Raw genomic sequence first — 71,767 nt, 5'->3', positions numbered from 1 at the left:
GCTTCTCTGGGTAAAAGTGACACATCTGGTAACTGTAGAGTAATTCTTACCATTCAAACAGTGACTGTAGTATACATGACCTTACTAAGACCATAGTTACTAATACGACCCTGGCAGAGCAGTTCTCACACCACAAACAGAACTTCAGTTGTAACTTCACAGCTCTTCCTTCAGATCCTGGGCAGAGCAGACGGGCTGGGAGTGCCTGTGTGGGACAGGTCTATTAATGACTCTGTGAAATTCTGCAGGTTCTGGGTGTAAATACAGAACATGTAGAACATGTCATTAGTGTTGCAGTGAGACTTTCACTGAAGGGGTGAGAAGGGGGAAAATAAGGGCCTCCCCTACAATATTGGGGCAGTTTTGGGCACCACAAAATAAGGAAGATATTGAGCCATTAGAGAGTGTCCAAATAAGGCAAAGAGATGGGGAAGGGCCTTGATTTGAAGGCGTGGGAGGACACTGAGGGCACTTGGTGTGTTCAGCTGGAGGAGACTGAGGGGAGACCTCAGTGCAGTTCCAACTGCCTGGGCAGGGGCAGAGGAGGGGCAGGGACTGAGCTCTGCTCTGGGGGGACCAGGGACAGGACCCAGGGAATGGCTGGAGCTGTGTCAGGGCAGGCTCAGGTTGGATCTCAGGCAAAGGTTCTTCCCCCAGAGGCTGGTTGGGCACTGCCCAGGCTCCCCAGGGCAGTGGGCACAGCCCCAAGGCTGCCAGAGCTCCAGGAGGGTTTGGCTGATCCTCTGGGGCACAGGGTGTGACTCTTGGGGATGGGCTTGTGCAGGGCTGAGGATTGGACTGGATGATCCTTGTGGATCCCTTCAACTCACCACATTCTGTGATTCTGTGACCTTTAGGTACAAAACCCCCAACCAATCAGGACTGTCTTTTAAAGACAACCCAGTTCAGTTGTTTGTAATGCTCTCAGAAACCTCAGTGATGGAATATCAAAGATGTAGAGCTGTCTGCTTAGCTGCTTGGATGGATGGTCACATATGAGGGTTCGTTGTGAGAGGCAGGTTCTCTGTAGTGACCAAGCCCTCCAGCCAGTGTACACAGGGAGAAAATCCAGACTCCTGTGGGATCCAGCGGTGTTTCATATTTTGCCTTTTCCACATGCTTTGCCACACCCTGCCTTGAGCTGGGACTGGAAGCGAAACTTCTGGAATACACCAGGAAGACCATTCTTGTGGTATTGCTGTCCCAGCCAAAGCCAAGAAGCATTGGAAAACTTGCCAAAAAGGGGAAAAAAAATATCAGACTGCTAGGGAGGGTTTGCCAGGCTGGTTTCCAAGCCAAGGGGATTTGGAAAAGGGTGTGAATGTTTCAGAGGTTATCCAAACCAGGCCAGTAGACTTTCCCTCACTATTCAGTGTAGGAGTTCAGCCCTCTGAGCTGTGCTGTCATTGAGGATGTTCCTGTATTTGGTTGCTTATTAGCAGCTCCAACCCTCCAACAGTAGTAACTGATTTCCCCATGAGCAATGGATCCTGCTGTCCAGCCAACTGTAAACTGCAAGGTAAAATCTCCTCTTGAAAACAGAGGAAAAGAGAAAACCCACCAAAAGCCATTCTCAAAGTTGTTCTAGAAGCGTCTCTATCTACCATCCTTTCCAGAGGTCATTCAAAGGCAAGCAACTGCTGTCCTGTCTTCTTCAACCTTAACTCCATCCACCACCCACTGATGGAGGAGTAATTCAATCCCTCTTCTCTCATGGCAATCCCATTGCCTCTTTGGCCTGTCTTTGCTCTCCAGGATACCCATCTCTTCCTGATTTCCTCTCTTTCCATGTAGGAAGATGCCTTTCTGGTTTCCACAGCTCAGCTGTGAGCCCTGGAGCTGTGTTTGACAGCGTGTCCTGAGCTCTGTGAGTGCTGTCTGCGGTGGTGGGACACTCACTGTGCCCTTACAGTGCTTCCTCACCGAAGTCCCTTTGCAAAGACTGAGTGTTCTGATGACGTTGGATCCAAAGAGGAGGCGTGTTGTTACAGGCTGCTGATATTTGTGAGTTATTGTTCATAGAATCATAGAATGGATTGGGCTGGAAGAGGCCTTAAAGATGATGTAGTTCCATCCCCTGGGCAGGGACACTTTCCACTATCCCAGGTTGCTCCAATCCTTGTCCAACCTGGCCCTGGACACTTGCAGGGATGGGGCAGCCACAGCTTCTCTGGGCAACCTGTTCTTTGAGAAGAAAACCACTGAAGAATTGATAATTTAATTGATTTGAGAAGAATATTACTGTAAACTGTGCTGAGGTGTGCATGAACTGTTTGAATTATGACTTAAGTATTCTTTTGACACTCTCTTACCCAAATTGTGTGTGTCAGTTTTACAGACCCAAGGTGGTCATAAAGACAAGAATATTAATGGTTTCTTCCTGTCAAATTAATTTATGACTGAAGATTTTCTTAATAACCAGCGATTATCCAGATTAATCTAAATACACTTGTCCCCCCTGGGCTGCTCCTGCAGTGTGAATCCTGGCTGTGTGCTGACAGGACCTGGGTGCTGTCTTCAGGACAGATTCCATGTTCTCAGGCTGAAGAAGAGGTATGTTTACAAATTACCAAACTGGTGTTCCTGTGTCTCCTCACGCTTCACAAATGTAGGGGCTAAAGGACTCAGGACATGGGGTGTATCTGGGGTGAGGAGTGGGAAGAAGGGCTGTAAAACCAAAGCAGCAAATAATTGTTGGGACCCCACTTCTCGTGATGACTCTGCAATGTAAAGGAGGGAATTAATATGCTCCAGGACCTCTTCTTAGGCACAGGGTTTTTCCACTTGTGTTGGAAGCACATGACCTGACATTTTAAACTACATCGATGCTTATGGGATATCATAGGGAAAGAAGTGGTAAAAAAGGGTTTTATTTTGACAGAATTTCATTTATCCCAGAGTCCCAGAATATACTGAGCTGGAAGGGACCCACAAGGATCATCAAGTCCAACTCCTGACCCTGCACAGGCCCATCCCCAAGAGTCACCCCCTGTGCCTGAGAGTACTTTGTAAGTTGAATAGATAAATGTAAATGGTACCACCTCAGTTAGCACATTCTGATTACTCAGCAAAAGGTATCATTCGATCACAACAAAACCCAATAGAATTTTGTGTCAGATATGAGAAGAAAACATCCATCAGGACAACTTGTTCCCTGGAGTGTTTATGGCAGAAGTTGTCCTTCTGCAGAGGAACTATTCCCAAGATAAATTTAACACAGCAAGTTGAAGCAGCAAACCTGGTCATGTATCAGCTTTTTGCTTGGATCAAATTTGAGGAACAATTTGTAGTTACTTGATTGATTTTTGACACTGGTGTCATAAGATACATGGAGCTTTCTCAACAGAGAGACCTGGAGCTCATCCCACGCTACAGAACATCCCTAACTATTTCCTTTTCCCTGCTACTCATAGCTTATTCTCTGAAAAATCATTCTTAAAAGCTTGAAAAATACTCAGTTTTGATTTGAATAAAATATTGACTGTATTGCAATTTTTTTAAAAAGTTCTTTCTAGGAAGTTCAAGGACAATTAATATCTTTTACAGCTCTAGTTTTAGTTTAACTGCAAAAAGTTATCTTTGATGCATCCAAAACTCTAGGCAGTTCCTGTCAATAGTAGAGGTGAATTTGGAAAATGTAAGGTTCAGTAGTTTTACAGCCAAGTGAATTTGATGAAGTAGGAATTATCCTTGCTTTTCTCCTCTCTGGGAAGCTGAGAGCTTGGAGTTTTCTAGCTATGAAAATTTCCCTAATAAGGTATTTTCCCATTTTTTTTTCCATTTTTGTTGTGATTCTATCAGGAATAATAAAAGTGTTCTGCTCTTATGCTGAATGACTTTTGACTTCACTCTAGAAACAATCCATTAGGGAGCATCTGAAAGCCACTGAGATATTCTTCTTGTTTTTTAGGAACTGCCTTCGGAGTTGCAAGAGGCCCAGCAGTGGTTTTGTTGACTTCAGTATGAGAACTGGAGCAGCCTGAAGAGTTGACTTGGGAGTTTTCTCTGTGTTTGTGGTGGAAAGATGGAAAGAAAGTGTTATGGTTTTATTTCTATTTCATTTTCTGTTGTGGTCTGTGCATGTTCCATGGACCTTGGGTTTGGAATGGAGCATGTATGGATTCTTCAGAAGAAGACTCTGTTATCCAGATAAAAGTGTGCATTTCAGAAGCAAAACACATCTGTGTTGCAGCCCGGCGAGTTCAAAGCCGGTGGGGGAAGTTTATGGGAAGCAGCTGCAGGTTGTCTTTGGTAATTAGGAGCAGAACGTACTTGAGGACTTGACACAACAGGTTTACACAGTGTGATTAGGTAAAGAAAGTTAATGTCTGCTTTTAATAACAAGAGCAAGTAGCAGAGGTGGCAAAGTATTTTTAATGACATCATTTGCCCAGCTGTTTTACACATCTGTAATGTGCAACGTCGTTCCAGTTCTGTAACACTTCATCCTTGCTCTTCCACACCTTTAGGATAAGGGATAAAGTTACCTGTCTGGAAGGGAGCAGGCTGGGAAACATTTGTATTTGTGGTTAGTTATCAGCACTGGTCATGCTCAAACATTGGCTGCGGTGTTCTGCACTAGATATATTTTTTTTTCAACGTGCTAATTACTTCACTGTGAATTTGGCACTCAGGCAGAGAGCCCTGTGCTCTGGGCCAAGCTTACATCTAGGAATGAAACATTTGCAGCAGCTGCAAAAATGTTTGAACTTATTTAGAGCATGATAATGTTTTATAGCCATGAATAATGACAAGCCAATAAATCATTCATTAATTTGTAATGTTAGATGCTTCCCCTTGCGATATCTGAGCCAATGATGGCACAGAGAGGATGTGTCAGGTGGCTGCTCTGCATTTATCTGCAGGCACAAGGGTTGACTATACATATAAAGTCTGTTCCACACCAGTTATATTCAGTGGCATTTCCATCTGAGCTCCTTTTCCCCCCTTTGTCAGGATGGGGAGAGGCTATTTATGAGGGCCTGGAGCGACAGGACAAGGGGAAATGGCTTCAAACTGAAAGAGGGTAGGTTTAGATCAGAGACGAGAAAAAAAAATTCTTCCCTATGAGGGTGGGTTGCCCAGAGAAGCTGTGGCTGCCCCATCCCTGGAGGGGAGGGCCAGGCTGGATGGGACTTGGAGCAACCTGGGCTAGTGGAAGGTGTCCCTGCCCATGGCAGGGGGGTGGAACTGGGTAATCTTTCATGTCCCTTCCAACCCAGGTCATTCTATGATTAGTTTTCAGATTCTATGAATAATTAAGTCTTTCAGGTTGCATATTTCTCTTTTATAAACCTGGGCAGTTTGCTAGCAGAGCTGGAAAATAGGGGAAATTTTCTTTCAAAATAATTTTGGGATCTGTCTTCTCTTGGGATCAATGTATCTTGTGCTCCTCAGCCCAGCAAGGGGTTGAGAATGGCTCTGTCACTCTATCAGGTGTTTGGAAATGGAGATCTGAAGGGATGGAGCAGCTCTGGGAGCAGCAAAGGCTGAGGGAGCTGGGGCTGTTCAGCCTCCAGAGCAGAGCCTGAGAGGGGCCCTCCCCAGGCTGTGTCAGGGGCTGCAGGGAGGGGGCAGAGGCTGGAGCAGGCTCTGCTCGGGGGGCCCAGCAATGGCCCAGGAGGAACGGGCAGGAACTGATGCCCGGGAAGTTGCAGCTGGACAGGAGGAAGAACTTCTTTGCTGGGCAGTGACCCAGCCCTGGAGAGAGAGCAGAGAGGGTGTGGAGTCTCCTGACTGGAGATCTTGCAGAGCTGTGTGGACACAATCCTGTGCCATGTGCTCTGGGATTGAGCAGGGAGGTGGGATCAGATGAGCCACCGTGGGCCCTTCCAACCAGCACCACTCTGTGATTCTGGGACACGGCGAGCTTTGTGAACACACCTGAGGTGTACAATTTCACTTCTGTGTGAATTTGCCTTCAGTGCGCAAAAAAATAATGAAAACACCAACTTTGAAACAAAATTGTACCATTCCTAGAAAGAAACAAGATACTGTCTAAGATTTCGATGCAAAATAAAATGGATTCATGAGAGATGATGATGTGGGTCAGAGAAAGAGGCAAGATGTATTGTATTATAATAGTAACAATCTTCTTGTTGTTTTTCTTTATTCCTAGTGCAGGGTTAATGTAGATAATTTAAACCTTGGGGACCAAAAAGATGTCCTCTTGGGAAAGACAACTTCTGTCTTTTAAGGTACTTAAGACAGAATTTTCTAAAATCTTAGGTAATTAGTAAGAGCACTAATAGTGCTCCATTCAGCCAACAGCCCCATTTCATTACAGCTTTGTGTGTTCTGTTATGTCAGTGGGTTTGTATATACATTTATATACATTTTCATTTATTTTTATGAGCAGTCATAGTTGACTTTCCGACAGCTTCATTGTGAAAACACATGGGTATTATTCAGAATCAGAAGGTTTTAACTGTTGAAGTGAACTATAAAATTCCTGCAGAATTGGAAAGCCTGAAAATTTAATTTACTTCCAAAGAATTCGGTTTTACTTTATTTTGCAGAAAAAGAAAAGGAAAAGGTTCAGGTGGATAGCACAAGTCTTAAGTAAGAGAAAATCCAGTTTCAGAGTAGGCAAAGAGTCTCAAAGAGAACAGGAGAACACTTTTTTGTATTGAAAGATGAACTTTGTAGATTTTGAGTTTTGTGTTAACTAAGTCAAAGTTCAGAATTTTTCCTTTCAAGTTTCTTCAATAACTGATACAATTTTAAAAACACAAAGCAAAGCAAGCAGTGACAATTTGCATTGGTGAGGAGCTGTCACATTAAACTGGCAGAGGATTGCATGTGCTGTACTCATTTTAGAGGTGGAAAATCTGGCTAGTTGAACTGAGAGTTGAGGTTGCACAGTTTGATTCCCAAGTGGTCTTGAATTGTAACGTGAATTTAGAGGAAGCTTCTGGTCTGGAAGCCAAGCATTTGGGCAATACTTCAAGGATATACTCAGGACAGAAATTCTTGATGTTTAACACCTCCGTGGCATAGGGCTGGTGGGAGGCTGCAGGTAAACCCTGAGATGGGCTCAGCTGGTCAGAGCATGGGGCTAATAATTCCAAGGTTGTGAGTTTGATCCCCATATGGGTCATTCACTTAAGAGTTGGACTTGATGATTCTTGTAGGTCTCATCCAACTCAGAATTGTGTGATTCTGTGTGATCTGTCTTGCCAGTCCCCAACCTCACCTACGAGCACATTTCCATGAGCTTCACAAATCTATCTCCTTTCCTAAAGGAAATAATTCCCAAGGTAAGTGCTATCCCCGCTCTTGGAAGAGATGAGGATTTCCCACTTAATCTATTTGTGTTTCATTGGAACTACTGATAACTTGATGAAAAATTGCTAAGCCATTTCTCAATGACTTGGATGAATCAGTAAAAGACTGAACATTTTTCTGAAAACATGTCCTATCTGAACTAAAAGATTTGGCCTGGAATGTGAATCGTACATGAAATTCTGTAGGCTGTGCTGTGCAGCTGGGTGGGTCACAGAATGGTTTGAGTTGGAAGTGACCTTAAAGATCAGTCAGAGGGTGGTTGGGCACTGCCCAGGCTCCCAGGGCAGTGGGCACAGCCCCAAGGCTGCCAGAGCTCCAGGAGGGTTTGGCTGATCCTCTGGGGCACAGGGGGTGACTCTTGGGGATGGGCCTGTGCAGGGCCAGGAGTTGGATTTTGGCAATCCCGGTGGGTCCCTTCCAACTCAGCATATTCTGGAATTCTGTGATTTAGTTCCAGCCCCCTGCCATGGATGACCATAAGTTTTCCTTTTGTGCTTTAAAATCTATGAATGCTTCCTGTAGCTCAAAAATAATGCAGTGCTTAACAAATCTGGGTAAGAAAAAGCAGGTGAAAAATTCAGCTCTGTGAAGCTCAGGTTGTGTTTGTGTTGGTGCAGCCCAGCAGAGGAGGGGTTAACGCACATGGGAGGGCTTTTCTGCAGCGGGTGAGTGGATCCATCCCGGGATGCAGAGGGATCAGGTCTGCCTGGAATGCAGCACGGTGCAGTTTGCAGAGCAGGGCCGGCTGCCAAGCCATTTAACAGGCGGCTGTTTCTGTTGAAAAGGCAGCTTGAAAAGTTAAAACATTCCCATTTTTAAAAATCAGCTGGAGAACATTATAGTCACGCAGAACTGAAGGCAGACAACTCGTTAAAATTAGCATTGGCTGTAATTAAAAACATGCTGGAGGAAAAAGACCATGAGAAGAAACAGACTCTTGGAAAGCTCCTGACATTGCTCGATGTCGAAATGGAAACGAAGCTTGCTAATTGATTTAGATAATTGCTGGGTTACCACACGCTGCAGGAGGTACCAGAGCTGTCCTCCTGTGCCTGGTGGAGCCCCGGGGAGCCCGTTTCGTCCCAGGTTCCCAAGCCCTGGAACAAATGAAGGACCTCTACAGGGATGAGCAGAGACAGCAGCTTCTGCCCTGCCCCATTGCTGGGGAGATCTGCTCCTCCTTTCCAAAATCTGTTCATAGTCTTTCACTTTTCTGTGTGACAAGTTTACTCCTCATGCCAGTCAGTAATCAACATCACTCAGGAATTTGCTTGGCTCTTTGCACTCCCCTCTAAGATTCTTCTAGAGGTCCTGTGCTGCCTTAGAGGTTTGGCCTGTGCCAGTATGAGCGGTCATACCTGGTCCACATTGAAAACTGCGGGTGTATCACCAGGGAAGGTGATGGTCAAGGAGAGGAGACCCAGAACGGAGTGCAGCTGTCGCTGTGAGTGCATGTGATGAGCTCTGGTAATGCTGACAGCCTTGAGGCCAACTTTGGAAAGAGCAGAGGGCAAAACTGGGCATTCTAAGTCTGTACCAGTTTATATTGATGGGATGGGTGTAGTAGGACCATCCCAGCCTGTTTTCCATTGCTGCATTGCTCTCTGCAACACTAGGATTAGTATTTGCCAACAAAATGTCATAAGTTTCCACTGAACCTGCTGCTCTCACCCCTTACCATGAGGGTCAATAAAACAAGGTGTAAGGGGGCTCCACCTGTGAGCCTTCAGCAGTGCCTGTGCTTCAAGGGCTGTGGGGGCTGCAGACAGTCAAGCTGGGGAATCCTGCTTGTGGCTCTTACAGATTGCAGTGCAGATGCATGAGGGTGAGTCAAGGGGCACATCTGGCATCTGTCTGCTCCCTGCTCCAGAATCCTGAGGCTGGTGTAGCTCTAAGTACGGGGATCACAGTTAAATTAGCCTTAGTAGGTACATATGGAGTGTCATTGCTAAAATAATGGGCTGCCAGCATTTACACCTGCATGAGGAGTTTCTGTGATGGGTAATGTAGTGTCTCTTTTCCATTTGTTCTGGAAAATATGCTTGGTTTTCACAAAAATTATCTTCAGAAACACCAGTAGTAACTTTTCCTCTAAATAAACATCATTTTGGCTTGAAAACTATCTTGTCTGGCACATTGCCTTCAGACAAACAAGCAGCTCGAGTGAGTCCTCCTCCTTATTGAACTATTGGGCCTGATTCATAGTGCTGCTAATTTTGCCTCCATCCCATCCCATTTCGGAGGATGTTGTATTTCATAGCTATTGCAAATGGTCAGGAAGTGTCCCTTTCCACGCATCATGATTCATTTTTCTGTTGGCTTCTATTGTATAACACAGCATGAATGTGAAAAATCCAGAAGCCCCGTTTCATATCGTCCCGCAGAGTCTGGCAGCTTGTGAGTGTTGTTGGGAAGATAACAAATCCCACTTTGTGGCCTTATGTAAGACCTACTGGCTTCAATTACATGTTGCAACTCAATGACTGCCCTATTAAAGTCATAACTCAACTTATATTGGCTTTTACTGCATATTGTAACATGATGATAGGCCTTCTTCATGTGATGTCTGTTGGCTTTTATAGCAAATCCAAATGTCAGAGCTCACCTTTTTGTGTTCTAATGCAACAAACTCTTTCCACAGCTCTGTCTGATGTTTATTGGCTTCTCTGAGAGATCTTATTCCTAATTAGTGGGCTGAGCTCCTTGTCTCTCTTGGTGCATTTTAAGTGTGTGTAGGGTTTATCCTCCATAATTTTCGAGAAAGTATTTATTTGCTTCATTAGTAAACTATAATTTGAGGGCTAAGACTGTTTTTTTCCTTCCAAATCCATTTGGGGCTTTTATACTGTCTAGGGGAAGTTTTTCCACAGTGGAAAAGAAAAATTCCTTTTCCAGTTAGTATTACTGGCAATTAGAGCAAATCTGAAGGCAGAAGAGAAGGTGACTCCCCTACCGGTGCTAAGATAGGTCTCTGCTGTCCCAGAGGTAGATAGGGGAGTAAATACAAGATTTCACTGTCTTCTCTTGAAGCCTTTAAATATTCTTCAGGAGAAAAGGACACACAAATATTTGCTACTTTGATCTGGAACATTAAATAACACTGTTCTCAGCATGTGCCCATAAGTATCTTGATTTAGGGCCTCATTCTGGTTCCCCTTAAAATGTCTCTCAATTGGGCTCACAGATCTTAAATACTATCAGTATTGTAAAGGAGATGCTACCAATGTGATTTATTATCCTAAATTTCCAATGTCTACATCTTGTCTGGGCCCCTTTGCCTGCATTTGTAGTTGGAAGGGAGAAATGACAATGTCGGTACACAATTATAGGAGTAGAGATTTTGAACAAACCGGATCATTTCTGAATCCTCTTAACAAGCTGGGCTTCCCTCTCTGGCTCTCCATGGTGCTGTGACACAGTAATCCTTGACCAGGGTGTCTGGCTGGCATGGAATGTGGTCCCTCTAAGTGAGCTATCATTATAACTCTTTGTAAATCATCAATTTATACAAATTATAGATTTGATAAAAATAATTTTATAACTGATCTCCTTTTGACAATATAATAGGATTTAATTCCCCTAAAAAAGGCAAGTCATGAACTGCTTTGTAAAGGAAAACCTGTTCCAATTGCTCCTCAAGCTTTGGTAGAAGAAAAACTGAAATGCAATACTTTTTAACAGCATTTCTGCTGCTTTTCTCCAACATTGGATCTGGGACAGCTCATGTCCCTGTTCTCTTCTGTGGCTTGGGTCCATCAGCTAAATTATATTGACACTGACTCACAATGACCTGATCCTCCCATGGGATATATGTTTTCTTTAAGAGCAGGGAAGGTTGTGGTCCATGGAGTATGGGATGGGATCCATAGAAGGTGGTGGGGTCAGAAGACTCAAGCTCCTGTGAAGCCAAGCTTTGCTATGTCATCACTGCACAGATTCTCAGTGTAGCTGAGGCTGGCACAGGAGTCCCCCCGAGGTGCCCTCGTTCAGCCCCCATGCCCAGGCTGGGTCACCTGCAGCACGTGGCTCTCAAGTGTGTCCAGTCAGAGCCTGAATTAGCACCGAGGATGGACACTCCACAGAGGCTCCAGCAAGCTTTCCAGTGTTTGACCACCTCAGAGTAAAAATGAGGTTTCTCTTGTCTTTGAGCGGATTTCCTGGGTTTCAATTTGTGCCCATTGCTTCTCATCCTGTCACTGGACACCAGTGAGGAGAGCCTGGCTCTTCTCTAGTCCCCCCTCAGGTTTTGATACACACTGATAAGACCTCCTGAGCCTCCTCTGGTCCAAACCATACAATCCCAGCTTGCTCAGGCTCTCCAGGTAGGTCAGATGCACCAGTCCCAGATGCACGGAGTCATTGTCTCTGTGGCCCATTGCTGGATTTGGGGTTTACCAACCACTCTTCCGCACCACACATTCATTTTGGAAAGACCATTGTGTTCCCTTGACCTTGGCTTTGAATTAAATGTGATCAGACTGAATGTGATCACACTGGTAGTGTTCATTTCCAGTGGAGTATATAAATATATATAATCTCTGGGATAACGTGTCTGTCTGGGGTCAGTGCACTTGTATCATGCAAACATGTCAGTGTAGGACCCTGGTGAAGTGCTGTGTGCACAGAACTATAACATCAAAAAAGACATCACTGCCATGTGGTGTGGTTCCTGTCAGGTGGGCTGGAACCACGATGATAAATTGGGAAGCATTAGCATTTTAACATTTAGGGGTTTAGAGAGGGTGATGGCTTCATGGACCTACAGAGGTAGAGCTTGGTGCTCAATGCCATTTTATCTTTATCATCAGTGACAAATTCAATAGTTGTACCATTTCCTTGTCTATGTGAGTTATGGATCACCAGTTACCGTCCACAGATTGACTTGCTAGCTCTGTAAAAAGTAAAATCTGTTCACTGTTTGAAAACAAAGGCAAATCATTTCATAGAATCATAGCACTGTTTGGGTTGGAAGGGGTCCAGGCCCCTGCAATGAGCAGGAATGTCTTCAACTCCATCAGGTTGCTTTGAGATTTCCAGGGGGTCCTTCAGTGTTTCCAGGGGGTCCTCCGTGACCTCCCTGGGCAACCTGTTCCAGCGTTTCACCACTCTCAGAGGGAAGAACTTTTTCCTTATGTCTAGGCTAAATCTACCCTCTTTTAGTTGAAAACCATTAAGCCTTGTCCTATTGCAATAGGCTTATTAAAAAGTTTGTCTCCATCTTTCTCCTAAGCCCCCTTTAGGCACTGGAAAGGGCTCTAAGGTCTCCCTGGAGCCTTCTCTTCTCCAGACTGAGCAACCACAACTCTCTCAGCCTTTTCTCATAGGAGAGGTGCTCCAGTCCTCTGTTGCATTCCGGATTAAGCTGTAAACTGCCCAGAGTGGTTACATTTTTTATTTAAGACTTTTTTTTTTTTTAAAGAGAAATTCTTTTTAATTTAGTGAGAAAAATAAGATATTTTGGAAAAAGGCTTTTACAGGAATAAAATACAACCAAGAAAAAAGCATTTCACAAAAACATTCACCACAAAGACCCATTCCACAGGAAACACCCACTAAAACAATCCATATACCAGCTTTAGTAAAACACAGTTCATTGGTTTTAAGTTACCCGTAAGAGAAGGAAAAGAGTAGAAGAAGGAAACAGTTTAGGAGGGGTAAAGAAAGAGAGAAGAAAGAGAGAAGGAGAGAGAGGAAAGGGAAAAAGAAATGGTTACCAACAAGATCTGACAATTCACATGGTGCTGGCTGGAGAGGAAGAAGAGAGAAGAGGAAGAAATGGTTACTGACTCACCCGGTTCATGCTGCAGGAGAGACCAGAGGGAAGGAGAGAGAGAGAGGGAGACCACGTGGAGCCTCGTGTATTCATAGAGTTCAGTTTTCCCTCCCAGGCAGGATATCCTGTGGGTGCCTTCCAGGCCAGAGTGAGTTGTGCTGTAGCCAGTCACAGGCTGCAGGGCTGTGGGGTGGTTGGGCTACCAGGCAGGTCTGCCCTGACTGACAGCCCAGCTACCGGCCTTCAGCTCTGCCCTGTGTTGTGTGTGGGCACCAGGGCCTTCAGCTCTGCCCTGTGTTGTGTGTGGGCACCAGGGCCTTCAGCTCTGCCCTGTGTTGTGTGTGGGCACCAGGGCCTTCAGCTCTGCCCTGTGTTGTGTGTGGGCAGCAGGGCCTTCAGCTCTGCCTTGTCTCTGTGTGGGTACCAGGGCCTTCAGCTCTGCCCTGTCTCCGTGTGGGCAGCAGGGCCTTCAGCTCTGCCTTGTCTATGTGTGGGCAGTGAGGCCTTCAGCTCTGCCCTGTGTTGTGTGTGGGCACCAGGGCCTTCAGCTCTGCCCTGTGTTGTGTGTGGGCACCAGGGCCTTCAGCTCTGCCCTGTCTCCGTGTGGGCACCAGGGCCTTCAGCTCTGCCCTGTGTTGTGTGTGGGCACCAGGGCCTTCAGCTCTGCCCTGTCTCCGTGTGGGCACCAGGGCCTTCAGCTCTGCCCTGTGCCCTCAGCACAGGCCTTATGCACAGGCCTTACCATGTACCTGCAGGTCCAGGCCCAGCCCTTCCCCACATGCACACACACAGTGAGTTGGTTCCAACCCACATCAATAATTCAGTGAGATTCGGATCCAGGATCTCAAAACCTCCAATTTAAATAACTAGATGTACACCCCAAAATCATAATTATGTTTTTTATTTCACTGAAGCTAAAACAGTAAAAAGAACAAAAAAATATCAGAAGTAGTTTCATAGTAGAATATCTTCCCAGGAAGTGAATTTTGCCTCCTTGTGTGTCCTAGTGAACAGGAGTTACAACAATCCCACCTGACATGTCCTATTTACCAAACTCTTGTAGCTGCTTTGATACTGAGCTGGTTTGTGCCTTTAGTCTTGGCACAAAACTGCTCTGGTGTCAAGCAGATCCCTCATGTACAATCATCAGGAGAGATCTCATTGCAGCTACAGCTTCCTGGGGAGGGAGGGACAGGCACCAATCTCTGCTCTGGGGGGACCAGGGACAGCACCCAGGGAATGGCTGGAGCTGTGTCAGGGCAGGCTCAGGTTGGATCTCAGGCAAAGGTTCTTCCCCCAGAGGCTGGTTGGGCACTGCCCAGGCTCCCCAGGGCAGTGGGCACAGCCCCAAGGCTGCCAGAGCTGCAGGAGAGTTTGGCTGATGCTCTGGGGCACAGGGGGTGACTCTTGGGGATGGGCCTGTGCAGGACCAGGGGTTGGACTGGATGATCCTTGTGGGTCCCTTCCAACCCAGCATATTCTGTGAATGCCAGTCTATCTGCCCATGTGAGCACTCACTGCCACTGGAGAGCACACCACCAGTCCCTGCAGCAGCAGTGTCACCCTTTCAGAGCAGATGGGAGCCTGTCCTCACAGGGACAGAGCTTGCAGCCATGGTGACAGTGAGAGAGAAGGTCTCACCCACCAGAACAGTTGTGTGTAAGTGGCAAAGAGAATGAGGTATTTTGTTCATCAGCTGGATCTCAGGTCAAACACGAGCATCAGACTTCGCCCACTCTGGAGGATGTTGGTCTGTGTGTATTTACATGCATTATCCAAGGCAAGGCTGGTACTGGAGTCTCATCTAAACCAATCCCCCATTCCTTGCTCCCAGCCTATTTCTCATGGAGGTTGTTATGTCAAGAAGATGTTTTGCACAAGCTCAATGATCTCTTCTGCTGACATTAGAGTATGTGCACCTCTAAGCAGCGAAGGACAACTGAAGCAAGAGCACAGTAAATAACACCATGGTTGTTTTCATCAGTAGCAGAGGATGCAGGGAGCACCTCACTCCCTCTGCTCATCATGCAAAGCAGTTTTTATCTCCCATTCCTGTCCAGAGAAAGTAAAAATAAAGACATCTTTCAAATTCTCTTTATATTCCTAACTGAGATAAGCTCTTTTTCCTGCTGAAAGAATCAGACTTCAGTATTCCTGGCTGGGTGTGCCAAAACAGCCACCTGCTTAGTGTGCAGCCCAGTAACTCTCTTGAGTAACCATCTGCCATCCTCTGCTGAGATGTGCTGAGCTCATGGGGCAGTGGCCTCAGCCTTCTGCTGGTCTGGCCCTGGAGGGTGCTCTGCTCCCCTGCCCCCTGTCCCTGCTTCCACAGTGAGCAGGGCATGTTATGTGGGCAAAGTGACTGGAAAGTGCCCAGTGGGAAAGGCCCTGGGGGTGCCGGTGCCAGGGGCTGGACATGAGCCCAGGGGAGCCCAGGGGGGCAAGAGGCCAGTGGCCCCTGGGCTGTGCCAGTCATGGTGTGGCAGCAGGGCCAGGGCAGTGACTGTCCCTGTGCTGGCCCTGCTGAGGCCCCTCCAGGGCTGTGTCCAGTTCTGGGCCCTCATGGAAGAGAGACATTGAGGGGCTGGAGCGTGTGCAGGGAAGGGAACGGAGCTGGGGAAGGGGCTGGAGCAGCAGGAGCAGCTGAGGGAGCTGGAGGGGCTCAGCCTGGAGCAAAGGAGGCTCAGGGGGGACCTTCTGGCTCTGCAACCCCCTGACAGGAGGGGGGGGCCGGGGGGGGTCAGGCTCTGCTGCCAGGGAACAAGGGACAGGAGGAGAGGGAACGGCCTCCAGCTGTGCCAGGGGAGGCTCAGGTTGGACATCAGGAGGAATTTCTCCCTGGAAAGGGTGTTCAGGCACTGGCAGGGGCTGCCCAGGGAGGTTTGGAGTCCCCATCCCTGGAGGTGTCCAAAGCAGGACTGGGCGTAGCACTGAGTGCTCTGGGCTGGGGGACAAGGTGGGGGTGGGGCACAGGGTGGATCCATGGGCTGGGAGGGCTTTTCCAGCCTCAGTGATTCCGTGAGTCTGTGACTTCTGCCTGTAGCAGAGGAGGGAGCAAAGGGCATTCCAGGAGCTGTGGTCCAGGACAGGACTGCTGCTCAGCAAATTTTGCCTAAACCTTGTAGAAAATATACTGACGGAAATAAAACAATAGAATTAACTGCTGGGTGCTGCATTCCTGTCTGGGTAATTCACTATTTAAATGGAGATTTCTGGGTCATTCAAATATTACGTTGCAATGCTGTTTTTTTTAATGGGACATGATTTGCCTAGAGCTAGATTGTAATAAGACAGAATGGTGACTTAATGAGGTTGCTATCTTTACTTGGTTTGCACTGCATTTACATAGAACTTCTCAGTATTTGATGCTTATTTCCTTTATTTAGTGTGGCAGGTCTGTGATCTTGCAAACAATGGGTAAAGATATGGAAGACAATGTTTAGATTTCCTGCGCTGGAAAGACGCTGTGTAACCTATTCAAGGTAGAGGGAGGTTGCTGTTTCACCTTTCAGCTATTGTAGGAGATTTGATGTAAAAACAGGTGAATTAAACTTCAAAAGCTTCCAATCAGATAAAATGCAGAACATATTAAGTGAAGTAGACTTCACCATTTATTAGAAAATGGCCTATGAAGGAAAATTGGCTAAACTTTAAAGAGGTGCTGGAGTTGGCTCGGGGGGAGTGAATATAACTTTACATAAAACCAAACATAAAACTTTAAGCCCAGTGTGGATGAGTGATAAGTTGTTAAAGTTAATTGTGAGTGAAAATAGAGCTCTAAAGCATGCAGGGAGCAGTAGAGTCTGGGGTTATTGGAGGGGTTTCTAAGGACAAAGCTGCTACACAATGAAAGATCTGAAGGGCAAAATAGAGAGTAGGTAGTTCAGGCCATTAAGCTAAAGAATATTCTGGTAAATATGGACATGAAGTGAAGCAGAGAGACTGCTCTTGTGATACTTTGTTCAAGAAAAAAACCCTCAAATGCTCCTTAGGGATTCAGTTCCATTTAATGGTGTACCACCACATGATGCAACTCCTACAAGGAATTGTAAAGCTCCTCTATTCCATTACCTATGATACCTATTGCTAGTACTAGTAATTAATAGCAATTACGTTATCATAATATTTATGTAACTTCTACAAGGGTAAGTGTATGATTATATATTTTGTACTATAACTTTACAGCAATGTATGTTGTGCTATAGGGTATCGTGCATATGGTTTTATATCTATACGATATGAATATAGGTTATAAAAAGGCCTACGTATAAAATACATCCTATAGGAGGTTGGTACAGCTGTAATTGTGTACATTATATAACACACTGTTATGACAGGATCTCTGTACAGTGTAATCCAGCACACACACATACACCACCCCATGGGACCTGGATGAGCTCGAGAAGGGACCCATGGTAATCTCATGAGGTTTAACAAGGACAAGTTCTGGTGATCCACCTGCATCTCTCTCCATCTTTCCTGTCGGCTCCCTCAGGCACTGGAAGGCCACAATTAGGTCACCCCGGAGCCTTCTCCAGGCTGAACAATCCCAACTCTCCCAGCCTTTCCTCCCAGCAGAGCTGCTCCATCCCTCTGATATCTTGGTGCCTCCTCTGGACTCTCTCCAGCAGCTCCATGTCCTCCCTGTGCTGTTCCCCAGGGCTGGAGGCAGCTCTGCAGGGGGGTCTCAGCTGAGGGGGCAGAGGGGCAGAATCCCCCCTGCCCTGCTGCCCACGCTGGGGGATCAGCCCAGAGCACGGGGGTCTCTGGGCTGGGTCATGTCCAGCCTGTCCCCCACCAGCCCCCCAAGTCCTTCTCCCAAGGCTGCTCCATCTGCTCATCTCCAGCCTGGACTGATCCTCGGGGTTGCCCTGATCCAGGTGCAGCACCAGCCCTTGGTCTTGTTAAACCTCATGAGATTCCCCTGGGCCCTCCCATTCAAATGCCTCTGGATGGCACCGTCCTTCAGGTGTGGCAACAGCATCACTCAGCTTTACAATCCAAGAAAAGACCACTGTTTACTTTCATTTTGACAATAATTTGCTCTAATTTTCCTCATAAAATTTGGAACTGGATTGCCAATTTCTGACCTTTGGGTTTCGAGCTGTGTCAGTGGGTTTGGTGGGGCTGAATATGTCTGCCAGCGCTGGCACATTGGAGGTGCTGTAACAAAGCTCCCATCACAGGGCAACACTGTAGGTCAGGTGTAACTGGAGGCACAGTCAAGAAAAGTAGGTTTATAAGATGCATTAAGTGGTGTGGTAATTTTATGGAACACTTGAAGGACAGAGGTGATAAAATGAACCATCTCCACATCTCAACTCACAGCTTCCTTCTTCTTAATTAGAATATGGAATCACTAACTTAGCAGAGCAGTTAATAACTTTAAGCAGTTGTCGTGGGATGCTACACTTCATCTCAGGCCCATGGTGTGATTCTTGGGGATGGTCCTGTGAAGGGCTAAGAGTTGGACTCGACGATCCTTGTGGGTCCCTTCCAACTCAGCATGTTCCGTGATTCCGTGATTCTATGATTCTGTCTTAACTCTGCAGCTACACAGATCTACAAAACACAGACGTGGCTGGGATTAAAAGGTGCTTTGGCTAAGTTTCTGTGGCATTATAAAGATGAAGAAAATAGAACAGACATCTTAGGTGAGGTTCCAGAAGGAGGAAGTTGTTAAATCAACTGGTAGAAAATATGTCTTTAATAGCATTTTTTTCAATAAACGTAGATAGAAGTTAACTAGAATATCATCATATTAGTTCATTGCACTTTTCCCTACCACTAAACGATACTTTGATAGTCTCTGCTACTTCTGCTATGTAATTTATAATTATTTCAGAACCAAGAATGTGACTTGTTTACAGTAAATACTGTACAAATAAACAGTGGGAGATGCTCAGCAGTGCAGAGTTTCAATGATAGAACTTTTGTACTCTAAAAACAGAGGACATCTTGAGAAATCTCATTCTTTTGTGAAACAGAAAGGATAAAACAGACCTGCCAATATTTATTCATCTTCATCCACAAACTTTGTCTTTTAGCTGGAGCTTTGGCCAAGCCCATGTTCTCAGCAGCACATTAACTACTCAGAGGAGTGCCTGGTTGGTATCCTCAGATGGAAAAGATGTCGATAAATGGCAGAGAAAACACCCTTTAAAATTGAGTTTAAAATAAGGAGTGATGGTCACCATCTGTCTGGGTTATGGTGCATGTGCTGGCATTTGGCACTTGGTCCTGTTTCTTGCAGTTAGGCAGTAGCGAGAACTGACAACCTTCATTTTACTCAAAATTATATTCTTGGGCTTCCAGGCCTTAAACCAGCACCATTAAATACTGTAACTGTGGCTTTTAGTCTAGGAGGAAGCAGAAGAATGGTTCTGATAGCTCAAACCTGCTTTAAATCACAGGAGCAGTAATGTCCAGGCACATTTCATTACAGCCAGCTAAACGATGATGGAAACAGATCCTGGCTGCTTTAGCACCTTTTGGAACAGGGTGGCAAACCTGGAATAAATTCCCCATCCCTTGTTCTGATTCCTTACTCCCTTACTCTGTTCAGCAGAGCAGAATCTGACACGTTCAGCAGATCCTGGGTTTGAAGAGCAGGAGCAGTCCCAGAGGCTAATCCCGTTTCCCACAGAAATGATACCACAGTCTTTTAGATGTTAATGCACCAATCCCAGACAGATACAGTGAAATACTCTGCAATCTCCCTTTGCATTTTACTGTGCAGAGACTACATTGTGGGGTTTTATAATTCACTGTTAAGAAACCCCAGGGCACATGGTATTTGCAAGCAGGGTCTGGCTCAGCAAACACAACCTGTTCTGATGAAAGAGTCTGTGCTGGACCTTGTGGGAGTGTTTGTTGCAAAGATGGGTGGGCAGAGGCCTTGTGGCTCAGGACAGCAGTGAACCCTCAATAAAGCTCAGGACAGCTTTTAAGCTGTGGGTTTGGCCAGGTCTTTCTGTGTCAGTCAGTTCCTTTGTTTGGACCACAGTTGATTCAAACATAATTTTTGTGAGTGGTTCCATTGATTTTTTTTTTTTTTAATCCTTTGGTTAGAAATAATTGGGAGGCAGATGGTTTAAATAAGGACTGGTGTGTCCTGGCTGGTTTTCCTGTGGCTGAGAAACAGATTCTTCACCACTGAACTACACGTGTTCTGTCTCCTCGCTCTTTGTGCTGACCAGGATATTGAACATCTCGGAACATGTAAAGTCTTTTCTTCTCTCCTTAGGGACATCTACAAGATTTTATGACAAAATCTTTATCCGAGCTTTAGTTGTCTGAGTTCTCAGTCCCTTTTTCTTCTAGGTATTTCAGGAATTTTCCTGGGATAAGAAAGAGAACACCAGTGTCTCCTTCAGACCAAGCAAATACATGAATTTAATTGTGAGAATACACAGGCTTGTTCATAATAAGTCCTGTGCAATTTGTTGGTGCACCTTTTCTGGCCTTTTTATGAAAGGTGGAGACACCCTGCAACTAGGGGTGGGGAGAAGAAACTTCTGAAAAATGCTGTACTTTGTAAGAAGAGAAAACAACATGTGAAGAAAAGCAAATGCCTCAGTACAGACAGTGCTCCCATGGCTGGAGGCATGGTCTTGGAGCGAGGATCCCAAATTTGCGTTGTTCTTTCCACCGCCACTTGCAGATGTAGCTTTGTGAGAGCTTCTGAACCTCAGTCACAGAATTTGATGCCCTTCACTACAAACTGCTTCACTCCATAAACAACTCCCATTGTAATTTATTTGTTGAGGATACACTGTTCTACGAGCTTGACCGTGTTTCAAGAACTGTGAGGGCTTCCTAAGTGTTGGAAAACTGTTTAAAATCTTTTGTGCTTAAATTATAAGTCTTCTCACAAAGAAAATTCTGCTAGGTCAGCTTTTTAGGATATGGGCACAGAAAGCTGAGGGCTGATTACACAACTTGGGCAAAGCAGAACGTGATGTGTTCATTGAGCTGTAAGAGCCTGGTTGGTGCGTTTGCTGTGAAAAGCTTGCAGGAGTTTCCTTACAGAGCAGGTCAGCTATAAATGTAAAGAGGAGGATGCAGCAGGAATTCTGTGCATGGCTGTGCTGGGACTGCAGGGAGACAAGGACTCCAAACACCAATCCCAGTGACATGGAAAACTTGGTGAGCACAGAATAGAAATGCAAAACGAACCAAGAACACACCCTCTGTTTTAATAACCCTTTAAACAAAAAATAAAAGATATGTTGAAATGGAACAGGCAGTTTTCTTTCTCCCCCTAAAGCATGTGTCATCCCTTAAACCTTTTTTTAGAAGCCTAAAATGGGAGTAAACCGTCCTCTCAACACATGGGACACCGTGCTGGGGTGGCTGATGTAAGAGACAGTTCAGGGAGCAAAGTACACTCAGTTCAGGGAGCAAAGCTACTGGAGGCGATTGAGCTCTTCGTTAACAAGTCGCTCGTGCTGAACGAATGTAATTGCTGTCGTCAGTGTAATTAATGACTAATTTAGCACATCGAGGGAATTGAATAGATATTATATTCTTGGCTCTTGGCAAACAGTTGATTTTCTGCCATAGAAAAACCTATTAAAAAAGCTGGATGAAGAGCAGGCAGATACACATTCCATGGCATGGATTCCCTCTTGGCCCACATTCAGGGAAGAGAGGAATTGCTGATGCAGAGACCTCCAAGTGTGAAATCCTGTAAAGCAGTTTTGGGGCAGATGTTAGTGCTGAAGTCCAATTTGTTGAATCTTTTACATATGAACATTTTTTCAGTTCAATTTTTGCCACTAAACCAGGCTTTGCAGCCTGGGGGGTGGAAGTGTTGCCCTGGTCAAAAATCTCAGGGAAAGACAGTGAACAGCCACATCACAGATGTCTCCTATGGCATTTTCAGACCAACTGCTCCAGCATTGGGCTTGTGTATGAAACTATTAAAGTGACTTTCAGATAGAAAAATCATGAATGTGACAAAAGTGTCACATGTAGAGGAGTCCAAAAGAGTGACCTGGTGTTAGCAGAAATAAGGAAGAATAATTTTTGTTTCTTTCCATTAGGAGCCTCAAGAACTGCTGATAAACATGAATAAAGATAATAAAGATAATAAATAAATAAATATATAAATAAAGAAAGATAATAGATCTACTCAGAGTAACAGCTGGAAAAAATAATTTGAGGTATGCAAATTTTTCTCTAGATAAAAAAGCATCAAAACAGTAAGTTAGGAACAGTTGCTCCAGTTTCCATTTCACTGGGCAGTTCAGGGTATGGAGAGGACCCACTGTCAGTGTGTGGAGCAGAGGGAAGGTGTTGTAAGGGAAGAGTAAACAAAGTCATTAGAACCTGTAGAGTTACTGGATCACAGAATATTCTGAGTTGGAAGGGACCCAGAAAGGTCCAACTCAGAAGTGAGTGGCCCCTACAGGGGATTGAACCTGTGAGCTACTCTAAAGGTCTGTAAAAGAGAGATAAAGGAGTGAATTATCATTAAAATCGGTTAAGTGCCACCTCATTCCCATTCTCATCTAACTGGAGCCCAGCTACCTCTGGGACAGTTGCCTTTTGCTGCATCCTGGTTGTCATATCAAAAAGCTTGTGGCATAAAAATTGGTGGGAATTTAGTGGAATTAGTACTTTCCATGAATGTCCAAATACACATGAAGAGTATCACTGGCATGGAATTTCTGCTTCAGAGACTCTTTCAAAATCATAGAACTGTGTGATTCTGTGATTTGCTCTGAGCTGTCTGAACGTGACCTCTCTGTTCCTTCTTTGCCCACCTGGGACGTGCTGCATCCCAGACACAGGGTGCTGCTGGCTGGAGGGTTCCAGGTTTCCCTGGCTTTGTGGCTGGTTTTCCTTTGGCTGTTCTGTGGTGCTGCCATGCCTGGTTACAGCTGCTTTGGTTTGGGTGGTGGGGCAGCACTGAGACCATTTATCCATGGAACACCAAAAGGGCCATCAGCAGGTACAGTCAGACAGGGGAGAGGGGAGCGGATGGTTGCTCTTGGTGATGTTACTCCAGAGGGTACAAGATAACAATATTTTTTATAATTAAGCTTTAAACTGCTGTAGGAATAATTTGATTCTCACATCCCACCCCACAGAAATTAACCATTACCGCTGAAAGCCTGTAGTGAGGGTAGAGGTTTGCCCAGAATTCACTTTATTATTGCTATCCAAAGGAACCATAGGACAGCTTCAAAACCAGTAAAATAAAAAATGCATTAAACCACTACATTGAAGCAGGGAAGGGTTACTGTACCAAAACCAGCACCCCAGACTCCTGATACCCTGATATTATAGCCAGAGCAACCAGACTTTCTCATCTGTTAAAGAGGTGGGCTTGGAAAAAGAGCAAACAAATCCCACCTGCAGTAAATCATGTGTAGCTTGAGGGAAGCTGGCCCTGGGGACTGAGGGATGCAGCCTCAGCCCAGCTGCTGCTGTTTAACTCAGAGGACACCTTGTTAAACACAGAAGGAAAGAATCTCAAGGTAAAGAATTGACCGAGCTGTAGGTGAGATGTTCCAACCTTTGTGCAGCTTGTGAGGATGGGCAACGATGTAAATACTATTCAATCAGGAACCAGAACAGATGAGGGAAACTCAACTACAGTAGACTTATTTGAAAAAGAGGCTGGAAAAGAGGCTGAAAATACTATGGAATTAATGATTATAATAAAATAAAGTTATATATATATAATTATAATAAAAATGAGTTAACATAATGTGTATTTATGACATATAAGCGTCAGATTCTTGTAAATGAAATCAGACTAATTTCAGCTGATTTTTTTTTAATTGCATTTTTACCTCTTTTTCTATGACTTGGAAGAGTAGAGAGAATCTTGACTTCTTTCATTCCTGCCAGGTAATTTCAAGGAGACATTCCTGATAAGTAGGTAACTGGGTGGCAGATCCCATTTTGGGAGCCATGTGAATGCAGACAGTAGCATTTTGCTAAATAAAAAATTACTTAGAAATTCTGAATGTAATTTTCGTTACAAGGGATTTTTCTTGTGGTTTTTAGGTTTTTTTTCTTTTTACTTCAAACGAGAGCAACTAGTGACTTGTTTTGAAATGCCAGGCACCCTGTTTGATATTAACAATTAACACAGTAAAGAGGGATTTGGTTGTATTCAGGTGGCTGATGACACTTTGACTGGCAAGGGCTTTCAGTGGTGTCTGAATTAGACTGGAACTACACTGGCTTTGTCTTGATGCTCTTAATACATCACTATTTTATTTCCAGGTCTTTGAATCAACCCCTCTGCTGCTGTTCATTCCTTCTGACTGCTGGAGATGAGGGTGTGACCCTGACTTGTAAGATCAGGCCCAGTGATTTTCAGTAATTCAGGACCTTCTTGCTTTTAAGTCAAATAAGAAGAGATAACCTATTATTCTGTGGTATTTGTCTTCCTCTTTCTTTGTCTACAGCCAAGGGAGAAGGAGTGAGGTGTCTGCTGATTGGGGTGGCATCCCAGAGCTTCCCACACAGCTTCAGTTTCTAGTTATGTAACAGGAAATTCTAAAATATGGTAAAAATTCACTTTCTAACATTTTGACATATAAATAAAATTCCCTGTGCTTCCAATCCAGGCATTATGGTCTCACATGTGGTCATTGTCTCATACTGAAAGGATCTGTACTAATTTGGCTCCATATTTACTCTGCCCATAGTTTGCATATTGTCTTCATCTTTATGGTGGGGTTTTCCTAGGAAGCAGAAAGACAAAATAAATTGAAGTTGCAGAAGCAATGGCAGCTCAGAGGCTCCATACAGTGCAGGTGCACTCGAGGTTTTTGTTGGGGTGTGATGGAATTCTGGGTCTCATGTGGGGAGCAAGACATGGGTGGGGACATTACAGACAAGGTTTTTTCTGGCATTGTTGTTTACCTGCTGCCAGGCAGGTCTGCTTTTCTCTTACTCTCTTTTTATTGTTTATGCAAACTGGTATCACAGAATCTCTAGACTGATTTATTTATTGTACAGCTGGAATAGAGGGATCTGTCTGTGGTCTCTGCATAGATGTACCAGGGAAAGGGAGGCTTGAGGACATTGACCAAGGCTTGGGGTATTTTTGGGGTTATTTTTCTTTTATTTAGGTGTGGGGTTTTTGAGGGGGAGACTGGGATACTGTAGGTTTTTTTCTAACTGGAGTAAATTTTCTCTTTTTGTGTAACTTTCTCTGCTATGTTTCTGCTGATGTCTAACAAATTCCTCATGTCCAGTCCCTTGCTGGTGGAGGCAAGCACACAACAGCAAATTCATCAGACTTTGCCTTAAAATAAATCAGGTTTGGTTTTTTTTTTTCATACCTTCTCTTTCTATTAGAGCACATTCAGCCCAATAGCTTTGTAAAAACGGAGCAATAGGTAGCAATTAAGCCCAATTTCATCTTTGTGTTTGTTTTAGCCAGTTATGTGCAATTCAAGGCCGCTTTGCCACAAGATTCATGCTGGTTGGTGCAAGAGCTTTCATATCCACAGTGTCTGCTGTGGACGGTCAATTTTAGTTGGTTTTTATCACGACATGAGAAATTGTCTCCACAGGTTTTTTCCCCACATCTTACTGACCTCTCTCAGTGTCCCTGTTCAAGCTCTGGCTGTTGTCGCAGGAAGACTTGATTTGTTGCTAGTCTGCCAAGCAGGGATATCTCCAGGAGATGTTTCGGAAGGGTAAGTTCTGCTGTCAGAGAGAAGCAGTGCTTTGGCCCGTGCCCTCTTCTGACCCTCCCTCCTGTGGCAGGAGGAGGATGCTCCGGCTCAGGATGTACCTGTGTGCTGTGGGAGCCCCGCTGTCCCCCTGCCCTTTGGCAGGGCTGTGCAGAGCCGGCCCCGCTGTTCTCCCGGGATCCCCGGTGCAGAGCCGGCCCCGCTGTTCTCCCGGGATCCCCGGTGCAGAGCCGGCCCCGCTGTTCTCCCGGGATCCCCGGGGCAGAGCCGGCCCCGCTGTTCTCCCGGGATCCCCGGGGCAGAGCCGGCCCCGCTGTTCTCCCGGGATCCCCAGCAGCCGAGGGAAGGGAGCCGCGGGCTGGCGTGGCCGGGATTTGCGATGTGCCGGGTCCAGCTGCACGGGCTGAGCTCACGCCTGGCCCGCGGCCAGGGCACAGCCCGCGGCAATCGAAGCAGGTGTCGGGGAAAGGTTTGAAGTGCCAGGGGCCTGGGTGAGAGGTTTGTGTCTGCACAGGGCTTGTGTGTGGGTGACGGGCTTTGGGGTGAGTGCTCGGGCTCAGAGCAGCGGGAGGGTTTTACCCGTGGCACGGGCAGCCCGTGGTACTTCGGTGAGAGCGGGGAGAGGAAAGATCTCCGGGCAAGGAACCACATTGTCAGCCGGGCCAGGGAGGTCATTGTCCCGCTCTGCTCTGCCCTGGGGCGGCCTCACCTCAATATTGGGGCAGTTTGGGGGGACACAGTGGAAGGAAGAGATTGAGCCATTGGAGAGTGTCCAAAGGAGGGACACGGAGATGGGGAAGGGCCTTGATTTGAAGGTGTGGGAGGACACTGAGGGCACTTGGTGTGTTCAGTGGAGGAGACTGAGGGGAGACCTCAGTGCAGTTCAACTGCCTGGGCAGGGGCAGAGGAGGGGCAGGGACTGAGCTCTCTTCCTCCACTGGCATTATCTTGTTTCCTCAGAAAGATTTTGTGTCAAACCACGATTTTAGCTTGCAAATGCAATTCTTACCTTGTGTGTTGAAACTGTCTGACATCTGAAAGGCCTCCACACCTCCCCTTGGGTGAGATGAGCTTATTTGCTTCCTGAATTAGCCACAGCCTCTGAATGCTCTGTCACTGGGCTGCCCAGAGACCCGGTGAGGCTCTCCTGAAGCTGAATTTATCCATACCATATGTGAGACTTTTTACTTCTTAGAAGCATGATTGATTGAAAAACCCCAATAATTAAAAGTTTAAAAAAAAAAGAGATAATATGCAGATTTCCATTTAACCTGGGTTTGCTCAGTGCAGAGTGTACATGTATGGCAGAACTGGTGCTTGGCATTGCAAAGCATACACAGAAGTGTGAGTAGTGGAGGAAAGTGACTTTCACTTTTAATACTTTGTCATTCCTGTCTTATAGAGCTTTGTGGGAAGAAGATTTAGGTGGGAGTTTAAGTTGTGAAATAAGATTTCTTCATTATGACTTAAAAAAATATCAAAGATTATATATGTATTCAACTCTCTATGTATTTGTCTATATATATGGTGGGGGTGTTTTGCAGATGTGGGTGAGACAACTGATGTGCAAAGCTCCTTTTGAGAAATACGTTTTAGTGTGTGGAGGAAGAGCTGGGATCGTAGGGGTAGTACTGAACTACTCTGAATATCTTCCCTCGCGAGTACTAAAAAGGAAGTCTTGCTCTTCCAGAGAGGAAGGAGCTCCTTGTTATGTCGTGGGCTGTTGAGCCCAGGCTGGTTTTCCACCAGGGCCCCCAGGTCCTTCTCTGCAGAGCAGTTCCAGCATGTCACCCCCAGCCTGCACGGGCCAGGGGGTGATGCAGTCACTAATCCCAGCTGGTGTCTGGCTGCAACTGATGGTGCTCCCTGTGAGGTTTGGGTTTCAGCCCCAGCTCAATGAAGGTGTATACTTTATAAAGTACTCTTTTTTCCTATTCAAGAGGTTATGAAGCTACTTCCTCTAAACTCAGTCCACTGTAAGCCTTGTTGTTAACTGAAGCTGTTCTAGCTGTACTAGCTACACAAGTACTTGAGCCTCCCTCATCCCTGGCACAAGTCCTTATCTTGGCTAAGGTCTACAGAAATCCTTTATATACAGAAAGAATCCATTCTGTTGGCACAGACTGAGCTTTCTGGAGTGCAGGAGGGGTGCAGACCCCATGGCATGATGGTACTGCCTCTGTCAAAAGAGACCACCCTTTCCCTCTTCTGTGTTCTGAAATGGTGGGAGCTTTTAGATGGTATTGCACATTTCCTCAGGCAGCCTGGCTTGAATTGTTAGTGGCAGATTAAATAGGAACTAACAGCCAGGATGAAACTCAGGAAAGAACTTCTTAGTCCACAGAGATGAACAAGGTCCCAAAGGAATCATTTCCTTATGAACAGTCGGAGGGATTTTGCCAGTCATTCCAAGAACTCTGTTTAAAAAAAAAGTCCAAACATTTACTTTTGCATTTTCTTTACACAGTTGCATTTACCTGTTTCTCAGTGTGTAGAAATGTTCTCTTACTCAGCTAAGAAGCTGCTTTTCATGGGAAAGCTTTTCAGTCTCAATAGAGGCAGGAGCCTGACAAGGGTGTCATGGGCCATACTGCTGCAGATGCCTGCCACTGATATTTTCTGTCTAAGGAGGCTGTAACCTACAGCTTCACCTTGCATTGGGTTAGATTTTCATCCTGTGCTTGTTGACATAAAGCTCTGGGCTGTGTTTTGTGCAACTGGGTTTTCAGTTCTCTCCAAGCTCACTCCAGTGGTTGTGCAGCACAGACACACCTCAGGGACCCCAGGGACTGAGGTCTTGTTTCATATTCAGCTCAGGTGCCTTGGAACTGCTCCTTCTTCCCCGTGGTTGCACAGCTCTGTAAGCTCAAGAAGAGCTTAGCAGTAATGAATCTATCTTTGACATATCTGGATCCAACCCAGGCCCAGTTGGCTGCGTGGTTTTCTGGCAAAGTCTCCTTTCCCATCCTTATCCATTCTTACAAAGTGAGCTTTCCCCATTCAAGTGTTTTGCTCTCACTGAAATGTTTCAGTTAAATATTTCTTTTGCAATGCCGTTTTCTGAAAATCAGTATGTTCCCGTGGAAATATTGGATCATGTCTAACATATGTTCTCAACTGGCAAATAAAGTCAGAGAAATGTCATCCAGCTCCTCTTCAGAGAGGTCCCATTCAGTGTCCAAGATCTGCAAAGCCTTCTTCCTTCCCAGATAAATCTACTTCTTTTTCAGTGGCCTGACACTTCCTGGGAAGCTCCAGGAGAATGACGATGGTGCTGTACTGTGCCACATGCTCTTAATCCTATCTGGGGAGCTGCATGGACACAAGCCTGACCTGTTCTCCAGCCAAAGTTGCCCTCTTCTGGGAATGAGAGGGGAGCACCATGAATCCAGGACTCTGACTCCGTTGTTACCTGAGCACCCCGAAAGCTTTGGAGGTTCCTCTGTCCCTCTGACTATGCTCAAGTGAAAGCCAAGCAATTTGTTAAAATACATAAAGGCCTTAAAACATACTTATGCAGATTATCCATGAGGTATTTGCCATTTGAAAGCTGAACCTCTGTGCAATCAGTAGGTTTCCATATAAACTGGGAACTCTGGGATACTGCTGAAAGTCTTCTCATGTGGAAAAGTCGTAATCTCTCTGTGAAGGGGTGTGTGTGAGGACAGAAGCAGCATGGAGAAAAGAAAGGGAAAAGACATTTGCAGCTGGCCCTACAGAAAAGGTATAAAGCTGAGAAAAGAAGAAAAAAATGGGTCCAGGACAGAAAGGTGGGGAGGAGAGAGGGAGGAGGAGGATCACTGTAGGTTTGTTGCACTTAGCATTAGGAATTGCTACAGAACACGCAGGTTGTAGTGATTTTCTAATACTGACTAATATGTCAGAAAGGCTATTCTGGATTTAGACCAATATATACAGTTTCTTGTCTAAGCAGAACCATATGCTCAAATGAGAGATCATTTTATTTTACTAGGATGGACAGTAAGTAGAAACATATTCCAGATTTCATGAGGTTTCTTCCCCCCTTGGCAGCCATGGTGCCGCTTGTGCTTAGTCTATGGTTTTTCAACTGTTTGATAACTGTCCGTGGCTTTACAGGACTCCAAATCCTCCTGCATCATAATGTCCACTGAACTGTGACTAATGACTGTGTCAGAAAGCTCGTTCAGCTGGTCACTCTGGCTGGAACTGGTAATTTTTAGTAAGAAAACACATCAAACTGATCTGCACAATATGGCAACATACTGTACAGTAGAAGATGTAGCTTTTGTGTCTTTCCTTGAGCTAAGACTTAATGTTCTGTGTTCAGAGACTGACCTCATCCAAATCCTTTCTGACAGCCTAGAAAGAAGGAAAAAAAGTCCAAACCCCTTTGTGGAATGTGCAAGCTGGTGTTTAATACATGAGCCCATGCACAGCAGGTTGAGCAATCAAATGTACATAGATATTTATACAGTTTGACATTGGTAAATAGTCCAACCCCCTTCTCTCACAGCCACTGATCGTTCTGGTTGCAGCTCTGTGTATTGCTGTGTCACTGTAGTTTAGTGTCCACCACTAACTCCTGCCTTGGTGCTGAACCATCACTGAGTGTAACAAGACATTTTTGGCCTGATCCAGGCTTGTACTGAACTCTGGCTGTTCACTTGGGGTCTCCCCAAGTAGACCAAGGACTTGGTCGAACTTGCTCAGCTTCCAGGAAATGCTGAAGGAAATCCTGTGCCTCAGGGCTGTTTGCTGCCTTCCTGCTGCCTCCTGTGGACCCTCCATCAGGAACTGCTGTAACTGGGTGCTCATACCCAGGGACTCCGTTTAGCTTTTTAGCTTTTCTCAGTGTCTGCTGATGTTTTATGAAGGGATGGTCTTTTAGGGTGGACTGGTATAGCTGAAAAAATCTGCACTTTATTGTAGGGCCTTGAAAGCAAATCAGAGGGCTGGGAACCACCAACCACAGGAAGTTCAGCACGGGGAAATGCTGGATTCTGCCCTCGGGATGGGGCAACCCCAGATGTAGGGACAGACTGGGAATGAGAGGCTGGAAAGCAGTGCCGGGAAAGGGCCCTGGGGGTCCTGATCAGTGGCCAGTTGGCCCTGAGTCAGCAGTGCCCTGGCAGCCAGGAGGGCCAACCCTGTCCTGGGGCAACAGGGAGGGGATTGTCCTGCTCTGCTCTGCCCTGGGGTGGCCTTGCCTCAATATTGGGGCAGTTTTGGGCAACAACTTGGCATATTCGATGTTTCTGTGATCTATTACATCTGTTTTAAAGCCTTGAATTCCCCACATATCTTTGATAGTCTCCCACAAGCAAGAATGACAGTATTAAATTGGCTTTTAAAGGGATTTTGTAATTCAAAAAAGAAAAACAAGCTAAATCATGAATATATTTGCTTCAGTCAGGAGGGCAAGCAGAACCATCTACAAGAACAGTCACTGCAACCTTGCACTGAGTAAAGACCAGAGGTTGGCTGCTGGGTACCAACTGCTTTAGCTGTCCCCAGGAGCCTTCTCATCACTGAATTTATTGGGATTATGTTCTGTGCAGATGTCTGTCTTCCACTGATCTGCACTGGGGATGACTCCCTCTCACCTGGGTGGTGCTGCAAAGGAGATGCAGCAGCCTGGTACTTGCTGACATCTCTTTGCACACCAGCAGGGAGAGCCTGTATTTTTTTTCTTACCTTAAGGATGGTTGGCTGCTGGTATCTGACAGCTGGAATACTCCAGAGGAAATTGCAGTCAATATTTTCCTTTGTCCCATCCTTTAACAGCCTTTCTAATCCTAGCTTTAAATATTCAGCTCCTGAATTTGAGGGGAGGAGAATGGTGTTGAGGAGATGAGTTCATGCTGTAACGTTACCACCCGCCTGGATTTGGGAAGGAGATGGCAACAGATATAGTTTAGAAAGCTGTAAACTCATTTCAGTATTTAATTTGGCTTGCCTTGCTGCCAGGTTACCTCTGCCAGGGTCTCAGTGCATTACCCTTGGTGCCTACCACATTTGTACATACACATATAGCTGTGCACTAATGCTGATATACAACAAAACTAACAATCAGCTTCAGCACAGGAAAAACTCATTGATGATGTGTAGACTTCTCAGAGACAAATATTACTGAAGACTTCTTGAGACTGAAGGGTTAACACACAGAACTGCCAGTGCTGTTGGAGGGGTGTTTGTGGGAGATTCATTACAAGTACCTAACACCCACTTGACAAAAGAAGTTAAGTGGTTTTGGAAAATGTGAGTGTATTCTGTGGTGTGGATGAGTAATTGTAGCAAACAGTTGTAGTACCCACTCAGGGGTTTACAGCTTTTCATTTGTGAAGTTTATACCTCAGTTCTGTAACTAAGTCAGTAATTTTTAGCTCTGTTCACGTAGTGATCCCATGCATGAGACCAGTTGCCATTACTGATCTTCAACAGCAACCCACTCCAAGAGAGATCTGAATCTGTGGAAAAAAACCATCCAAGTGACACATGTTCTGTGGGGCCAAAGAATTCTGTGTATTCAAACCCAGTACTTTGCCTTGTGTTGTGGTGAGGACCTGCCTTTCATTGTGCTGTTGAAACATCATCAAAGCCTGGGAGTCCGAGGGACATTCCAGTGGAAACCTTTGTAAACTGCAGCAAGGAACCAAAATTCAAAGCAGGTCTGTGGACTTGGCATCCTCGGTAATAACAATCCAAGATGTGCCGAAAGCCTGTCCTGAGACAGACGGGAACTGGGGCTGTGCGGCTGCGGGGGGAGCGAGGACGGCTCCCAGGGTTCATTCAGAGCTAAACACAGGCAAACTGTACTGGAAGTTGTAGGATACTTCAGGAAGTGACTGTTAAATGTTTCGGCAAAACTCCAAGTGGTAGTAATACTCTGTTTAAAATGGGTTCAGGGAAGATAAATATTTGTGTGTGTTATCTTGACGTACAGTGATAAACACAGTTGTTCTATACAAATATTGGTTTGACCTCAGATTATTTCACTAGCAGCAGCATGTGAGGCCCATTACATGTCTCTGAAAGCAGCTGCCAGCTGCTGTGAGCATCCAAGGTTTGTTGTATGGGCTGCTGTCAAGAACGTCTGTCTTGCCTTTTGGTTTGGGAGGAGTGAATGCAAACCTTGCTCTCACATCTCCATGACAGGGAATAAGGATTCCACCTGCTTGAGAGGAAATCTCACTGTGAGCCGGTATAGTCAAGGAGATCAACAGCACTATGAAAATGTAAATGTTGGTAGTTTATATGCCTGTTCCTGCAGGTGCTTAAATGTGTGCACACAGTGATAACGGATGTCCTCTGCCTCTCATCTCCTCACTCTGCATGGGCAGGGCAGAATCACAGAATGTGCTGAGTTGGGAGGGACCCACCAGGATCATCCAGTCCAACCCCTGGCCCTGCATCCCATCCCCAAGAGTCACCCCCTGTGCCCCAGAGGATCAGCCAAACCCTCCTGGAGCTCTGGCAGCCTTGGGGCTGTGCCCACTGCCCTGGGGAGCCTGGGCAGTGCCCAACCAGCCTCTGGGGGAAGAACCTTTGCCTGAGATCCAACCTGAGCCTGCCCTGACACAGCTCCAGCCATTCCCTGGCTGCTGTCCCTGGTCCCCCCAGAGCAGAGCTCAGTCCCTGCCCCTCCTCTGCCCCTGCCCAGGCAGCTGGAACTGCAGTGAGGTCTCCCCTCAGTCTCCTCTTCCAAAGGCTGAACCAACTTTGCCATCCCAATTCCTTCCCTAGTCATGAGGTCCCCTGGGATGCTTTTCCCTGCCCAGCCTGGATTGCCACCTTGCTCTGTAACCTCATCCTCTGCAATACTCCTGCAGTGACACCTTTATACTTTCTCCCAAGCTATGCTATTCCTTTTTCTTCTTAGCTGGCTTTTTTTGTGCTCTCATTTGACCTCCTTTGGATGCTTTCTAATGGCTTAATATCCTTCTTATATATTGCAGTGATCAAAACTCCCACAATATTCAGTATGTATCTGTTTTTTGGGGGCAGTGTCTGCAGCTGTAAGGTCTGATGCAGCATTACACAAAGACAATGTGTTTTTCATGCTGTATAATCTGTGTATTAGTGGTCTCTTGATCATGTAGCCTTTGAGAGCTGTCTGTTGGCACCATGTGTCTGACCACAGCTGCTGTACACCAAAGCAGAGCATCTGCCTACTACAGGAAGACACTGGTACTTCCATCGTGGTGAGCCAGGTTTTGCATCAGCTCCAGCAGTTTGTGCTCCTGTGAAAGCTGGTGAAAATGCTGTTTGAAAAGAAGCCATGTCAAAGCTGATGTGGTGAGGGAAAAATGGTATTGACTTTTATCCTCTCTTTGGGTTTCCAGCAGGGTAACTGCTGTGATTTTAGTGGCTGGTGTTTGATTTTAGTGGAGGGTATTTCTGACTGAGTGCAGCTGCATAACCCAGTGGGAGCAGTGCCCAGAGCAGTCACTGGGACTTGTCCTCTGCTGATCTTGCTGTCTGGCTATATAACACAATTCTGTTTCTGTTAAAAGAGTCTTAACTGTACAAAATATAGTCACAGGTGTGTCTACATGAAGAATAAACTTACATCATGCATATCAACATACATTTCATGTGCTGCATGTAGTGTGGAGGGTCAGGGTGGGGAGGAGGCAGTGATGGCAACAGCCCATCTGAGATGGCAAATGGGAGCTGCTGCTCCCCAGGGTTCTTCCAAAGGGCACTTCCCGGGCAGCTAGGGGACTGCAGTGTCAGTCCAAAGGCTCTGCATCAGGAACAGTAGGCCATGAGAGGGGGGAACTCCCTCTTGTATGAGCAATGGCTGCATCTTCCCAGATTTGATGGCAATTTAGAGCAAAACAAATTGTGCTTTGATGTCTTGCAAGCAGATCTCTGTTTCAACAGATCTGTTAGTGAACTCTGTCCAAGAAGAGCGTCTTTATAATTCTGTATAACAATTTTTGAGACTGGGAAGATGACAAAGCACATTTATGGAGATCACTGACTTACAGTCTTACTACATATAAAGACTATCCTCCTTTGCTGAGCATCCCTCAGAAAACAAGTTCTTATTCACACATGGAGCCATTTCCATTATTAATGTTCTGCCCACCCGTAAGCTTTGTTACTGGTTTTCAAAGCAAAAAATACAGATCAGTTTTAAATGGAGCAAAGCCTGGTGTTTGACACTAAATGAATGGCAGTGCTGGTAAGAATTCCCAGCTTTTCTCCTTTCAAATATTCATCCCTCCTGCCAAAGCCTTCATATATTATTAGCTCCTACCATAGCTGTTGTATCACAGCGAGATATTTACTTAAAAAAAGTAAGTTTAATCAGAAAAACAGTCAAAAAGAACAATCCAAAAGCCCCTTATCAGATACAAAACTACTCACACAAATGTTGACTGAATGCTAACAGGCTTTCTGGTTCCCTTCATGTGCTGCATAGGATGTCACAGCGTGTTGTCATTGGAGAACTGACTATCTCTGAGGGCTAATGATGGATTGACAGGAATTTTTCCACTCCCAAGCTTGTTTATTCCCAGTTTTATATATGGCACCTTGGAACAACAGAAAGCTGGCATGAAGTGAAAGTAGTAGTGAGTATAGATTTCAATCTGGGACTTCTGTACCAGAGTGCCTTTTTAATAAAGGTGTAATAATCGGGAGAGATTATAGTTTTTTCTTGCCTGTTTCCTCTTACCCTTTTATGGTTCCTCCTGTTTTTTTCACATGTCCTGGGTCATCTGCACTGATGATTAAAAAAGCTGGGAGGAGTGGCCAATCCCCAGAGAGCTGTGAACCCCTTCAGAAGGACCTCAGGATGTTGGAGAAATGGGCAGAGAGGAATTGGCTGAAATTCAACAAAGGCAAATGCAGCGTCCTGCACCTGGAGAGGAACAAACCCAGCACCAGCACAGGCTGGGGGGGACCTGCTGGAGAGGAGAAGGCCCTGGGGGTCCTGGGGAACAACCAGCTGTCCCTGCCCAGCCGTGTGTCCTGGGGGCCAAGGAGGCCAATGGGATCCTGGGGGCATCAGGAAGAGCCTTGGAGCAGGGCAGGGAGGGGATCCTGCCCCTCTGCCCAGCCCTGGGCAGGCACATCTGCAGGGCTGGGCCCAGCTCGGGCTCCTCAGCACAGCAGGGCCAGGGAGCTCCTGCAGCGGGGCCAGCGCAGGCTGCGGAGATGCCCAAGGGCTGGAGCAGCTCTGGGAGCAGCAAAGGCTGAGGGAGCTGGGGCTGTTCAGCCTCCAGAGCAGAGCCTGAGAGGGGCCCTCCCCAGGCTGTGTCAGGGGCTGCAGGGAGGGGGCAGAGGCTGGAGCAGGCTCTGCTCGGGGGGCCCAGCAATGGCCCAAGAGGAACGGGCAGGAACTGATGCCCGGGAAGTTGCAGCTGGACAGGAGGAAGAACTTCTTTGCTGGGCAGTGACCCAGCCCTGGAGAGAGAGCAGAGAGGGTGTGGAGTCTCCTGACTGCAGATCTTGCAGAGCTGTGTGGGCACAATCCTGTGCCATGTGCTGTGGGATGGCCCTGTTGAGCAGGGAGGTGGGACCAGATGAGCCACTGTGGGCCCTTCCAACCTGACCCCGTCTGGGATTCTCATTGTCTGTTGTTGATACAGTGGGGAAGAGTGTTCAGCCCTCTGCCATTTCTGAGGCAGCTGCTGGAATATCCATGTAGTTGGAATTGTGTTTCATCCCTTTCTTTGTATCTGTATCAATCAGTTTGGTCATAGCTGTTTTCTCTTGTTATATCATAAATACTCCAGTGCAGGTACCTGTGTGTAAAACCCCATTCCTTCCTCTGGAGGGTGGGACAACACATTGTGTCTTAATTTGTGCTTTTACAGGTAGTTGGGCTGCTTAGATGTTTGAAACCTACTTCCAAATAGAAGATAACCTTTTAAAATACAGGGAACTGAGGTATGCCAGGAATTTAAATCAGTGAGATTTTATGCAGGAAAAACGTTGAACTACCTCAGCATTTACCTGGTACAAAATCAAGGCTTCTTTAGGACTTCAGTCACCTTTTCTTTTCCCTCATCAAACTACAAGTCCTTTGCATGCAAAACATGTTTTATATACATTGAGACTTTTAGCTTCATAGCTTGAACAAAATCCATGAGCCTGTGAATGTATATTTTTGCTCTTAATCCTGATCTGTTTCAAGTGGAGCCTTGAGTCATTTGTTGTAGTGTGCTGTGCACTGTGTGACAGGTAAATAACTGTAGGCTCTCACCTACTGGTGTCTTCCCTCAACTGTCTGGAGCAGCTTGGTGACACTGGGTGGCAGCGCCTGTAAGGGACAGCTGAGGACAGAGGGAGTAGAAGCAATAAAACTGTGCAGTGAGAGCACACCAGTTCTTCCCTCAGAGGGTGGTTGGGCACTGACCAGGCTCCCCAGGGCAGTGGTCATGGCCCCAAACCTGACAGAGCTCCAGGAGTGTTTGGACAACGCTCTCAGAGACAGGGTGGGTTGTTGGACTGTCCTGTGCAGGGCCAGGAGCTGGACTTGATCCTTGTGGGTCCTTCCAGCTCAGCATATTCTGTGAGTCTGTGATGTAGGGCATGAGGGTTACGCAAGGCACTCTGCAGAAATAAAAAGAAACGCTCTATTGTGAATTGAATTATAAGGTTCATGGTCTAAGAGATGTGCCAGTGGCTGAGAGTGAGAGCAGAGGAGAGACTGCCAGAGCCCAAAGCATCTGGGGAGGGATCCCAGTTCCCCTCCTGCACAGCTCTTATCTCCAGACTGGTTTTACTTCATTTCCATTCAGCTTCATTGTCTAGGTTGGCATGCTAAGGGAGGTAGGTCATGGCATTATTGTTTGTGGATATGAAATACACTGCAAAGTGCTGTGGGATTTACCAAACTTTAATTTCCAACCAGCCCCAGTCACTGTGGGGGCCCAGCTGACCATGGATGGCAGGATTGGTTCAACTGGCATGAGCACGAGGTACTTCCAGTGTTTTAAAACCGGAGAGTTTCAAAAGCAGAGTGAGATGTGGTGCCCCCCAGGCAAAATACCTCCTTGTACAATACCTGAGAGATCAGCCCCCAGGACTTGAAACTGGGGCCGTAACCCACTGTCTGCAGGCAGAGGGGGCCAAATTTGATTGAGTCAGCACTAAGAATTGAGTTGACCCATGGAGAATCACAATCTGCACAGAATTAATTCAGCTTAAGCTTTTTTCCCCTGGATTTTTACAGTAATACCAGCAGAACATTGCAGCATTTGGACAGTCATAAAACAGAAACGTTCCAGCTTGAAAAATACTTTAGGCTGCTACTGAGATTAAAGCGAGCCCTGGGTGGCTGTATAACTGTCAGGCAAATCAAAGTGTGGCACGGGGTGCTGTGAGGGAAGATGTACTGGGGCTGTTTAACAAACTCCAAGTGCTGCTCACAAGTTTCCAGTGGGATTTCACAGGACCCTTCAGGAGGGAAGACGGATCACGACCAGATGTCCAGGAGCGATGAAGATGCACTGTCCAGTGAGCTCCTCACCCACATGGATTAGGGCTCTTTGCAGGAATCCACAGGCTTGGCTCTTCACTTCTGTGATAAAGACAGGAAAAGCACTGAGGTGCAAATGAGAAATATAAACTGAGAGCATTATTGATGGGGAAAAGTCAGTCCCCACGCTGCATGAGTCATGTAATCCACAATGCTTTGCAAGCTTCATTTGAGAGAAGCAGAGGTGCATGGAGGATGGTTTCAATTTCCAAGCAGTGCTTTCTGACCACTCATGCTTTTGAAAAGTAAAAATAATATCTTGGCTCAGAAATGACTGCAAAGCAGAGGTATTCTGCTTTTGGCCCATTGCCTGCTCACCCTCTTGAAGTGAAGCTTATGTATTGTGATGGAAACATAACAGCTTCCCCTGCCAAGGAACAGGTCATTCCTACTGGAGCCTGTGAACGAGGAGCTATTGCTGCAAGTAGAAAAGCTGAACCAAGTGGAATCAAAGAGAATGAATTCTGGATAAATTTGCACTTTGGAGTTACACCTGAATTTCTTTTAATAGGAAAATTCTTTTGACTTGCTTTGGGTCCCTGTCCTGGTGAAAACATCCCAAAAGTACTCATTACAAAAGAGATTCAGCCTGATTTTGAGGCCAAATGCACTTCTTCAGAGGTGCTTTGCTGGTGTTTTAACCATGAACCTTTATACTCAGAGCATGTTCTCCCACAACAGTAGATGCTTGATATTCTTTAGTACCAGTACGTGAGAGATACTGAAAACGAGGATTTCAGGCTTCCTTGCTGGGAGACAGCCAAAATATCAAAACTCTGATACATGTAATAGAAAATTAAATAAATCAATTGATACTGAATATCTCTCAGCCTGTATCTAAAAATACAAGAAGACCAAGTCTGAGATGGGAGAGTGAGGAAGGTGAAGTGTGTAAATACATGGAAATACAGAAAACAGGTAAAGGCAATATATCATCTGGTGAAGCAATTCATCTGTTAAAAAACATCATTGCAGAATCATCACAGAATGCTTTGGGTTGGAAGGGACCTCAAAGATGATCTTTTCCCAATCCCCTGCCATGGGCAGGGACACCTTCCACTAGCCCAGGTTGCTCCAAGCCCTGTCCAACCTGGCCTTGGACACTTCCAGGGATTAAAGGGCAGCCACAGCTTCTCTGGGCAATTCTTCTCTGTGAGGGCTTCACCACCCTCACAGGGAGGAATTTCTTCCCAATATCCCATCTATCCCTGCCCTCTGGCAGTGGGAAGCCATTCGCCCTTTTCTTGTCACTACGAGCTCTTGTAAATAATCTCTCTCCATCTTTCCTGTCACCTCCCAAACATAAAGCTTAGCAAAAAAATAGGGATAAGACATGAGTGAAAAGGAGAATTTAGAAGTATAAGAAATGCTAAGAATAACTGCAGAAAAATTCAGTGAGGGGAATTTTATTGGTGAAAACGAGAATTTTATCTATCAGGATGATTTTTTCTCTTAAGGAAACAAAGATCAAGCAATTCAAACTAGCACACTGATTAGTGCTCTGTCCTGTGCACTGAGGTTTGAGGAGGTCGTACTCAGAGCCCCTGCATATTCTGTGTTGTCACAGTGACAGAAGAGCTGTACATTCCCCAGGGAGCTGTGGCATCTTGTATCCATGGAAGAGGAGGTAAGGCTGGAAAGCAAAGGCAGGATTTTGCTTTCCTTTTGGCAAAGGCTGGCTAGAGCAAGGCAAGCTTGGTTGTAGCTCTGATTTAAGGTAACTTTCCTCATGTCCAAAAAATCCATAATGATCCTCCAGTGACTCTCCTGGGGCTGGGATTTACCATGAAGTGCACAACAACCCCGAGGGCATGTTCAGAGAGAGGGGCAGGCTGGGCACTGCCCAAGGGCTCTCTGCTCAGTCCCTGTGTGCATGTACTGGAAACACTTCAGCTCTGGAGTTCAGGCATCAGGACAGGAGGATTTCTGTGGTGCTTCAGATATACTGGAATCCAAGGGCCTGTAGTGTGAAAGATGCCCAAGATACCTCAGTGATCAGGGCTGTGCTGTGTCAGCTCGGGAAATATTTACTCCATCCTATAAAACAGGGAGCACTGATACTACCAGGAAAAGTTCATTAGCAAAATGGACTATTGATTTTGTGTTGCACAACTATTTGTATGATTTTGAATGGATTTTCATCTGTGTAAAGAAATTAAGTTCTGTGTGAAAGTTGAATTATCAGTGTGAGCTTTGAGGAACTGCTGAGCCTCCATGGTAGCACCCAAGACTTTTCATGGTTGGTTGTATGTACACAATGCTCTGCTTATACATCAAATATACAAGAGATAAATACATAAAAAATACAAGAGATATAAGCAAATTACTGTGTACATAATCCTTTTTCCTGAGGTAAGATTTAGATTGGCTGTTAGGAGGAAATTCTTCCTAATTTGAGGGTGATGAGGCCCTGGCACAGGTTGCCCAGAGAAGCTGTGGCTGCCCCTGGATCCTTGGAAGTGTCCAAGGCCAGGTTGGACGGGGCCTGGAGCAACCTGGGCCAGTGGAAGGTGTCCCTGCCCATGGCAGGGGGTGGAATGAGATGATCTTTAAGGTCCCTTCCAACACAAACCATTCTGTGATTCTGTGATGATTCTCTGACTCTGGCCATGACTGTAGGAGGAACCTTTCTATAAATACTCAGTAACAGCCCTGAATGATGATTTCTGGATGTTTTTTTCAGTAACACTGGGGTGATAAAGCTGGACAGTGTCTGAATTACCTCTGCTGAAACCCAAGGAGTTATTCTGTAGCTGATGGTGAGACTGAAACCATTAAAGCCCGTTGGTTGGTCAGTTGTATTTTGTGAGAACCACAGAAGTCTGGCCTGTGGGTTTGGATTCTTTGCCAAAGTACTTTGAAGCATTAAGGGGAGGAGAAGGTACTGGAAAATGTGATCCTGGTGAATACATACAGGGCAAGGTTTGCCTCTGTATCCTCAAGAAATGAGGAGCCATGCGAATGTAACTTTGAGCGGGGTCTAGAGATTTCGGTCCTGTCTAGGTATAAAACAGCTGAAGGAATGCCATGGACTTCACAGAAGGACAATAATCTGGGAAATCTACTTTAAAAAAAAGCATAAAGTGCCATAAAACTTACCTTGATTCAAGAGAGAGCTATGGAAATAGAACAAGATTCACAAGTAATTCATCTCAAGCTGTAGACTGGTGTGTATGACTCCACAGCAATAACATTAATATCTGTTAAATTCTCCACATTAGCTTAAACATTCCAGAGAAAGGATGTAATTCTCAGTTGTATAGGGAAGGAATTCACCCTTCCTCCAGTCCTTCTGCTTCCCAGGGACTCTAGAGAAATGCTAATATCAAGTCAACCTATTTTTGTTCCCCCTTTAGTAATTGGGTCAAGATTGGTAGTGACTGAAATACAGTCCCATCAGAGGAGTTTGATGTGAGGGATCAGGAAGGGCTGGTTGCCATTGGGGTGGTGGATGCTGAGTGTCCAACCCAAGCTGGCAGCTCACTCACAGGCTTCACAGAGATTTGAATTTCAATTCACATGATGGTTTGTGGAGCATTGTTCACCTCCCACTGAGGCAAAGCTTGTAAGCTGCTTGTACTTAAAAATAAGTAGAGATGCAGTACTAAGCTGAGTAATTCTTTAATCTATCCTGACTCCTTTTTTTCACTTTTATTAACCAGGCTACTGCCAGGATTAATTAGGTTTGGGGAAGATTTTAGCTTGTTTTGACCAAGTGTCTAATGGAACATGAAGCAAGGAAACAGATTGTGTCTGTGGCAAAGAACAGTGGGGAATGGGGAGGAGAAGCACCGAGAGGAGGTTTTGCAGGAGTCACAAAATGAGTAGAATAAACAGATTTCAGACCTGTCCAGTGTACCTGGCCTTGTGTTCAGCCCCTTAGATGGTCAGCGGTGCCATCTTGTGTTAAGTGGGTGGTATTTTTGGGAAAAGATGGATACAGATTCCTACCAGCCCTTGGGAAAGGGTTCTAGAAGAGCTCTTGAAAACTCCTGGTGTGAAATGAGAAGAACAGTGAAGCCCAGAAGTCAATGAGACAGAAAGGCAGAGGATGACCATATATATAAATATATATATATGTCAGCACATATATAAATATTATATATAAAATATTTTATATATATATACATAAAAATATTTGTAGTTGAGACACTGGAGTTCAAGGCAGTTTAACAGATTTTTCATTTAAACTGTGACATTTTCCATACTGGTACAAATGACAGCAATACATGTTGTGGATGCATAGGGGTTTCTCTGAAAACAATCATTGTTGTCAAGCACTGGAAGGGGCTGCCCAGGGAGATGGTGGAGTCCCCATCCCTGGAGGTGTTCAAGGAGTGACTGGACATGGCACTCAGTGCTCTGGGCTGGGGGACCGGGTGGGGATCGGGCACTGGGTGGATTTGATGATCTTGAAGGCCTTTTCCAACCTTAATGAGTCCATTATTCTGTGTTTCTATATGGTGATGATTTTGCTGATGCATCTTCTTCCAGTGCTTGACAGAGAAGCACTGATGCCTGCACTTTCCCAGCCCCTTCCCTGGGGATCTGTGTGAGGTTGTGGCTGCCCCAACTCTCTTGGATGTTTAACCATCACCACACTGGAGCCTTGCCAGGGCAGCCTGGGCAGTGGAGAGGATCCTGCTTCTGGTTTGTTTTTTTTTCTTTAGATTCCTGAGGACCTTTTCCCAAGTTGGAACTCACAGATTTCATGGTAGATGAATTTGCATGTCCTCAGCAATGGGATTTTCTATACCAAGTCCTTCTAGATCACTAACTGGCATTCCTACAGTACTCACACCAGCCCATGGCAAGGGAAATCCTGTGTTTTCTTGCAGAGTTATAAATTCCCCATGCCAGTGTAACATTTCTCTGCTTTACAACCTTAATGTCGTTGTCCTTTAAGATTATTTTTTGCATGCTTTCTTTATTGAAAGCTTTATTTCGGGCTGAGAAAGTTGGGACTATTCAGCCTGGAGAAAAGAAGACTGTGTAGAGACTTCATTAGGCTGTGTGGAGAGCCTTTCCAGTATTGAAGGGGCTACAAGGAAGGTAGTGAGGGGCTCTTCATTAGGAACTGTAGTGACAGGACAAGTGGGAATGGCTTCAAACTTCCAGAAGGCAGGGTTAGATGGGATATTGGGAAGAAATTCTTCCCTGTGAGGGTGGTGAGGCCCTGGCACAGGTTGCCCAGAAAAGCCATGGCTGCCCCTGGATCCCTGGAAGTGTCCAAGGCCAGGTTGGATGGGGTTTAGACCAACCTGGGATAGTGGAAGGTGTCCCTGCCCATGGCAGGGGGTGAATGAGATGGTCTTTAAGGTCCCTTCCAACCCAAAACATTCCATGATTCTATGATTTGTACACCAGCTCCACAGTTATTTTGCATTCTGGCATATCTGCAGAGCAGTGGCCCTTTGCCCAGCAGGTGCCCTCTCTGAGCTCGCCCCTCCTGGCCTGTCCTGTGCAGGTTCTATGAGTATGGATGATTCCCAACCCAACCCCCACGCACTTGGCAGGTCAGTTGGTGTTCTGTGATGGCCTCATCCAGCACCTGGGGAGGTGGGAAGGGGAATTTTGGGGGTCCAGGAGGAGGCTGGTAAGAGGTGGTGCTCATATGTACACCCCACCACGTGCTTGCTGCTCCACCCCTGTAAACAGAGACAGAAATGAAGTGATCAACTTACAGGGTCACAGAATCATTAAGGTTGGAAAAGACCTCCAAGATCATCAAGTCCCCCCTGTGCCCCATCCCCACCTTGTCCCCAGCCCAGAGCACTCAGTGCCACAGCCAGGCCTTCCTTGGACACCTCCAGGGGTGGGGACTCCAAACCTCCCTGGGCAGCCCCTGCCAGTGCCTGAACACCCTTTCCAGGGAGAAATTCCTCCTGATGTCCAACCTGAGCCTCTCCTGGCACAGCTGGAGGCCGTTCCCTCTCCTCCTGTCCCTTGTTCCCTGGCAGCAGAGCCCGACCCCCCCCGGCCCCCCCCTCCTGTCAGGGACTTGCAGAGCCAGAAGGTCCCCCCTGAGCCTCCTTTGCTCCAGGCTGAGCCCCTCCAGCTCCCTCAGCTGCTCCTGCTGCTCCAGCCCCTTCCCAGCTCCGTTCCCTTCCCTGCACACGCTCCAGCCCCTCAATGTCTCTCTTCCATGAGGGCCCAGAACTGGACACAGCCCTGGAGGGGCCTCAGCAGGGCCAGCACAGGGACAGTCACTGCCCTGGTCCTGCTGCCACACCATGGCTGGCACAGCCCAGGGGCCACTGGCCTCTTGCCCCCCTGGGCTCCCCTGGGCTCATGTCCAGCCCCTGGCACCGGCACCCCCAGGGCCTTTCCCACTGGGCACTTTCCAGCCACTCTGTCCCAGCCTGGAGCTGCAGGGGCTTGTTGTGACCCAAATGTAGGGCCTGGCACTTGGCCTTGTTGAACCTCACACCACTGGCCTCAGCCCATGGATCCAGCCTGTCCAGATCCCTCTGCAGAGCCTTCCTGCTTTCCAGAAGATCAATGCTCCTGCCCAAAGCCCATGGGTTTTGTTTTTGTTTGTTTGTTTGTTTGTTTTTTGGTTTTTTGTTTGGTTGGTTTTGGTTTTTTGTTGTTGTTGTTTTCATTTTCTGCCCTGTGGAAAAGATAATTTTCTACCCAAAAGCTGCCAGAATGTCTTTTTGTCCTCCTCTACAACTCCCTGCCAGGAGGTTGTAGCCAGGTGGGGGTTGGGCTCTTCTCCCAGGAACCAGCAGTAGGACAAGAGGGCTGGGCCTTCAGCTGTGCCAGGGGAGGTTTGGGTTGGATATTAGGAAGAAATTCTTTACAGAGAGAGCGATCAGACATTGGAATGGGCTGCCCAGGGAGGGGATGGATTCTCCACCCCTGAAGGTGTTGAAGGTGAGACTGGATGTGACATCGGTGCCATGGTCTGGGAACCACGGCGGGGTTGGATCAAGGGTTGGACTTGATGATCTTGGAGGTCTTTTCCAACCCCACTGATTCTATGATTCCATGATTCCAAAGAGTCATTTTCCATGGCTAGTGGAGTAGGTTATTGCTAAACTTGTAGCTGGGCTGTACTCACAGCAGAGAACAATGACACAGAAAAGAAATGGAGAGCTGTGGTCACAAAGAGATTCTCAGTTGCATGTTCAGCACAGTGTTCTCATGGTTTGCTTTTAACGATCTTTTTGGAGAGAAAAATAGTAGGTACTGTAGCACTGTAGATTTTGGGTTTCCTAGCACAAAGGAAGCTAATACACAGGTAAAAATACAGCTGAAAAGAAAATTGCTTTTTCTATTGTGGGAAAATCTTTAGTGAAGTGATTTGAGCATTTTAAGGCATTTTGGGGTTTTAATAACCAAGATCATTTTCAGTGGAACCAGAGAGGTTTTTTTTGCTGTAGCTGTTGAACAAATTAGAAATACTTCTCTAGGCTGACCTGCCATTAGTGTCAGGAGTCTTTTGACCTCAAAAGGAGATTTCAAAGCTGATGTCAAGTTCCTGTAGTAATGTTCAGCCTGGCAGCTTCCCTAAGGCAAAGCAACTCAGCCAGGCTTCAGCACAAGGGGTTTCTGCACTGAGGTCTGACCTCAGTCGGATCAATTAATGCATAAATGTCTGTGCAGTGAAGCCTGACCTTAGCACATGAAGAACTCTGTGGAATAAACCTTGGGGAACACATCTGACCTTCACACAGCCAAGTCCGTCCCTGGGAAATCTGGGAAACACAGGGCCCTGCAGATGACTTGGGGTTTTTGGTTAAGTGGTGTTCTGGCAATGAAAATTTATAACTGCACAGGGAGGGCAGCTTAGGCCATGGAAGAAGTGGTAAAATCACTGTAAGATGCTTAAGGATCTATGAGATTAACATTTCTGAGTGGGGAGGGTTATTCTGTATGCAGAAGTTTCTCTAGATACAAATACCAAGTCAGAAAATAAATGTCTTGGTAGGACTCGCCTATTTGGAAGACCAGCAGAACAGAATGCAGACAGTTTGTAAAAGGAAGTAAAGTAATTAACCCAAAGTGTTGTAATAATGGCTGAGTGCTGCTACTGCCATAGGAATGATGGTCTTCTGGGCATGGCTGGGTTTGGAAAAGAAGAAGGGCTTACTGCTAGCCAAGCAACTGTGTCTATTTGTTCTCCCCAAATCACAGACATGAGAAGTTTGATTTCCTATGGCACATTTAAGAAAATTCAAAGCAAAATTTAAATTTTGGTGTGCATGAAAGTACGTATTTACAGTGTAAAGGATTCCCAAAGAGGGGCTGTTTTGAAGACACACAGAGCTTTTCTTTGCATAAAATCACAGAGCACCTTCCTCCAGCCTCCTTGGCAGGAGCTGCTAGAGGCACAGTTTACCTCTGCTCATGTACCTGGAGGCACTCAGCAAAATACAAGTAGAGCTAAAGCACGAGGCTTCCAAGTTATGCATAGTTCAGTTCCTACCTCACGCACTCGATGAGCTCTTGGAGAAGGAGTAATTCCAGTTCAGTGCTATTTATCCCTCCCCTCTGGAGCAGCGTGGCAAAGCTCCAGCTCAGCCCTGCTGGCCCTGGAGGGCTCAGCTCTCCCCGGGCCGGGTGCCAGGCCCTGGCTGGGGGCCCGGCTGTGATTAGGGTGTCGCTGCAGCAGCATCTCTTCCCAAACACAAACACACCTCTGGGGAATGCCCCATTCAGCTGCAATAGCCACACTGGAGATGGTATTTGAGTAACGTTGGCTGCCGGCCATTCCAGCACATGATTTATTGTTTTCTGTACAAATCTGCTTTTAAAGCTTCTCCTACAGTGTTACAGGTGATATCATTCAATGCTAAGGACTTGCAAGATCCATTTCAACCCCCGAATCTCTGCAGAGACACAGTCTTGGCCGTGACAGGACCCCAGGGAATGGCTGGAGCTGTGTCAGGGCAGGCTCAGGTTGGATCTCAGCCAAAGGTTCTTCCCCCAGAGGCTGGTTGGGCACTGCCCAGGCTCCCCAGGGCAGTGGGCACAGCCCCAAGGCTGCCAGAGCTCCAGGAGGGTTTGGCTGATCCTCTGGGGCACAGGGGGTGACTCTTGGGGATGGGCCTGTGCAGGGCCAGGGATCGGACTGGATGATCCTTGTGGGTCCCTTCCAACTCAATATACTCTGTGATTCTGTGAAAATACGTAGCTTGTATCTGTCCATTGTTGGGTTGCAAGCATAGAATTTTAAGTTATTAATGTGTGTTCTCCTTTCATTTTCTTGAGTGTGTCTGGGAAGGGTGATCCAGCCCTTTTAATGTTTTGTATTCACTGTAGATGATTGCAAGCACTGTGGAAATATAAATGGAAATAAAAAAAATGAAATAAATAAATGAGTAAGTGAAATAAAGTAAAAGAAATTGGAGACCCATGTGTGAACAGTACCCAGGGAAGCCACCCTTCCATCAGGTGAGTGGGCAGCAGTAGGACAAGGATGGCATGGCCAAAGAAGCTCTGTCAGTGAGGTGAGCAGGGGAGAGAAATGACTTTCCAATCCCAAAGGTCAGAAGTGAATTTCTAACCTGGAAAGAAAGGATGAGAAATTATCTGTCCAAAAAGATGCCTTGGAGCCTTTTGGGATTACTCCCAGGTGATGTAGTTTGGGTGTCCTGCTCTCCTTAGGGTTGGGCTGGGCTGTGCTGGGTTATGCATTAAGACATCCTGTAGCTCTTGCTGATTATTAATACAGGAAAGATCAAATATACCTGAGAGTGTGAGTTATTGCCACATCAGTGTCTCTCTCGCTTGGGATCTGAGCACAAGTTCTGTTTTCACTGCAATGTTTGCAGCAGGTGGATGTCTTGGAGCTGCAGAGGTTTGTGTGTGTGGTCACCTCTCCTTCCCTGCAAGGCCCGTGGGGGTGGAGATCACCCTGTAACCTGCTGATAGTGTGCCCAGGGGTGTGCCATGGTTGAGGAGAAACCGAAAGACTGTCAAAGAGAAAGAGGGGAAATTTAGGTTGGATATGTGGAAGAAATTGTTTCCTGTGAGGGGGGGAGGCCCTGGCACAGGTTACCCAGAGAAGCTGTGGCTGCCTCAACCCTGGAAGTGTCCAAGGCCAGGTTGGACAGGGCTTGGAGCAACCTGGGCTAGTGGAAGGTGTCCCTGCCCATGGCAGGGGGTGGAATGAGATGGTCTTTAAGTTCTCTTCGGTCCCCAGTCATGCAATGATTCCATGCTAACACTTGCAGTACAGTCACAAATGCAGAGCCATTGAACACTACAAGTAAATGAACCTGCCAAGACTGCTGCTTACACACACAGGCTGGTGCTGCTTGTGTGAACCTCCCCTGGACTGATGCACCCTACAGAAACTGCTCTAAACCATGTAACACCTTCCTCACGTGCTATACACCCACCCCTCAAAGAGGTTTCTGTTTATCAGATCACCTTGTAAAGCACATGTAAAGTTGGGTGTGTTTGTGATATAGGGGTTGGAGAAAGAGGGAGGTACATGGGAAGCAGGGCAGATGGATAGACACAAATCTCTAGTTCTGATGGTTCTTATAAAGTCTGTGTAGCTGTGGAGAAGAGCTTCGGATAGTGCAGGGATTGGTCTGAATCCTGCAAATCCTGTTGGTGACGTGTTCTTGCCATGGGCTGGGGTCCCCTCCTGCCCCTCCTCCTTGGAGGCAGAGGTGGCTGTTTGCTGTGAGGAGCTGTCTCTGTCCTTATCAGAGCCAAGGAGCACAAGTAGCTTTGGATGCCAGAAGCCCCTGTTTCTTGTTCCAAATAGTAATGCACTGCAAAACTTAACTTGAAAAAAATCCATCTCCATCCTAGAAACATGTACACATCTGCATGAGTAGTTATGAAGATTAATGTAACGCACAGGGTCAGAATTCCCACTGACATTTACTCAGTTTGTCCAAACAAGTTAGTGGAAACCTCCTGTGAGTATGAACTGCACTCTGCAGCACTGCACAGGCATTTCACATCTTGATGCCAATTCCCTTGCAGACACATCTGTAAGACTTAGTCCTTAAGTGCTGTAAAATAGAATACTAGGAGCAAAAAATCATAGGCATAGTGTGTAAGTTTTAAGACCTTACTAGAAGAAATATAAGCAAAACTGCAGTTATCCCTATTTCATCTCTGTGCTTGGACCTAAAATCAGTCCTAAGACAGACAGTTTTTCAAGGAAAATGAGAAAGGCATGTAAGCCAGAGTTGAGCAATTTTCTTACCTTAATGATTAATGCCTAAAGTAATAGTGAGGTGCAGATACTATGTCAGATTTGTAGAAAGGCTATCACCTCTTAAAGCACAGACAGTGACTGCTCACCTGGCATGAAGAACTGTGTCTGGCCATCCCTCAGTTCAAACACTCGTATCTGAACACAGTAGTGCTCTCCAATCCTTTGGATGATGAATGTTATACAAAAACAAGCCATTTTTTGGTCCTATGATCAATGTACACTGATCTCAGTGAGCAGGTTTGGACTCAGCTGCTGTAAGGATATTATTTGAATTTGGAAGCAGCATTATATTTGTTATACTATAAAATAAAGAAAACCACTTTATTTAGTGTTTAACTCCCTTCCAGGCCTTCCCAGCTAGGAGAATATTATCGTTGCAACAGCATGAGCTGTGTAACACAGACTTTAAATCAGTGTAAAGGTGCTATGGACTAATGTGCTTATTTCCATATGGGAAAAAATTGTATCATCAGAGAAAATCTTCCTACTGGTGTAATTCCAGGCACATTGCTGTTTTCAATAATGTAATGATGATAATTGATGGCTTAAAATTGACAAGGTCAATTCACTTGGCAGCCGTTTATTTGGCAGCCAGCTTGGCAATATGAAGGATTGACACAAAATAGGGCAAAGGTATCCTGTCCTGCCCACAGGTCTGATAACAGCACAGTATTTCAGTGATGGACCCGGGCTGTTTAGTCAACTCCTTTGGCACAACATCTCTTAATTATGTTGTCTAACCAGCTGTGCCACATGACAGGGTCAAACCTGAATTGCAATGCCAAATTGTAAAATTTTCTTGCCATGATGAGTTAATCAGGCAATATGCTACTGGTGTTATTCCAGCCTATTTTCTTAGGACATGTGCAGGTTCACAGCATGAAGGCGAGACGATCGTTCAGTGTATTAATGTCTGTAAGAAATATAGGTCCCAGTTTAGCAGTTGTTCTTCCAGGGTTGGATGCTGAGCCTCGGACAGGAATGTCCAGGGACCTTTGTCTTGGTATGGGACTGATAACCCAACTTTTTCCATGTTCAGCATTTCCCACGCTCTGCAAACCTAAACCATGTTGATGTAACCACTGGCTCTGCAGTGTTAACAGGAAGATAAGGGGGTAACAGCACATTTGTATCCCAATCCTCTACAAACCAGGAGCAGGTCCCACTATTCGAGGGTGGCCCCTGACAGAAGGGAACCCGAGGTGGGAATATCTGTGCAATCAGCAGTGATTAATAACAGTACATCCTGCACACCACGGAAGGATGGCAACGAGTGTGGCCCTAGGTGAGCACTGCCCATTTAATTTACAGAGTTTCTAATACATCTCTGAAATGAAATTATTTTCTGTTCTCTGCCCCAGGAATCAACACACATTTATATCCTTTTTACAATTCTGTGTTCAGGAGGGGAAGTGAAGCCCCTGCTCTTGTAAGCAGAGATTACTTCATCCACAGAATTTTGGCTAGTAAAAATAGATTAATTCTATTTTTGCATGTTAATTTCATTCAGTGCTGAAATCATTGAAGCAGATGCAGCAGCCCCAGTTGCATTCAGTTTAGGATCATGTTCTGAATGATGATGAAAGAGAAGAAATGTGTTACCCTACGCTGAATAAAAGGAGGGGTGGTGGAAGGGTATTGAACACTGAGTTTGCTCCTTTGACATATGAAACAGCCTGCCAGTTTCTTCAACTAAGTACATAAATCATTTAAATCTTGATTATGTGTTCTCTGAGTTTGCTGTTGTCATTGGAAGTGGCTTTATCAGACTCCAGTCCCTATGGTACTTCAGGAATGCAAAGCTATCTGAAGGTCATTTGCAACCTCAGCTGCAGAAATGACCAGCTGCTGTCAGCTATTATCACAGTGTTGATGTGTGTCCTACTAGTTGTGCAGTGAAATGTGAGCTGTATTGGAGGGACTCTGAAGCAGAAGAAGAAAAGTGTGGTTTCTGTGCGTAGGCAGAAGGACACTCCCTGTCAGCTCCAAACATGACCCTCGTCACAATGGGATGCAGTGACTCTGCACGGATGGAGGCTGCTGACAGTAAGACAGGCACTTGGAAATCTGCCTTCCCCACTGGCAGCTGGCAGATGTCCAGAGGTGTTCCGTGAGGGCCACAGAGTGAAACAGTGAAACAGCCTTGGCTTTATGTCAAGTTCTCCACATGGCAGTGAACTAGGGTCCCCAGAGAGGCTGTCAAGACTCCACTCTTGGGAGATGTTTCAAGACCAGACTGGTTGAAGCCCTGAGCAGCCTGGTCTGGTCTCACAGCTGTCTGGCTTTGGGCAGGAGGTAGGGGTAGAGGACCTCCTGAGATCCCTTTCAACCTGGATTGTCCTGTGATGATCACCTGAGTAGGCTCTGCTTGAAAGTGGAGGGCTTGGTTGGAGAGTACTCAGAAGAGGAGGTCATCAGAAGGCCCCCAGACCTTTGAGTCAACACAGTTCCTTGTACTGACCCAGGCGTTCATCCTGGGAACACATCCACGTTGTGGATGAATTCTGCACAAAGGAATGCATCCAACTTACTCCAGACTTGGTCTTTTGAAGTACCTTATTGGGAAGGTTCTTGCTTCCAGTCATATCCTGGACAGTAATCAGATGGTTTCAGATCCATTCCTAATTGTTCATGATTAATTCACTTCCTGAATATAGTAATTAAAAACATTGTCTTACACCGCTTGTTTGCTGGTGTTAATAAGGTGGAATGGCCAGGGATTCTCCTTGAACAATTCTAATCGAACTTCTGATGGGTCAGGCTGTAGCCAAACTGGTGACACACCCTTTGATCCAAAGTCTGAATTGCTTTGATGAGGAAGTTTTGGTAGGCTTTGAATCAGTTTTGTGTTGTTTCTTTTTTCAGACTGTAAACAACGTCTTAGCAACACCCTAGTGCCAGGAACCCAGAAGGAAGATGGATGCTTGGCTTTGTTAAGGTTATGTCATTTCTGAGGCCCTGAATTACACACATCACTGTGTACAAGTGCCCTGCCTCATCTGCAGGTGGTGGTGAAAGGGGGGAATCAAAGCTACAATTACTGCCTTAGGAACAGCTGGACCTCATAAGATCTGCAAAAGAAGATTCCTCTGAAATATAACCTTGGGGAGCCATATGTGCATAGCTGTGAGGATTTTGGAAGTGATGTGGTGCAATGACAGGGAGATGACTGGTAAATATTAATTGGGACAGTGGCCCATGCCAAGAAATTCCTTGCGCTCATGTTACCTTCCCTCCATGCAAAATATTTACTGAGTTAGAGCAAAATACCACCATTAATTTATATGGTCATTGCACAATGACTTCAAGAGAAGACAAGGCCTGGCAGCCCTCGGGTGTGTTGTTGTGTTGCCTCAGTGAGGTGATCAAGACATGTCACCCGCAGCTGAGGAGCTGCTCCAATTCACATCTCCACCTTTTTTTCCCCAATGCACTCAAAAACCTCCCCATAAAAACATCCCTATTTTTCATTTTTAAATGTCAAAAATCTGAATTCAGTTGAAAATAAGAGTTTTTGAAAAATTGCTAGGCACATCAAATTGAAACATTCGCCATCATCTATCACTCATGTAGACTGATATTGATCAGTATCAGCATTTTTAGCAACTGTTCTGAATTTGTAGGTTTCTTTAAACTTCAAAATTTAAAATATAAGCCTCATGTTAGTAGAAATAGGTGTACATCATAGTCACTAGATGTTTTAAATTTAAGATGCTTGATGCACCAAAGAAAATACTTGATATTGTACCTTCAGGTAAACCCAGAAGATTCCTCTATAAACACAAAAGCCTCAGCTGTGCAATTTATAAAGTCCAGCTCTTTTCCAAGATAGGGCAGCCAGCACGTGTTTGAGGCCCAAAAAATACTGGAATATGTGTTGGGTGCATAGAGAATGGTGATCATGCCTGGGGCCTGGTGGTAGGACCCAGCTGGGAGGAATGTCACTCACAGGGGGTGGTCTAGAGACTGTTGGAGTTCAACCTTAAGGATGGTAGTGGGATCCCTAGATCATGGTTTGTCTGTCGGTCCCTGACAGTGTAATAATACTGCTGTTTAAAATAAATCAGAACAAATTATTTTGTCAGCTGAAGATGAAATTTAGGATTAGAAGAAATACTCAAAAAGGAAAGACCCTGGAAAAATACCACCATCTCCTCCTTTGTTAATGCTTCATGTCCAGAGGTTTACAGGGAAAGCTTGAAGAACGGAAGTGTGTGTGTTACAAATCACAGTCAATCCCAGAATATACTGAGTTGGAAGGGACCCACAAGGATCATGGAGTCCAACCCCTGACCCTGCACAGCCCATCCCCAGGAGTCACACCCTGTGCCCCAGAGGATCAGCCAAACCCTCCTGGAGCTCTGGCAGCCTCGGGGCTGTGCCCACTGCCCTGGGGAGCCTGGGCAGTGCCCAACCAGCCTCTGGGGGAAGAACCTTTCCCCAATATCCAACCACAAACCTGCACATCAGCATTACTTCACCTCCAGGCAATGTGGTCTCTGTTTTACTTTTCTCTCTTAAAATTGTTTCCATTTAGAGCCCTTAAGCAGCTGTATGAATTCCAGGGTGATAGAAAATGACCCCCAAATTGTGCTGCCCGATGGCTCTTGGCTCAGCAGGGCACTGGGCTCTCTGTGTGGCTGCCCATGTGCCCCACACATGCCTGTGCACAGGCTCCCAGCAGGGAATGTTGTGATCCCCTGGCCTGTGCCAACTCACATATCTGAAGGTTTTCACAAGGGGAACCCCTTTGTGTTAGTCATCTGGTTGTCAAACAAGCCCTGGCTGCGATCCTGGACCTGGCACTAGATGAAATATGTGCACTTTAAACATTTCATACTTAGACTGATGGGAATGGGCAGTTCCTCAGTACGTTTTCTCAATGTTTTTAAACAATAAATGTCAACCTAAGGGCAAAGCGAGGCAGATTTCAGATTAAAGGGATGGGATTTGCTTAACGTTTATAAATCCCTTAGTCCCAACCTCCTTCATGTTTCTTAAAACAACGAGCAAGGAAAGCCTACGTCGAACACAGTGGGCACTTTTGTCAACACAACTTTTTCCTTTAATAGTGTGATAGAGAGATTTCAAAAATAGATTTTTTATGAAGGATTCATGACTTGGCATGCCATAGAGAATCTAGTATTCTCCCAAGCAAAGCTAACGGTTTGTTTGAGAAGACTAACAATGCCAGGGAAAAGAACCTTTCATCCCCAAGATAGCTAAAATATTCCTTTGTTTATTTTTCACCCTTAATTACTTTTCCTGTCTTGGTTTAATCTGTAGTGCTGAAGCTTGTCAGCACCTATGGCCTTTAGTTTAGAATTGATGTCTGGGGAACATGAATAAAAGCAATTTTCACGTGGTGTCTCCCTGTCATGACTGCTGCCTAAAGCTCGCTGACTTTGCTTTTAAAAGACCCAATTCTATGCCCAAATAAATGCAACAAAACGTAATGGGAGTCAGTAGTTTTATATTCCTTAACACCAAGGCAGAGGCTTCCTTCTTTGAGCCTGATGTTCTGTCACTTTCAATAAAATCTTCTGATTTCTGTTGGGTCACTCACTTTCCAAAGAAAAAATATCTCAGAAAGAATGATTACCTCAGAACACTTGTCTTGATTTTGACTTAGTAGAATTTTAAGACTACTTGAAATGTAAATTGTCGAGTATACAGCTGAAGGGAGGAATTGTTCTGAGTAATAAAATGAACTTTCTATTTGGAAAAGTAGTTCTCAGAAAAAAACATTGCTCATACTTTTTTTTCCAAGTGAAGTGATTTCTTGAAACATCCCATGTATGCTTTCCATTGTGTAAGCTGGCACTGCCACACTCCAGAGAAGTTTCTCAGAAGGCTTCCAAGAAGCCTTGCTGTACCATCTCTTGGACAGGGCTGTAAATCTGGATTTACTCAGCCAAAGTAGGGCTTTTAAGCTTTCATTTTTTCATGGTTTGGTGGCTTCTTTTGTCCATAGCAGAAGTTTCTTGGTAATTTGCATTGTGGGCTTCTCACCTTCCTGCCACATTCACTGGCTCAGCTGGTTAGAGCATGGTGCTCCCTACACCAAGGTCATGGTTTGATCCCTGCAGTGGCCATTCCTTTAGGAGTCACACTTGATGATCCTTGTGGGTCCCTTTCCAACTCAGAATATCCTGTGGTTTTCTAAAATGACTGCTGTAGGCTTTGGTTATGGAGACCTCAGCTCAGTATCACCAAATAATGCTCAAGGCAGTCACCACTTTTTAGGATTGGTGTCCACATCTTTTCCTTGCCTTTTTTCTGTTGTGTCACTGAGAGTGAATCATTCCAGTTTATTGATGTTGATCACAACCATAAGGAGATTTTTGTCTCATTGCAGACTTGCAAACAAGTCAGTCACAAAAACCAGAAAGCGCAACAGGAGATCTCAGGAACTGCAGCACTGCTCGTATATGTAGCCTCCAAAAGTTAAATGAATTTTTCAAAAGCCCAAATGAATCAAAAATCATATTAATTATTCATCAGTATGTAAACCTGTCTGGGCTTAGAAGGTGCAACGGTGGCTCAGCAATGGCTTTATCCTTTCTCCAGTTAATGACATCTTTCAGAGAATCACAGAATCGTTTGGGTTGAAGAGGCCTTAAAGTTCATCTCATTCCACACCCCTGCCATGGGCAGGGGCACCTTCCACTAGCCCAGCTTGCTCCAAGCCCCGTCCAACCTGGCCTTGGACATTTCCAGGGATCCAGGGGCAGCCACAGCATTGTTGAGGCCAGACCTCGAGGGCTGTGTCCAGTCCTGGGCCCTCACAGCAAGAGAGACATTGAGGGGCTGGAGCGTGTGCAGGGAAGGGAACAGAGCTGGGAAGGGGCTGGAGCAGCAGGAGCGGCTGAGGGAGCTGGGGGGGCTCAGCCTGGAGAAAAGGAGGCTCAGGGGGGACCTTCTGGCTCTGCAACCCCCTGACAGGAGGGGGGGAGCCGGGGGGGGTCGGGCTCTGCTGCCAGGGAACAAGGGACAGGAGGAGAGGGAACGGCCTCCAGCTGTGCCAGGGGAGGGTCAGGTTGGACAGCAGGAGGAATTTCTCCCTGGAAAGGGTGTTCAGGCACTGGCAGGGGCTGCCCAGGGAGGTTTGGAGTCCCCACCCCTGGAGGTGTCCCAGGAAGGCCTGGCTGTGGCACTGAGTGCTCTGGGCTGGGGACAAGGTGGGGATGGGGCACAGGGGGGACTTGATGATCTTGGAGGTCTTTTCCAACCTTATAGATTCTATGATTCTGTGAATAAGAGAAGAGTTCAAGATAATCTCTTTTTGTGAGAGGGTGTCTTCCTCCTACACCACAGTCTCTTTTCTTCTTTGCCTATTGCAGTGTCTGCTAATGGGGAAACCTTAAAACTATGAGAGCAAAGATAGCAAGAGGTACAAGAGGGTAAAACTGAATCAAAGGCAAGAGAGTGCAGCGGGGATGTGGATAGTAAAACAGGCTCCGTGCTGAGCACATTGAAAGGAACACAGCTGGAACAATGTCTGAGAGTAACAGTATATCTTCCCATATACGTTTGCCCATTCCTCTGTTATTTTTCCCCAGTATTGTTTGCTGCATGGTCTCCCCACCAGGGTTAGAGATCACAATAATGTTTTGTGCAGGTAGCAGAGTACTCCATGTGTGGGAAGTAGTACATAATTTTACTTACAGAGCGAAGACATGACGCTTTTTTTAACACATCAAAGACAATTTGTTTACTAACATCTGTTTTGGAAATGAAATAGTGGTTCTTAAGACTGCAGACTTTATTCTGACCAGAAAGATGAAAGATCTGTGTTTGTGAGGACTGTGCTAACAAAACACGCTTGTGGACTGTCAGGTTCAATACTTTACCTGTAATTCTGGTCTAGTTCTCATGTCCAAAGAGCTGGAGAATATATTCCCAGGATCATGACTGCTGCATGCCTTGCTGACCAGCAGTTCTTTATATCAACAGGATGAGAGAAAAACCAAGTCTATGTGTATTTGTTTTCTATGGAGACAGACTGGGAGACCTGGGGTTGTTCGATCTGGAGAAGCGAAGGCTCCAAGGAGAACTTAGAGCCCTTTCCAGGGCCTAAAGGGGCTGCAAGAGAGCTGGAGAGGTACTTTGGACAAGGGTCTGGAGGGACAGGACAAGGGGCAATGGCTTCCCACTGATGGAGGGCAGGGGTAGATTGGATACACATAAGAAATGCATCCCTGTGAGGGTGGGGAGGCCCTGGCCCAGGTTGCCCAGAGAAGCTGTGGCTGCCCCTGGATCCCTGGAAGTGTCCAAGGTTGGACAGGGCTTGGAGCAACCTGGGCTGGTGGAAGGTGTCCCTGCCCATGGCAGGGGATTGGGGAAAGATCATCTTTAAGGTCCCTTTCAACACAACCCATTCTGTGATTCTTTGATTTAAATCAAGACTTGAAAAAAAACCTCTATAAAACTCCTAAGTTCTTTGGGCTGGAGGATCAGGGGAACATGTCTGTGTGCAGCACTTCAGAAATTGCTCTAACTGGGATTGCCTGGCTGATTAGCAATTTCCCTGGAATATTTTCCTCCAAATATGAGGACACTGACTCTTATTCTGTGCAAATCTGCTGGGGACTGTTGTCTTCGTGGCTGTAACCCATCTGCCTCTAGAAAATATTATACAGATGTCCTTGTTCTGTCAGTTTTTTTGTATTTCCCACTTCTCTCCACTTAAATACCCCTTTAATTCACCCTGGCATCAACTGATGCAAACAGAGAGAGAGAACGTAACTCCTGGAAATGCTATAATATCCTTGTTCCAGACAATGCATTTTCATAATGTTCATGTAATGTATAACTAGACCTTTTAATTTTTTTTAAGACCATTTGTGAATGGTGAGGTGAGGACATTTTGCATTTGAGCAGTCAGAAGCTTTAGAAGCCTGCAGCAAGGGAAAATAACAAAAGCTGTTGCAAAGCTCTTCTTTCACTTCCCAGGCTTTGAGGAGATGCATTCTTGGGTCTGGTTCATGTGGGCTCATTTCTCTGACTTTCACTTTGAATTTGGGAATCAAAGGGATTTTAAAATTCTAGGTCAAACTCATTAAAAAACACGGAATCTCACCTGGTTTCAGCTCCCTAAATCACAAGAAACAGTAAATCTGCTCTGGTTTTGATGCAAATCCATAAGTCATGGGGTGGGTGTATTTGAAGCTTGGCCCAGAACCTCTATGTCCAAGAATCAGTTGTTGCTCCAAAAGTTCATGACTCTTTTTGTGAACAAGCTTACAGATGGGAGGAGGTTTGGTGGCACACGGAAAATGTCAGATTTTTGGGGAGATTGCAAAGATAGCTCCCAGCTTTTTGATTTGGGATTTTCCTGACAGAAAGCTACATCTCTGAGACTGACGGCTATCAGACACACCATTCTAGGGCAAAAAAAAAGCCCAAATCCCTTCTCTGTTTCCTGGTGTACCAGGGCAGCACAGGGACCCCTCTCCCTGCTCCCCACTGGCTCCTCCCTGGAGGAATGGGGGCTTTCCCGGAATTCCTGCCTGCTTGTGGTTCCTTAGCCAGTCCTGCAAAAATGTATTTTTTATTGAATGTTATTCTAGCCATAAAACTTTTAAGCTGTTCAAATACTTTCCTTTGTACCATAGACATCTGAGACTATTAGACATTAACAAGTAAATGTACTTTTTTTTGTCTGCTTCAATCTGCTGAGGAGTTTTCTTTGGACTGATCTGCCCTTGCCTTGTACCAGAGGAAACAAGTCTGAGATGTGATATCGTATCTCCTCAATTGCTGTCTCCCCAGACTGTAGATGTAGGTGTGTTTTACTTTGAATTAAAAAAGCGACTTTATTTCTTGGCAACTCATTTCCTCCCTCAAGATCCAGAGATGTTTAAAGCCAAGAGGTACCAGACTGATTCTCTTTGATTCCTGTATTAAGCCTCTAAGTCTTGCAGGAATGGAACACATACTTTAGTAAGACTCAACTGAAAGATTTCAGGAGATGGAAATTCACTCTTTTCTATAGTTATTTTAATAATTAATATAATGAGCTCTTTAACTTCTGCCTCGTGCCACTGGAGTTGACTGTCTATGCACTCTCATGTGATTATTTTCGTAATGGCCTCATCTGTAGTTGGGTCCCTGTTGAATTGTGTCCTAAACTGCAAATAGAGAGAGAATGTTCTAGCCCTAGGTTGTTTATGAGAGACAGAAAAAACCCCATTATTGCAGTTTGAGGAGGTCAGACCCCAGATTTGCTTAATTTGCTCTGGATCTCATATAAAGACTGACGTGGTAAATTATACACCTGAATTGGTTATTAGGAGTATGTGCCTAAATAAGTATATTTACTTATAAATATAAACTTATATGTAAATTTATATTATAAATTTATAAAGTAAATATAATTATGATTTTAGATTAGAATTATATAATATATTAATACAATATACAATAACATTAATTATATTGTTATATAATATATTATATACTATATAATGTAATCATATATATGATACAATTGTTATTCTTATATAAAAGTACAGTTCTGATAAGTTATATTGGAATTGTACACCTAAATTAGTGACCTGATTTTCTGATGTGCTGAGCTTCTTTAAAATGGGCTCTTTGCTTGGGATTTCTGTACAACCATCCTTTTCTGGGCTCCTGATGGGATCAGTTTTCCTCCACCACCCTCAGCCATGTGTTCCCATGGAATTCCTCCCCTCACAGTTGCAGGAGCTCATTCAACACAGCTCATTTTCAGGTTGTGGAAGAAAGGTGTGAAGCACCTCTTGATCTGTGCTGAGTAATATTCAAAATTGGTCAATAAAGCAAAACATCTCCCATCATTTCTTGAGGAACATCAGTGAATGTCGTGGACCATTCCGCATCATGCAAGAAATCAGATCAGGAGATAAGGAATGGCCCCACAGGGCACTTACCCTGCAGCAAGGCAGCTGAAGTAGTTGTCCTTTCTTCTGCTGGACAGGATGGCTACAGGTGACATTTTGGACCTGTGTTCATTATTTATACAGTTTTTGTGTCTCCAGATATGTGGTACTGTTGCCTCACTATCAAAGGCAGCCCATAACCCAGGGGATGCAGTGGGGATTCTTTGTGCACATTTAGGCTTTATTGTAAGAAGGTTCTAGTCTCCACCGCATAGAGACGACAAATTCTTTCATTCTTATCCCAACAAAAATAGGGTATGTGTGCATTCAATGCCTGAGCATTTGAATCTTGTTACACAAATGAGATATGGGAGCAGATAAAATCCAAATATGTTTTTGTGTTACACTGAAAGCACCAAACTTCAGAGCCAGTTCTTCTTGAAAACAACATTGTAAACTGCTGATACCCATCATAGAATCCCAGAACAGTTTGTGCTGGATGGGGCCTCAAAGATCATCTTGTTCATGCCCCTGCCATGGGCAGGGACACCTCCCACTAGACCAGGTTGCTCCAAGCCCCCTCCAACCTGGCACTGAACACCCTCACAGGGAAGAATTTCCTCCTAATACCTAATCTGAACCTGCCCTCTGTCAGTTTGAATCCATTCCTGTCACTCCATGCCCCTTGTCCAAAGTCCCTCTCCAGCTCTCTTGCAGGCCACTCATTGGTATATTGTCCTTCTCCAACAGAGATTCACAACTGCTTTTGTTCAGGAATGAAGCTGGAACTGAGGATGAGGTTTCCTGCTCCCTGCTGTCATTGAGTGCATCTTTGCTGAGAAGGGATACCTGTGACAAGGTGATGGTCGTGAGACATCCAAACCAGGCATTTTTACAACACTTGCAGTGGCAGCAGGTGTTTTCAGAGGTCACCTTTATGAATTACGGGTACACAGGCAGGAACTAGGGAATTTTGTCTTAATAACCTATCTTGTTTATAACGGTGACACTACAGACATTAAAGATTGAGTGTAAAGAAAATCAGAAGTGAACATTTTAAAAAGGAGTACTGCTTATGGCTATCACAGAGCTGGCTCAAAGTATTTGAACAGGAGGCCTTAAGCTGAGTGTGGGAGTTCGGGTTTACCTCAGAAATCCTGGGAGATCATGAAGGTGAGAGAATTTCAGCAGAGGCTGCACACAGTGCTGAATGATGCCCATTGCTCTTTTCTGAAATAGGGGGCAGGTTTAACCATAAAGACCAGGTTTTTTTCCAAGAGAGCTGGAAGTAGAGCTGAAAAGTTACACCTCAGAGGTCTTTGCAGTGTTAGATTTTCATTCCTAACTTCTTATTCAACTAAAGTTTTTATATGTTGTGCAGGAAATTCAGTATGTTTAACACCTGATTCACTATGTATAACACCTGATAATTTGCATATGACTTTTTTGCCACCTCCCCAGTGGGAAATGTTTGAATTTTTTACCAGCCATTTACTTACTCAACTGCTACCAGACAGGTAGGAACTATTGCTTGCCCTTCAAACAAGGGTGGGGTTTTGTAAAGTCTGATCACAGCAAGGTCTTTAATTCCAAGCCCAACTATTAACAGTCGATAGCCTGTTACCACATAACTCTGACACAGATCTTGCCACGTAACCCTCCAAATTATTTTTCATCCCACAAATGTTAATATTTACTAAGCAGAGTCAACCTCCAAACCGCAGAGAGTAATTTGCATTGTTGGTGGTATGAATTATACATTAGCTAAAGAAAAATGTTAACCTTCCACTAATATGATTATATAAACAGAACTCACACTTGAGCACAGGTCAAATACCTCTGGTTAGTGCCGAGCTGTTTTCCCTGCTCACTCTCCCAGGAGCACAGCTCCGGGTGTCCGAGGCGGGCGCTGGGAGCACGCGGGGCGTGGGAGCTGCTCCCGCAGCACAAATAACACACAAGTAGATCTTGATGAGCTGGAGTTGTGTGAAGTCTCTGGGGCTGGAGAGTCACCAACAGTAATCTTCTGTGCACAAGCTCCCCCTTATGGAAATGAAAAATACTAAACAATGCTTTTTTTAAATTCTCCTGGACAGGATGAAGAGTTGTGAAGATGAAGCCACCTCTCAAGCTACAGTTGTGTTTTGACATTCAGCATTTGAAATGCAGGAGATTTAAGGAACTGGCTTATGCTCCTCATGACACACAGGAATGATCGATGACGTGGATGGGTACTCAACATGATTTGAGCTGCTTTCAAATTTGGAATTTCTTGTGGCATCCTGTCAATGAGGAAGGAAGAGAGGCTCTTTGTGTAGCAAGAGGGACTATGGTGTCACAGTGAGAGTTGTAGCTCTAACCTCCTCTGCCTTATGAAGAGCAAAAACAAGTCATGGGGAACAAATAGTTTAATTTTCAAGTAGTTTTTATACCTGTTTCTGAGGACAGCCTACAATGTGTACTTTGAGTTGGATTCTGATGGAATTTCACCCTTAGTGGGATGGCAGTGAATGGCAGTAAGAAGTTTCAAGTTGTTTGGATGAGAGATGCAGCCTGGAGGCTCACATGTTCCATACATGGGGCCAGTAATTTGCTTTCCTCTGTGGTCAGTATGGTCGTGTGGTCCTGATGGAACCTGTCTGAGGGCAATTTCAGCTCTGTTCACTCAGTGCTTACACTCTCCATTTGCATCTCTGAATCCCAATAGGAGCCTACAAGGACCTTTACACTGACTTGCTTGGACTGGTCTTGTGATCAAGACCTTTCCTGGTGCTGAAGGGCCACAGTTTGAGCTAATGCTGATCAGAATCATCATGGTTCAGCCAGGTGCCCTCCCGGCTCATGTGAATTGTTCTGGTGCAAGAACCTGAACCGGAATGTTCTTGCTCTTGCCAAACCAATTTCCAGTTGATTTAAACTATTTAAATGGGGGTTGTTTAAACAGAGACATGGAATCGTGGAATGTTTTAGGTTAGGAGGGACCTTAAGGATCATCTTGTTCCACACCCCTACCATGGGCAGGGACACCTTCCACTAGCCCAGGTTGCTCCAAGCCCTGTCCAACCTGGCCTTGGACACTTCCAGGGATCCAGGGGCAGCCACAGCTTCTCTGGGCAACCTGTGCCAGGGCCTCCCCACCCTCACAGGGAACAGTTTCTTCCAAATATCCCATCTAACTCTGCCCTCTGGCAGTTTGAAGCCATTCCCCTTGTCCTGGCTCTCTCTATCTTTCAGGCACTGGAAGGCCACAGTCAGGTCACCCCAAAGCTTCCCTTCTCCAGGCTGAACAATCCCAACTCTCCCAGCCTTTCCCCACAGCAGAGCTGCTCCATCCCTCTGATCATCTTGGGGCCTCCTCTGGACTCTCTCCAGCAGCTCCATGTCCTCCCTGTGCTGTTCCCCAGGGCTGGAGGCAGCTCTGCCAGGGGGGGTCTCATGAGAGTGGAGTAGAGGGACAGAATCACCTTTCACAGCTTGTGGCCAAAATGAACCCATGTACACCATAGAAAGCGCTTTGGATGAGGGAATGAAAATTGTATCATCAGTTACTGTTGAAGCTCAGAAGGAAGAACTGCCTTAGTCCATGGTGCTCAGCTGGGTCATTTGAAGCCAGTTAAACCTTTTTGACTCGCACTAGTAACAAAATTAGGTAAGTACATTTCTGATCCCTTTAGAAATGCTAAGGCCAAGGGCAGCAGCTGGTTGAGCTGCCTGGAGGTGATACACAAAACAATGTAGGACCTGGTTCTCCAAAGGTCCAGATCTGTAGTGAAAGGCAGGGAGAGAGCTGGAAGAGACAAAGCCATTGTATGTGCCTTCTAATCCATCTGACTTTTAATTACTTCTTTGAATTAAATGCTTTTATGACACTGGAACATTTATGAACTTGCTTAATGTTTGTCACCTGTTTTCTGTGCTGTGGAGGTGGGAAAGCCTCTGATATTCAGAGCACTTTGCACAGTTTTGAAGCCCAGTTTTCCTGTATTTATTAATATAGTTACATTAATTGAAATAGATGTACAAAACATCTTCCAGTTTTGAGATTTGTCTTTTGCTGTCAGTGTAATACATTTTTTACATTTTGTTTCTTGATATTTTAAAATATATTTCTTTAGTTTGGGTCAATTCAAATAAAACTTGTTTTGTAGACCTTATTCTCACTAACACAAAAAAACCTCTTGGATTCCTACAGCTGCAGCAGATGAAATGTTGTAGAATCATAGAATCTGAGTTGGAAGGGACCCATCAGAACCATGGAGTCCAACTCCTGGCCCTGCACAGGACACCCCAATGATGTTCTGGGCAGGTTCTTCTGGGGGAAGAACCTTTGCCTGAGATCCAACCTGACCCTGCCCTGACACAGCTCCAGCTGTTCCCTCGGGTCTTGTCCCTGCTCACACAGAGCAGAGATGGAGCTGCCCCTCGGGAGGAGCTGCAGACCCCGGTGAGGTCTGACCTCAGTCTCCTCCTCTCCAGCTGAACACACCAAGTGCCCTCAGCTGCTCCTCATGTGGCCCCTCCAGGCCCTTCACCATCCTTGTGTCCCTCCTTTGGACACTCTCCAACAGCTTTAGACCCTTCTTCCATTGTGTCCCCCCAAACTGCCCCAATGTTGAGGTGAGGCCACCCCAGGGCAGAGCAGAGCGGGACAATCCCCTCCCTGATGCCCCAGGACAGGGTTGGCTCTCCTGGCTGCCAGGGCACTGCTGACTCAGGGCCAACTGGCCACTGACCAGGACTCCCAGGGCCCTTCCCACAGCGTAGGGAAAGATGGTGTAACCCAACTAGAGCCAGAATACAGCTAATACATATCTGGTTTCAGTTCAGGTTTTGGTGGATAATTACTCTTCCCTAGTTCTGCAGAACTTCAAATGATTGTCAGTGTTACAGCCCAGTGTGTGATGGAAAGACAGAGGCTCCTGCCTCGGTGTAATTGTTCCCTTCTCCAAGTAGAGTCTGAAAAACACCTTAGTAGTGTAACTATGGCCAGCGATGGTTGCCTGGGTAGGACATGGGAGCTCTGTGCCAGGAGAGGTTCTGTAAGGCAGGATGTGTGATGCTGAGGTGCCCAGCCGTGCCCGGTGCTCAGCTCCAGCAGCATTCAAGTCAGGCTCATTATGCCTGACATCCTTCCCTCAGCACTAATCATTTTTCCATTTCAACAACGGCTGTTTACAGCAGCTGCTGCCTTATGTTTGGTTTGATCCTGGTCCAGATTTTGCAAGTGATTAAAATGCCGCTAATAAAGATATTTTAACTAGGATTTACATGTTGACTTGCCTTTTACAGCTACAAAAGTTCTTCCCACTGCTGTTTTTCCTTGTCTGCCCCAGCGTGGCTGGCTGGCTCACCATTTCAGGGGTGACCTGGTAGCCCTCCATCCCCACCAGTGCAGCTTCAGCCAGCCTTTGCTCTCCTCCTCCAGGAGCACCAGGGAGGTGTGGGGAATGGCTGGATTCTTGAAGAAATCCTGGTGCCCTTGTACATGCACGATAGGGAGATTGTCTTACACACATTCCCTTGTATGTTCCCTTGGTTTACCACATACTCAACTGATTTCTATTGGAATATTATAATTGCATTCATATGGTCTAATAGCAATGGCACTTACAACAATTTCCAGAAAGAGCCCGTGCCATCGCCGAGAGCTTTGAGGCAGCTTCTATTCCCAGTTACACCCAGACACTGGAGTTACAGAACAAGAAGAGTTTCCTGCTGTTTTTTTTATAATCCCTTGGCTTAGTAACTAGCAGGTTTGCAGAAACAGTGATGGAGGTGTGCATGATTTTCATCCTGTGCCCCCTCACGATGCAAAAAGCTCAGGTCATGTGCTTGCAGACCCTGGTTTGCAGGGTGGAATCTCGGAGGGTACCAGGAGTATCCCATCGCACACGTTTGGAAGGGTTTGATAGATGCCAGGGGCTTGTTGGCAGGAGGGAGGAGAGCAGCAGAGGGTGCTCTGACTGCACCAGCAGCGCCGGGAGCTTGGGGAGAGGGTGTTGTGCAAAGCGAGGAGGAGCGGGAGCTCCCCCGCATCACCGCGAGCCACCTTCCCTCCCTCACCGCTCCCTCCTCAGCCCCTCCCTCCGCACATGGAAACTCTCCCTTCTGGACTGGAAAAAAAAAAAAAAAAAAGAAAAAAAGAAGGAAAAAAAAAAGAGAGTTTGGGCAGGTGCCAGCCCACAGCGAGGGGCTCGTGGGTTGGCATCTGGCTGTGACACTCGAGCAAAGCGGTTACCTTGGAGGAGGCTGCACAGTGTGACTCAGGCATTTTTAATTACTGATACAGAATAAAGCTAAGCTCATGGTGGGTTTTGTTCAGCTTTTCATTCATGCTTGCAACCATAGGGTCATGCCATTGACTTGGCTTGAATGACCCTCAATATGTAGGCACTCCTATAGAAATAAACAGTGTGCTTATGCTTGCTGAAGGCAAGGTGAAATGAATAAAAATGCGAGGAGAGAGAAAATGCTTTACAAATGAAGGTTCAAAATACTGTTTAATGAGCATGTTTTTGATGTAACAGTTATTGGAAATTCCCACTGAAGGTTGCATGGTTTGCCAGACAAAGCACAGGATTAAGATTGGGTTTCTGTGGCAGATTATCTGCTCTTTTTCTATCACCTCACATCTCTTGCCTCTCTTCCCTTTTGTCTGTCACACTCAGTTAGCTTGTAAACCCTTTAATTCTGCTCTGCATATATCTGCAGCCTGGCTTGATGGAGACCTGACTTGCATTATGTCTTGAACTGCTTATACAGTACTAATTACATTAATAATAATTGACTTGACTGGGCTTTGGATCAACCTCTGAAGGAATACATTTGCATCTCATTACTTACCCTGATGGAGTTCTGCCTGTGTCTGCAGACGATGGAGAGCCTGGATGGGGCTCGTCCAGACACAGGGAGGACCCTGTGTGGTGGTGAGTGATGCAGTTCCAACCTGTGGTAGAGCTGGAGCAGCGAGATCCCAGTTTCCAGCAGATTTGTCCGTGATGCTGTTGGATGTTGCTGTCTGGAAGTTGTGCTTCCAGCTGAAGCTTTTGTGGCCAATGTGAAATTTGTGATGCATTTGTCCATGAAGGGATCTAGGCAGGTTAAACAGGTTGTTCTCCCCTTTCTCACAGTAGAGGCTTCATCTCTTGAATTCTAGGAATTACGGCTAAAAGTGTAGACTGGCTCCAACAGGGGTTTTAGGCTTGTACACCAGGATTTGGTAGCTGTGGTCAGTCTGTGTTGGTCTAACTGTCAGTTAATCTAAATGACAATGACTTCACCAATCCAGGCGAGTGATTTGTTGATTCAGTGAGTGTTTTGTTGACATGCAATTGTTGGGTCAGATACTCACATCTGAATTTCTTCTGTCTCCCTGAAATACCTCAGTCTCTGAGTTGCTTTCTGGGATTGTGTAACACTGCTGAGTAACCAATGGAAAAGAAAATACATGTCCCAAGAGACACTCTTAGTCCTAGGGGACATAGACTCTGTGGGAATCAAGGTACTGCAGAATACATACACAACAAAAAGTCTTGCAGCCAATAATATAATCTATTAATGTCAGAATTTTGCTGGAGGTCTACAGTGTTTGCTTTGCAGCATGCATACAAACATTGCTCTTTGATATCCACATTGCTCCAGGGGGAGAACATGATGGAAAACAACCTTTGATTTCAACATTCTGAAGGAAAATATGTATGTCTCTAGTTCCCAGGACAGAACGAACACAGGGAGGTTGAGGCATATTAGAAACAATAGATAAGCAGAACTAAGAGAAGAAAGAAAGAAATGTGAAGACAGAAATATTTAGGAATTTTTCTTTCCTTCAGTTATACCTAGGAACTACCTCAAAACCTCAGGGAAGGCCTGAGAGAGCATTAGAGATGTTTAACCCACAGCAGAAGGAAATAATGAGTGACATTATTTTCCTGGGTAACGTTGGGGTCCCCGTGTATGAGTGTGAAGAACAGACACACAGAGGAACAGGTGACAGCAGTGAGAAACAGCCATCAACAGGATAGAAAGGAAACAAGAACATAAATGAGACTTGTTTTTGTCTAACGAGTCATGACTAAGAGTGTTATTTCCTTTCAGCATTAAAGATTTGAATTTCTACGCAGTTCCTTCTCTCATTCAAATAAGGACACAGCAATTAGGGTCTGTTCTGGAAACACTGATCAAAACCTCTATTAAAGATCTTTTTCTAGTTTTCCTGGATGCTTTCTGAAGGAATAGTCTAATCAGTGCTTCAGGGACCCAGGAGAGTGGAAAATTTGTGCAATGTAATGCCTACTGTATGTTTAATATAATGAGATACTGAGCTGTATTAAACCTTTGAACATGTGTGTGTGGCTGTTACTAACAAAAGAAAGGGTGACAGAGCCCGTGAAAATGTCCCAGCACTGTTTGGTTATGTTGGTGTCTGGAGCTGGGAAGTTAAATTCACAAATTATCCCTCTTGGGTTAATTTAAAAAGCGTTTCTTGGTCTGGCCATCACCTCTTATATGTTGATTTTCAAATTGTCATTAAGCTAATAAAATACACTGACATCCTGCCTGTTCCATATCCAGCAGAAGATATATTAGGCCTGTATTTCATTAGCTAATGATATAATGATCTTATCATATGACAGTTGCTGGACACTAACATTTAGCCCCACTTATCTCTAGTACATTCTCCTGAGGATCTGGATGTACTTTCAAATACAGTCAATTTAATCTCGATGCCCTTTTGTGTGTTAAAATTGTGTTACCATCCTTGTTACACACATCAAAGAGCTGTAAAATGGGTAGCATTCCCATAACCCACAAAATTTGTTGCAAACCACTTTAAAAATGCAGATTTTAATATCACTGTGACAGAATTTCTAGTGTGGTGCCAGATTCCTGCTGGAGCATAAAATCACAGAATGGTTTGGGTTGGAAGGGACCCGAAATATCATCCAGTTCCTACTCCCTGCCATGGGCAGGGACACCTTCCACTAGCCCAGGTTGCTCCAAGCCCTGACCAACCTGGCCTTGGACACTCCCAGGGATGGGCCATCCACAACTTCTCTGGGCAGCCTGTGCCAGGGCCTCCCCACCCTCACAGGGAAGAAGTGGTGACTCCTGCCAGGGCAAAGAAGATGTCCCATTTGAAAAATTCAAATACAACAGAAAATATGTAGCAGTGCAGGTTTACTGTGCCAAGCTTGAGGTGTTTTAACTCAGGGAATGAACTAGATTAGATTTCTAGATTATTTCTGTCTTCCAGTTTTGAGTGCTGCTTCCTCTGCTCTGTTTATCTCGCTCATGTAGACCAGAATCTTCTTGGTCAGTGGCTATCTCTGGTTGTACGTTTCTTTAGGACTCTGATGTGGAAACTTCTTCTGTTTGTGCTATCCAAGGAATTTGCTTCCTTTCCCATTAAAAATTTCATTTTTTTCACTCACAGAGTGCCCTCACTGAGATCTAAATCTACAGAAAGCGAGATCTAAAAGTTGTTCATTAAGCAAACTCTATTCAGATGAGTTAAACTACACCATTGGCAATTATAAACTGTGCAAAATATTTACTGATTACACTAAGCAAAAAAAAAAAAAAAGTTTGTTAATAGGCTTTTAAGCTTGAAATAGTTGAAAGAGAACGAAGTGATTTAACCATGTAAAGGTTTCTAAAGGTAAAAGATTTTGTCCTAGTCAGTTTTAGTTTTAGAGTTCTGGGATTTCCTGCTTTAAAAAGAAAATTCACAGTCACCTGTAACTAAGGCACCAGCTGTTCCCTTGGACTACTCAGGCATTGTAATGCAATTTCTTGCATGGAAGACCCCAAACTCTGAAGATGGCACCGTTATAACCCAGATCTCCAGCAGACTGTCCCCACAGTGAGACCCATAACACACTGTCTGTTTGGGTCTAAATAATACTTTTCCCACACTAATAGAGTCTCAGCTTCCAGACAGAAATCCTAGTGCTAAGAATGACAAGGTGTGGAAGCCAGTGACTCAGTGGTGCTGCCCTGCCTGTGATGAGCACCAGCACAGGCACTCCTCCCATTGGGGAATATATTTACAGTTTGCTCCTTATCACAAACCGTGGGCCAGGAAGACAATGGTTATACTCTGGCTCCTACTCTGGTTAGGCTGTAGTTTATGACCTCTTGTTCCCAAATTTCATAAAGTACATCAGAGTGACAGCAGAACACAAGTAGTGTGTGCTGCAAGCCAATCTCCCCTGGACTGGTGCTGCAAGGCTGCATGTTGCCAGTAGAGTGCCTGTAATCTATGGTGTATGTCTGGGGTTTGATGAGAAAATGTAATTCTATAGCCTCTGTGTGCTGATAGAATTCTCCTGCCTGTGTGGTACGATGTGAGACCACAGCCAGTATTTTATGCAGCCCTCCAGCAGCAAGTGAGTGAGTGAGTCATTTCCTACCGTCCTTTTGAATTAGACTCTGTGCATTGTGGGCATCTCCTTGCACATGGGCACTCAGATGCAAGGACATGGTTCAGTGGTAAGAGCAGAAGGGCTTTAATCCCCCTCCAGATAGAACTGAAAGGTGATATTTTGACAGTGTATTTTCTCTCCCTTTATGAATCAGGCTTTGTGGCTGCACTCACCTCACCCATGGACATGCCTTTGAGGCCAAATTTGTCAATTGTTTGCTGCAGGAGTGCCCTAGAGAGCATCTCCATAGCACTCCATCTGTTACCTCCTCAGGGGGAATATGAGAGCATCCTGCCCTTAAAGTGACCTCTGGCCACCTCTGTGTGTGATGTGCCAGCCCTGCTCCTGGGGGCACTCCAGGCAAGGGGATCAGTACCTGACCCAAGAGGCCGCCCAGCAGCACCTGAGCTGGGCGGGTGCCTCTGGAGCAGCACCTCTCATGAAGGGGTGGCTTTTTAAAATGTTCCCAGCAGATTTACATCTGCTGCAATCTCTCTCACATACTTCTGAGACCTGCCACAAGGACCCCTGAGAAAATTATACGTGTCTTCTTCTGGAGGAGGTAATGGATAGTCATGGTGTCATCATTGTCATAGAATCACAGAATGCTTTGGGTTGGAAGGGAACATAAAGATCATACAGTTCTAACCCCCCCTGCCGTGGGCAGGGACACCTTCCACCAGCCCATGTTGCTCCAAGCCCTGTCCAACCTGGCCTTGGACACTTCCAGGGATCCAGGGGCAGCCACAGCTTCTCTGGCAGCCTGTGCCAGGGCCTCCCCACCTCACAGGGAGCAATTTCTTCCTAAAAAGAAGGAATGAGAAGACAGTTGCAGAGAAGAGTGACCAGGGATACGTATGGGAATGGAAACAAATCTGTGTGACAGGGAAGGAGGCTGAGTCTTGTTTTAGGATAGAAACACTTCCATCTAACATCAACCACCTCCAGCCTGTTGTGATGCACAAGTGTGTCTGCTTTGCAGAGCAGGGCTGTGCATCTCTTCATCTGTTTGGTGGTAAACACAGAGATCTTCAGCCCCAAGAGAACACAAGGCAGAGCAGGAGGATGCCTAACTGGGACC

At 45.7% G+C, this 71,767-nt stretch overlaps 1 long non-coding RNA gene across 2 annotated transcripts; it reads left to right on the top strand.

The window, feature by feature from the left end:
- The first annotated feature begins 39,669 nt into the window (after positions 1-39,669).
- LOC135422334 (uncharacterized) lies at positions 39,670-62,530 on the top strand. Of its 2 annotated transcripts, none has more exons than XR_010434436.1 (3): positions 39,670-39,923; positions 40,890-40,965; positions 41,869-42,255. It is a non-coding gene; the product is annotated as an uncharacterized LOC135422334 (long non-coding RNA). The 2 variants fall into 2 exon arrangements; XR_010434437.1 differs by lacking the exons at positions 40,890-40,965; positions 41,869-42,255 and adding exons at positions 61,013-61,210; positions 62,359-62,530 and having other exon boundaries at positions 39,698-39,923.
- The last annotated feature ends 9,237 nt before the right edge of the window (positions 62,531-71,767 follow it).

The sequence above is a fragment of the Pseudopipra pipra genome, chromosome 15, assembly GCF_036250125.1.
Source record: "Pseudopipra pipra isolate bDixPip1 chromosome 15, bDixPip1.hap1, whole genome shotgun sequence".
Classification (NCBI taxonomy): Eukaryota; Metazoa; Chordata; class Aves; order Passeriformes; family Pipridae; genus Pseudopipra; species Pseudopipra pipra.
Note: the sequence above shows the minus strand (reverse complement) of the source record. Positions and strands in the feature narration are given on the sequence as shown.